This window comes from Rhipicephalus microplus, chromosome 1, assembly GCF_043290135.1.
Source record: "Rhipicephalus microplus isolate Deutch F79 chromosome 1, USDA_Rmic, whole genome shotgun sequence".
NCBI lineage: Eukaryota > Metazoa > Arthropoda > Arachnida > Ixodida > Ixodidae > Rhipicephalus > Rhipicephalus microplus.
In genome coordinates, this window is record NC_134700.1 from 210,507,249 (window position 1) to 210,563,178 (window position 55,930).

Consider the following 55,930-nt stretch of genomic DNA (forward strand, 5'->3'; position numbering starts at 1 on the left):
CCAACTTCGTTGCTGCCGCGTCCCTCTCGCCTTGGGAGATGTTTGCGAGAGTGAGAGAGAACTCAAAAAAGAAAGAAAGAAAGAAAAAGAAAGAGAAGAGAAAAGACGAAAAGAATAAAAGAAAAAAAAGAAGAAAAAAAAGTAAAAAAGAGGAAAAATCCCTGTCAACACTGAGAACAAAACCAAGTGTCCGTGTACGTCCACATCTGGTTTTTATCCCGTGCTTGTCAGTTCTCGGCGTTTGTCGGGCCACCCAAGATTGTCGCCGCGGTGGCGGGAGGGGTCCGTGACGGTGTGCGTAAGGAAAGCGTTTACCCTTAATGGGTCGGTCGGCTCTCTTTCATCTTCGTCCGTATCCCTTCAATAGTCATCAAGTGGTAGGCGAACAGAACCACTTTGTATGTGCATGTGAAAAAAAGGAAAAAAAATAGAAGATGAAAAAAGCAAGAAAGGACAGTGTACACGTACGAGTCAGTCAGAAAAAATAAGCATGGTCTCCAGCTATCAATCTTTGTCAACAATTTCTTCCTGGCTCACTTCTCGGAGGCGGGAGAGTTTCTGCATGTGGGCACCACGGACATCCTGAAGACTAGCTCTTCAATATCACTGGATTCGTTGAGGAAGGCATTAAAACGAATGAGGCAGATGCGCACGAACATCAAGACTCTGCATCTTAGTCTGCCACAACCTCGCGCATCCAATCGCCGATGGCGGGACTCGAACTGGCGATCAATGAATCGGTTTAATATGGAGGTACAACGATTCAGCATAGAGGCCCGCCGTCTCTGCCAATACGGGTTGTTGGGAGCAGGCGTCTATTACGTCGAACATGGTTTCTCAACACTCCCGCTGCGCCGCTTCCTGGCTGCTGACGACTTACATGCAAGCTTCGAGGGAGTCGGGCTGCTGGCACAGCACACGAGGGTGCAGCTGCGATGGACGTCGGCGGCATGGAGATCGGCGGCAATCGCTTGCACGGACAGCTCTAGTGCCAAGCCCCCTCAACAACAAGGAGCCGAGCGATACACAGAGCCATCCAGGGCTCCAGCAGTGGCGATGTCGCCACTACCACCAGCGAGGCTAGCGAGCCAGCGAGTCCCACCAGTGAGTCAGAGATCGGCGGCAACTGCTTGCATGGCAAACTCCAGTGCCAAACCCACTCAACAACAGGGAGCCGAGGGACACAAAGAGCCATCCAGGGTCCCAGCAGTGACGACTTCGCCACTCCCACCAGCGAGGCCTTACAACACCAGGCGGACGAATGCGGCGAAGACCAAGGCGGCGGCTTCCAAATGACACGGGGAAACAAAAGGTACGGGCAGTCTTAAACACGCATGGTCCCAATCATTTCTAGCGATTAGGAAAATCATTGAAAAACGGGTGCAATACGAAAAACACGCGGAACAACTAACCAAATATCTATCTCGCGAAATTGCACCTAAGAGCCTCCGCCTAGTCTGCAACCCCTCAATGTAGGGGGAAGTGGGAAAAAATATTACTAGAAGCGTCCTTGCAACTGACTCGGGTCATTGCGGACCATAGTGAGCGTAAGGCCACCGAATACAGTGTCACGGAGGCCACGCAAAAATTGGTATCTAATCTCGGAGAGCACGAGGCAAGAGAACTGGAAAGATATGAACTAAAAAAGAGAGGCGAAATTTTTGTAGTAAAAGATAGAAAATTCAATCGGGACTGCAGAAACTCCACTGCTCTGCAACAGAAAAATAGGAATGAGGCCGTACAAGAACGCCAGGGACCACCCGAACCACAACCTAACTTTGAGGAGAAAAATGGGAACTCGAAACTACAGTGCAATCCTAATCAAAACACCCTTACTCTCGAATATGACGCTGACACTCCCGTGCCACGTAATAGCCAAGAGCAGCCGAAAACTTATGAAAAAAATGTCCTCAATCTGTCCAACACAACGCTCACACCCGCTCAGCTTCAACTTTTGTCGAGAGGCCTTTTGTCCATCATCCGGTAGATTCAATGAATTTTAACTGTAACAAGACCTCGATAACTTTGCGCGTAATCTCCGCCTCCGTGAATACTTTCATGATCGGAAGGACTGTACGGACGAGAATAGATTGATTGGTGGTGACAAATCATGGTGTCCAGGGGAGCAGAGGGACAAACACCTCGATATGTATATATCAGCAGTTCAAAAAGATATCATCAGAGCGTATGCTTTTAAATCGGCCATCTTGAAACAACATATAAAAGTCAGAACGAAGGGCACTCGATGAACTACGAAAAAACACTGAAATTACCATCAAACCGGCTGATAAAGGGGGCTGCATAGTAATTCTAAACACGTCGGACTACTTAAAGGAAGGGGAACGACAACTATCAGACACAAAATTCTACAAAGAACTTCCAACGAACCCGACTCCAAAATTTGAAAGGGAGATAAAAGTAACCCTAAATAATCTCCGCCGGGACGAGAAAATTACCGGGAAAATGTTAAAAGCAACGTTACCGGCCCATTCTGTTCCCGGTCGATTGTATTTGCTCCCCAAAATACACAAGGAAGGCAATCCGGGACGTCCGATAGTATCCACTAACAGCACATCAATAGAAAATATATCAGAATTCATCAATTCCTTAATAAAAAACATCCCCCCAAATTTTCCCTATTACCTAAAGGACACAAATCACTTCATCTGCGAAACTTCAAGTCTCGACATCCCAGGCGGTAGTTTTCTGGCGACCATGGACGTCTGCTCACTGTACACCAACATACCCCACCATGACGGAATAGCGGCTATGGTTTCTGAATATGTAAAATCAGACTCATCAACGAGTGTAAGTGGCGAGGTACTGTTTACACTTCCTGAACTTGCACTAAATTATAACCATTTTGAGTTCAATGGCAAGCATTTCCTTCAGGTCAGTGGCACTGGAAAGGGCACGAAAATGGCCCCACACTTCGCGAGCACTTTTATGGCTTCACTTGAAATCCCATTCATTGAGCGACGCACCTTGAAACCTTTCTACTACAGAAGATGCTTAGACGATATTTTTATGATATGGAACCACGATGAGGGAAGTCTTTTCCGCTTCATAGAGGATTTTAACAAGTTCCACCCGTCAATTATATTCACGCACAAAATTTCCAAAACTAGCATTAACTTCTTGGACGTCACTGTCATGGTAAAAAATGTCCGCTTGTCAACAAACCTTTACAAAAAGCCTACAGACCGTCAAATGTACCTACATTTCAACAGCAGCCACCCAAAGCATTGCAAAACGGGTATTCCATATTCTCAGGCCTACCGGTACCGAAGAATATGCACCGATATGCGGGAATTTGACAGACATGCGGAACACCTAAAGCATTTCTTATTGAAACAAAATTATCCGGAAGACATTATTGACGATGCCATACTACGTGCTCGCAACGTGAACAGGAATGATATAATTAAGGAACCAAACAGAGTATCTAAAACGACTTCCCAAACGAACCTTGCACTAACTTACTCCTCATCAGCGCCACAAATCAACAACATACTTTCCCGCCATTTCAACATAATCAGGCAAAGCAAACGACTAACTTCTATTTTCGCGAAGCCACCTCACGTGGTGTACCGCAGGGTTAAAAATCTGAAGGACATTCTTGTCAGAGCAAAAACAAACACCCCCAAAATTCAATCAGGGTGCCATCCCTGCGGAAAAGCTCGATGCAAGGTATGCCCACAGATGGTCACAACACGTGAATCCAAAGCGAACTTCTCGGATTTCAAATTCTGCATAACTGAAACCCTTAATTGTGACTCCAGTAACGTAATATACATGCTACATTTCAACATCTGCGGACAAGAATATATCGGCCAAACAGACACGCCATTTCGGCTGCGGTTCAATATTCACCGGTACCACGCCACTTCACTGCCGAAGCTACCTTCATCTAGACATCTGCGCCTGCCAAACCACAGTTTTGAAAATATTAGCGTAACTCCTTTGCAGTCCGGTTTCTCAAACAGACGCGAGCGCGAACAGCGTGAGGCATATTTTATTTTCAAATTTCAAACATTAGTAGCCGGCATCAACGAGGACCCCGGAAAACTCAACTGCCTCCGAGAAGTAATCCAGGAGGTTAATTGGTGACAAAGATTGATAGCTGGAGACCATCCTTTTTTCTGACTGACTCGTACGTGTACACTGTCCTTTCTTGTTTTTTTTCCTCTTCTGTTTTTTTTGCTTTTTTTAACATGCACATACAAAATGGTACTGTTCGCCTACCACTTGATGACCATTGAAGGGATACGGACGAAGATGAAAGAGAGCCGACCGACCCATTGAGGGGAAACCCTTTCCTTACGCACACCGTCACGGACCCCTCCCGCCACCGCGGCGACAATCTTGGGTGGCCCGACACACGCCGAGAACTGACCAGCACGGAATAAAAACGAGATGTGGACGTACACGGACATTAGGTTTTGTTCTCAGTGTTGACAGTGATTCTTCCTCTTCTTTACTTTCTTTTTTTTCTTCTTTTTTTCCTGTTATTCTTTTCGTCTTTTTTCTTCTCTTTTTTTCTTTTTTTTTCTTTCTTTCTTTCTTTTTTGAGTTCTCTCTCACTCTCGCAAACATCTTCGAAGGCGAGAGGGACGCGGCAGCAACAAAGTTTGGAAGTTCATGTTACTATAACTCATCCCCTGATGAAGGGAGGACCCCCCTCGAAACTGTTGGGAAATAAAGATATTTATCCTTGTTGACAACGCTCCCGTTGTGCCATATCCCATATATATATATATATATATATATATATATATATATATATATATATATATATATATATATATATATATATATATATTCACGAAAGAAACATTCCGAAGCTCTGGGGGCACACATAGTCGATGAAATGAAGGAGCACACTTTACAAATACCGCACGTTTCTACTGGTTAACGTTGCGGCCGTGGCATGGCCTTCGTCAGAATCAAGAGGCCATACTTAGCGCGTCCTTCTGATGATTGTCGTGTCGCGGCCTTGTGACGATCTTAATCTTGCTGCGACCACGTTATCAACGCGAAGTTCTCATTTGCGCAGCTAACTTTATGCTTTCTCCTCCCGCGTTTACATTCCCCTGGAATTCGTTCTATTTTTTTTATCTTAGAGACAAGTAGTTTACGCATTTCTCTTTCTCGATTTCTACAAAAGATGTCCTTTGTACACGTTTGTTCCCCGAGCCATTCTGCTCTGCCCTATCCCCGCAAGGCTGCACTTACCACTTTTATATTCATGGCTCGCCGAGTCGTTCTCATGCACTGATGCAGCGATAGCGCAGAAGTAAAGCATCAGTCCCGCATGCGAGAGCGCCGCATTCGAATAATGGTGATGTACCAGATAAAAATAAAAGTCCGCCTGTTCGTGCAACTGCACAAAGATGCCTGGGGCACGGCCTCATACAGGTGGCCACGGCCGGTGCTGCATTTCCTTATCAGACAAAGACAGAACACCTTAGTGCCGTTGTCACCATCTTCCATACCTATGCATCGGAATGGGGCAGCAAACCGGTCATGTGCCTGGTTAACTTCCCCACCTCCTCTATCGTTGATCTTCCTTCCTGACTCCCTTCCGTTCTCCGCCCTGCCTCGCTGGTCTAGTGGCTAAGGTACTCGGCTGCTGACCCGCAGGTCGTAGGATTGAATCCCGGCTGCGGCGGCTGCATTTTCAATAGAGGCGAAAATGCCGTATGCCCATGTGCTCAGATTTGGGTGCAGGTTAAAGAACCCCAGGTGGTCGGAATTTCCGGATCCCTCCACTACCCCGCCTCTCATGATCATATGGTGGTTTAGGGACGTTAAACCCCACATATAAATCAATCAATCCTTCCGTTTTTATACAAACATACCAAGTAACCATCAGTCCCCAGCAGCTGCGAAGTAACAGATCGGGCCAGTTACACCTGTGATGTGGTGGAGTGTGTTTAGAATCTCTGGTTCCGAACAGGCCACCGTCGGAATCTGAACCTTGCGATGTTTAACGCTAGAACGTTACTAAGCATTGTTTCAAGGCTTTGTAACAACCGAATTTCGCAAAATGCGCTCAGAAGTCGCCCACTTCAAACGTAGCCTTGCAGTGCGGTTTAAAGCTGGGCTAGTTGCATGGAACGGTTCTATAATATAAAGCACAAAAGCTAAGTTGACAGCATAAGACAGCGATAACCGCGTGACGAGCGCATGGCTTCCGTCTAGAAGCGTTAAATCTAGGACACGTGTAATGTGCTCCCATCTGCCATACATACAGCGTGCACAGGAAGAACTGGGGACTACAAAAACGTAAGTGTACATTACTCGAATATGCAGTGGTAGACTCATCTTTTTTTTCTCTTATGGGTGCTTGCTGCGCATGCTGCATGACGGACGGACGTCGGTACGTAGCATATGTGTGTTGGCGTTGAAAGTTTCCGTTCTTATATGTAGTCGACACTTGTCTTGTTATTTCTTTATGCGTTTAGTCTGGTCGCGCTAACCTTAACCGATAGAAGGTCCTCAGCATATACCACCCGCATGTTTGTAGCGAGCAAAGGTACGTTGTGTTATTTCTCTACTGTGTAGTTTGCCTATACGAGCACTTTTTTACCGTGATATGCGGCAAGGGCATGTATACAAGAAAATAACAGAAATGGTGGTTGCTCATTACTGGCTATATCTTTTGTATTCTCATAAAGAAATGTACAACGTGGTTGTGTACTGCCATTTTTTTTGGCCAATATGTATTTTTTGAGGACACGACGGAGTATAGAGAAATGCATGGCCCCAAGTAGTACACTGCGTTAAAATGATTAAATTAACGTTCACAAATCGGCTTACGTATTAGTCGACTTCACAGCGAAGAGAAAGGCACTACACGCGAGGTGCACTTGAGGCAAGCCATCGTATAAGAAAGCCAAAGGGGCAACCACGATATTAACACTTCGTAAGGAAGTTAAAAAAAAAAGAGAGAACACCAGCGTCTGATATCTCAAGGTCTTCCTGGTAGAACTTTGACGGATTACTCTTACTTTCTATTCGCAACGAGGGGATATTTCTGTCACCCCATTTTACTTAGAGGGGAGTGAGGAAATCACTGCTTGCGCCATTGCGTGCTTTGTTTTCTATGCCTTGCAACCATTGTCGCTGCTGTCGGGCCAGGAGCCAAGTTCTCAGCTGCGGTAGGCCGCGGCCAAAAACTGCGCGTTGCGCCTTCAGGCGGCGGCCTCCTCCATCACCCAAGAGAGTTTGTGTTCAAGCGCTTTCGTCAAGCGCTTCACTTCCAGCTCGCACTCCGACCAATCATACCTTGCTTTACGCGGAAAATTATGAAACCAATCGGTAGGTCACTGCCTGCAACCACGCACAAGCACGCATGAGATGACGCCAGAGCGCAGGCTGACCCTGCAAGGGTTCCGATGTCCCACTGATGCTAAATACGTGAGTTTCAAATTGCTGGCTGACAAACTAATTCAAGTGCTGCACGCGGGGGACGGATAGGGTGACAAATTAACGTGCTCCTCGCACTGCGATCCTGCGGCGATCGAAAGCAACTCGTCGCGAGGCTTTGAGTAGACTGCACAACGCTGCGTTGATTCATACCGCGAGTCACGTGATCCGTACGGTACGTATTGAACGAGTTTCATATTTCTCGAAGGACTCGCTCTGCGAGGGACAGCACGTCGTGTTGTATACGTCTGTAGCTCTTTTCCTGTATGGTTCTCGAAACGAATACGTGTGCAGTGATCGCGGAGACGATGAACAGCGTCTGTAACGCACGTGCCATCGTCACCGCGGATTCGAAGCAGCGAGTCATATCGGTCACCTGGCATGATTAGTCATCGAGCTGCCGACGTGTTGTTGGTGAGTCACGGCGCAGTATAGCGCCCGTCCTGCGAAAGTACTTCGAATTCAAGCACGAGATCCGCGCATGAATCACGGGCTGTTTCGTTCCCCCCTGCCTCCCCCCTCCCCGTTTACGTTGAAAGAAAAGTTTGACCTCCCATGCGAGCCGCTTATTTCTATTTACTTATTTTACAAGAAAATGTACAGCTCAAAGCAGTACTGCAGCCATCTTTATTATATTGATCTGAACTCTACAGAAAGGGCTCGAAACGAAGATAGCAGCATAAACATTCTTTAACGGCTTGTCTTGCTTATCACAAAGATGTAGATAACATGGTTTGCGGAATCTTGTGACTAATTCCACAGTCTTGTGATCAATGGATTGATTGATCTTCAATAGAGCTATAAAATTCCCATAGCCGACATTGTCCAGGTCGTGTATGATGATAGTATAGACGTTTTGAATTCCGTTAATCTGTAGCAACGATTGAGTGCAGTTGGATACACAGAGCTGAATTCAGAGACACAGAGATCGTTATTCAGAGACAGCTGTTCGAATTAAGCACTAAAGTATGCCACTTGTTCACATCACAACGATGAAAAAAAAAGGAATACAAAGTACGCTGAAGCGTTAATGAAACACTTAAGATTATATACTAACGAGAAGGCCCGAATAAAGATAGGTGCTAAGAGGTTAGCAGACATGTTTTCATTTGCCTGAGAACCTCAACATCGCGTACTGCAGTGGTACTGTTTTTGATTAACGAATGGCGGAATCATTCCATGAAGCCTTTTTCACACACAACAGCGACATGGACCACTTTGCCACTGACCCAATTTTTCCGGCAGCACCGAACCGATCAGCAAATAATGGTACCGCGAGGGCAGTCTACCGGTTTCGCATTGTTGGTGACACATGAAATGATGCATAGATTTCCCTATATATATTTACCATAGAGGCAACTCTGGCGCAAGTGTCTGTGGAAGATGCAACGCACGGTGCTTCAGCGAGCATGGAAATTATCGGTAGTACACAAACGTGTCTAATCTTCGTACTTGCGGCATTGTCCGGCTCGCATGGCTTTCAACTACTTTGTCACGAAACGACCCATCAGCAAATGCTCAGCAGTTGCACTTCATCACTTGAATGCTTTATGCTCACCGATTCAAATCAGGTTACAAACTAACAACTGTCCGTTCTTTTATTGGAAACAAAACGAAAACACAACATTAAACAAACCACAAGTACTTTCAAAGCCAGAAAGTACAAAGACTAGGCAAATGTGTGTACTACCCATCATTCCCATGGTCGCTGAACGATCGCAGCGCCAGAGTCCCCTCTAGTTAATTTTAAGAAACTCTATGCAATCATGGAACAGTCGAGTGAAAGCCATACTTTTTCTGCTCTGTTTCCAGCTAACCGAGGGTTCATATAGTTCGAGGAAAAAGGACCACTGCACTGGAAAGTATTTGCACTCTCAATCCTGAGCCATGGACTTCGAGCAAGTGTTAGTAAAGGCCGGTGGGTTCGGATTGTTTAATAAGACGGTCATGATGCTCGTCTTGGTGCTGAGCGGTTTCCACACGGCTCTGTACGCGCTCGGACATGTCCTAATTTTGGTGACACCGTTCAGCCAGTGGTGCTTCCAAAACGGCAGCATTCCTTCGGTCGATGAGATGGGTCGACTGCCCAAAGGCAAGTGCCAGGACCTCCGCGAAACTTCCAGACTAGAAGACCACAACGAAACAAGGTTTCATGGAAATCTCCAATCATGTCCCTCTGGATGGCAGTACGACCGTAGCGAGTTTTTTCAGACGATAACTATGGAGGTGAGTGACGCAAACGACAAGCGCAGTTCTCTGCACTCTCGTTGATGCGAGCTTATAGATCTGAGATAGTTGGGAGCAGAAGGTTAATTTTTTTTTACTGTGTGGTAAACTATAGCTCATAGGGCGTTCTTTTTTCGAACTTGATCTGGCAGCATATGGCCTGAGGTTTCATATGGTACCGGATTTACCACATTTTATTAGTCTTATATACATCCACTGCTTCGACGAGTGTGTTCACGGCAAACTGCGCAAGCAGCATGCTATTGGAAACGGATAGAAGAACACGAAGTGGGGGCTGTAAACTGGAATCAAAAGGAACTTCACAAACATAGGTTCTTCTACGATGTTCTCGTGTTAAACAACTATTTCTTCTTCCATTTTCTAGTTTGTGACTCTCAGCTCGCTTCATATAGATAAACAGTTCTATTTTACTACTGGGTGATGCACGTGGTTTTACAGCAGTCCCTTCGTATGACTGAGCCCAATGTTAGCACTGTTAGCGACTTGTTACAAATAAGAAAAAAAAATGAAGATATCATTTGATGCTATAATCACTTCAGATTATCTCTGGTGCATCCCCTCCTGATGTTCAGCAGAGACGGCAAAATGACTCGCTCATTAGATTGTCCGAATAACTTTCGGGTGACCAGAACTATCTGAAATGTCTGAAGTCTTCATAAAGGGAAGGAGTGATTCTGTTTAACGCCTATTCTATTTAACCCTTTCTGGTTTTTCAACCTTAACATGCTTCTTGCTTCGATTCATGACAGAACCAGTGGTTCTGTGGGGATAGTTGGAAGATGTACACGGTTCACACGACATTCTGGCTTGGCTCCATGGCCGGGTACCTGGTCTGCGGAATCTTGTCAGATAAGTATGCAATTAGTTATCAAAACATTTGTAGCATATTATGTAGTTGCGTACGTATACTTCTCGAACAAACGTGCACAGCTCGTCCTCCTGTCGATTTGCACTCTGAGGGAAAAGATTTCACGACGTACGTGACAGGCATTTCACGTTGTTTATTCCACGATCTGTTAATTGTTTTCGACATGCTCCTATGTACTCCTATGGTACTTTTATGGTGCATGACAAGTTAAGGAAGCGACCACAAGAGCAGCCAGATGTAGGCGAGTAGATAGATAGATAGATAGATAGATAGATAGATAGATAGATAGATAGATAGATAGATAGATAGATAGATAGATAGATAGATAGACAACAAAAGGCAGAAGAATGACGAATAGTGACGTAGTGGACGCCTTCCCACTATACAAAAATTATGATGATTTATGACATAATGAATACCATGCAAGTGTGATAGATAGAGCGATAGATAGATAGATATAATGTGGGAAAGAAGAGAGAAAGAAAGAAAGAAAAAAAGGAAAAGAAAGAAAGGAAGAAAGGAATGGGCATAGTGCTTTGGTTCGCTAAGAAGTGCTTGGCATTTATTACGCTGGTAGATAAGAAATGCGCACTTCCGAACGTATATCCCTTGTTTTCTCCAGTGCAGAATCGGAAGGAAAAAGACTGCAGTGATACTTACGCTTATCGGAACTGGCGCTAACGTCGCTGGTACTATTTTCACCGACCTCGTGCGGTTTGCTGTGCTTCGGTTTTTCACTGGCATGGGCTCGCTCACCGTTAACAGTGTGATATTCGTGCTAGGTAAGTCGTTAGCGTCCCTATAATCAACATCTCCTTTACTTTATCAATGCCAGCCAGATGCACTCGATCCATCCGTTCACCACCCTCTCTCTCCTCTAACCCATTTCCGCTCTTGCCTATTGCCTAGCCCTCACGTGCGCTTTGCCGTCACGGGGAAGAGAACCCCTCACGCAGTGTCTCAGGACGGAAGTCATACGAAGTAATATTTTTGTTCAGTTGTTTACAGATCCATGGAGCGGTGTCTTGAATTCCTCGCATTCACAATGCTGGTGGTCACGCTGGCTCTGTAAAAGATGCGGTGTTCTGAGATAGCGTGTTGCCGTTCATGGCGCTAGGCGGTTTCTTTTCCTGCTTGTGATGTTTCTATTCCTTCTTCGCAATCAGCAATTTAATATCAATTCTCGAGAATACCTGTCTCCGTCTTCTTCCAGGCAAACCAGACATAACAACAGTCATAAGTGACACCATACTCTGCACTTACTAAGCTTTTCAAACGCTCCTTTTTTCCTTGAACCATTAGCGAATGGAATACACTGCATTCATAGGCTTTTCCTGAACGTGGCATTCCTGACTCTGAAAAATATATCGACCTTTTCGCATAGTCAACATTGTTGATAGTCATGCTGGTCGTTGTCATTTCATGAATTCAGTTGTGTTGCTTCACTTTTATTGCGATAGCAATTATATGGACTGACTCGGCTAGTTTTTGCCGTCGCCGCCACCGTCATTGACGTATGTGTATATGTATGTATATATATACGGGGAAGGATGCGCTAGCCTCCTCTTTCTGCGGAGCGAATATCGCCTTTCCGGCCAGGCTCGCCTGCGCGTGCGCTTATATCGCCAGCGAACAAAGGGGGTGGGCGCAACTACCAACGCGCGCCTTGTGCCCCCACAGCAGGCGGGAGCTTCTACGGACTGCGTTCCCAACACGAAAAAAATGGTGCCAAAAGTCTACCTGGAGCGGCCGTGTTCTCTCACATCGGCGTTTCGTAGAGTTACGTGAAATCAGATGTAAATGAGTTGGCCGCCAGCCTCAATTCGTATATCAACGCCGTCACTACGCACGGTCCCGCCGCGGTGGTCTAGTGGCTAAGGTACTCGGCTGCTGACCCGCAGGTCGCGGGATCAAATCCCGGCTGCGGCGGCTGCGTTTCTGATGGAGGTGGAAACGTTGTAGGCCCGTGTGCTCACATTTGGGCGCACGTTAAAGAACCCCAGGTGGTCAAAATTTCCGGAGCCCTCCACTACGGCGTCTCTCATAATCATATGGTGGTTTTGGGACGTTAAACCCCACATATCATCAAATCACTACGCACGAGCCTTGTTGCGGTCATCTACTGTGGCCGCGCCGCAGGAAGCTTGGTTACTTAGTAAGCGCATGTTTACTACACTTATTATTGCTTCTAAAAATGCTAACCTTGCTTCCTAAAACATTCGAATCTCTTGTTATCGCATTCGTTGCTTCGCCCTTTTAGCGAAACTGTGATTTGTTTGTGATTGAAACTGTTTTTAGAAATATGGGCACTTTCTTTAGTGATGTACATCTAATAATCATATAGTTAGTATGCATTTGTTTTCAGTAGTAGTGTGAGTTAGAAGACCTGTTGTATAACATGTTAACTATATATATGTTTTCACTGTGTTCCCTTTTTTCGCCCCTCTTGCTTGGTGTACTTACAGTAGTATGTACTAAATTGAAAAAAAATAAACCAATGGGGAAACGTCACTGCAACGCTACTGCATACGCTGTGCTGTGATGCGTCAGTCAGATTTCATACGTCAGTCAGATTTGTCCTCTCGTGCTCCTTCTTTGTGGCTCGAAGCAATGCGGTGGCGGCATTGCTTCGAGCCACAAAGAAGGAGCACGAGAGGACAAATCTGACTGACGTATGATAATAAAATAGGGAACACGTCCATCGCATCTCCTGGGGAAGGCGCTCGGAAGCCCGTGTGACGCAAGCAGTGCTACCATACATGTGGAGTCGCATCACGGCCACTCCCTGAACTAAAGCTCCCGTTGAGAAGCGCATGTTTGAACTGGCATCGAAAAAAAATAAAGGAGGTGTTGCTCTAATTATTTGGCGCATGCTGTGGCGCAATCATATACCTACTTGTAATGCGTGACACAATGCTTGGTGGGTCTTTAGAAGGTGTTATCGCAGCACTAATTAGCTATACTCATATCCGATGACGTCAATGAATATGGCGTAAATTTGGAGCGCCATAACATACCGATAGAAGTATTGACAAGAACCGCCTAACCTTGTCAAATAAAAATTACGCAAATCCCGCTCATTCTGAGCGTTGGTGTCGCGCGAAGCAGGAGGCGATTAGTGGCCATTCATTTTCTTTTATTGTGTTAGATTAAGCGCGGTGATTTGTACCAACGTTTTCGTGCATTTTGAGATGTCGTGCTTATATTGTTGGCAGGCCCGTGGGGAAGAACTTTTAGGAGTGGTGGGGGGGGGGGGGGGCACTTGGTGAAGGCCTTGAATCTCTGAAGAAAGCACCAATTCTGAGTAAAGCCTCTTATTTGAGGATGCCACAATTTGGGGAGGAGGCTCTTAGGGCCTTTGGGTTTGAAGCCGTGAACATGGGGTCAGCATCCGAGCACCATAACAACTGCTCCACCACGGCGGACGATCGCACTATTACGTAATGACCTGTTCATCGCGCCTGTCTTACACTTATGTCCTCTCATTCAGATATTTGTCTGTGTCAAGTTAAGGATACGACTGCGAGAGCACCCAGACATAATCGGCTAGGTAGCTAGCTAGCTAGCAAGATAGATAGGTAGATAGGTGGATAGATAGATGGATAGAAAGAAAGAAAGGAAGGAAGAAAAAAAGAAAGAAAGAAAGAAGGAAGGAAAGAAAGGAAGAAAGAAAGAACGAAAGAACGAAAGAAAGAAAGAAAGAAAGAAAGAACGAAAGAACGAAAGAAAGAAAGAACGAAAGAAAGAAAGAAAGAAAGAAAGAAAGAAAGAAAGAAAGGAATGGTAAAAGTGCCTTTGGTTCGTTAGAAATGCTTCGCACTTAAAAGCGAAACCAAGAGGGCCCCTTGTGCATTCGTCTAAAACAACTCAAAAGTGAGAGCCACCTGGCTATATTAGCCATCCAGAGCGGCTATCACGTTTATATCACGTGAACGCCACTTCAAAGCTTTTTTGGTCACACGTACAGAGAAAGGGCCTTGTGAGGTTGCAGCTCATGTAACTTTATCCACGACACGTGCGGGTGGTTTTATGTGAGACAGAGAGAGAAAGAGAAGAAGTAAAGGAAAGGTGCGAAGGTCAGCTACGTCAGCTACCCTACGCATGGGGATCGGAATCAAGGGGAAAAGAGAGAAAGGTAGAGAAAGAACCAACCAGTACATACATTTCACAACACAGGTAGTCGCTCAATTACGCTGCCTTCAAGACCTGGAGGAGGGCTGCTGGGTCTTACTGAGCTTATGAGCTGTGAAAGCGGTCGTGTGACTTTTTGAACAACACGCCGGATATTCGCTCAAGATGAGGTTCGCTTAAGTCCTATAAGATTTTCGTTTTATTAACGGATCTGATAAAACACACGCTATATATATGCTCGCCAACCTTATGGTAATTCCGAAAAAAGCCGAATAAATGAAAAAAAAATTGTATGCAAAACTTACTCAGTAACCTTGCGTGTAACATATGTGTGACGAGGGAACTTGCTTGGTAACACCGACATACTTTATCAGATGCGAAAAACGACAGCTGCGTACAAAAAACATGGGCGCTCTTTGCCGACATGTAGCTAACACTTAGTAGTTGTTGTTCTAGTTCTAAACAAACAAAGGCAATGACTCCACTAATTTGGCATTCGGGTGTGATGTATTTGGTCGCCGGTACAATTCACAGCCCTCGTGGTTGAGTTGTCCTTGGAGAGCAACGCAATCACTATATTGCACAAACATCCACAGGTTGAAATAAAATTGTTACCCCTTACGTTAGAATATCTCATATGATGTTTAGTCCTTAAACAGAAGACAATGTCTACTGACAAAAGCCATACAACGGGAGTTGTTGGTGTGCGCATCTTTTGTAGAACACTAAGATCACCGTGGTACCTTAGTGGTTGATGCCGGGTTTGTATTTGTTTTCTATTATTTCTACAAGCGCTTCTGTTAAAGTCTCTGTGATTTGTCCTGTGATAGCATCGTGTGATGTTTAAAGAGCATGAGCTCGTGCATAAAACACGTGTGATGCCCTCTTTTCGTGAATGAATTGTTTCCAAGTAATCCAATATGCCTCTAAGTTGTTCTATTACCCGTTGTCCATCTCTAACTCTCAAGAAATCTCTTAGTTTTTTTTTGTACGCTCTCTGTAACAATCGAGTACATTATCCTGATACCTCTCTTGTATCGCACTGCCAAATTGAGCAATGATTTATTCGGGTTGCGCCCGACGCAGTGATCGAGTACACGGTGGCCCAGAGACGGACGCTGATCGCCTTTGTGTGGGCCACCACGTGGGGAGTGGTCGGCTGCGCAGTGCCCTGGTTCGGCTACCTGACGCAAGGCTGGCGGTCCTTGCTTTACGCTGCAGCAGTTTCTGACCTACTTCTGCTGATTTGCCTATTGTACGTTTGTTTTCCACGTATTGATTCTCAAGGTGCTAATTAAGTAGCTCTCGATAGACCAGCCTGCACAACTCCAATTCAACGCGCGTCAAGACCAACTTCCGAGTCTAATAGCCAAGCGACATCGGTGAATGGAAGAAGGAAGGGGAATTTTCCCGCGAGGCTCGTATCCTGGCTAGACAACGCAGCAGATGATTTGGCCAAGAGAAGAATAGCAGACACAACTGCCGTAGTTAGCTGTAGTCTAGTAACTATACGACGTAAATTGAAATTAATTGACGTGGACGAAAAAACACATTTCCGACGGTGAGATCCGAGCCCACAACCTTCGAATGTTGGGGGTTTAGATCCCTCAAACAGATTTTAACTTCAGATTCCTATTTGTTTGTTGGATTGATTTGGCTACAACATTAGTGAGGTACATTATGGTATATGCATAGTACCAGCTTTACTGTTGTTCTGGTTTACTAGCTATTGTGGCTCATACTGATTTCTTGAACCATGCGCGTGTGCGCCGGACCCGAAGGAAATAGATTTCTCCCTGTTCGGGCTTGGAGCTCAAGTGGCCAGCACTGCAAGCGCCATTTTACGTACATCACGTAAATAGCCTACGGACTACAGTCTATACCTACTCGTCATTCACGTAACAATATAAATGCCTTGCTCCTGAAATAACAGTTCATTTTTAGTGTTGCCCAATTAGTCTTTAGAAACGTTTTTACTATATCATGGTAGCCGATTGTCATAAACAGAATAAGGTTTTTGTTCAATGTTGTGAAAAAAAAACGACTGGTTACAGACGTAACTAGTTCCAAGGAGGGAGGCCGCTTCCAGAAAATTGTGAGCTGTGTAGTTGTTCCCTTCAGAATATTTACAGAACTGTGATCCGAATTTACAAAGTCTTTGTTTCCTACGTGTGCGTTTACACTGGTCAGCTGGCTTCGCTATGATAACGTGCATCTTACGAAACACTCCAACGTAAGGTTATAAGCGGGCCCGTATCTGGTTCTCGTAAAATACAAAATGAAGATCACCCCTGTTGCCTCTGGTTAGCTTCGACGAACATTGAAAGATATGCCGGTAGTTTGTTTATTGTGCAGCTACCGTTTTCCGGCATGAGTAATCACTAAACAAGGTATATTCCACGTATCAAGTTCGAATAACTTGAGACGTAGTTGGAGATTGGGAATTCACAAAATTTATGTCTATCTTGCAGAACGCTTACATTGAAATGTGAGAGCGTTGCCTGACGCAATGAACTGTTGTAGAAGAAATATAATATAGTGTTTACTAATTGCTTGTTTTGTATAAGAATATAAAACTTTGACGATGGTGTCACGTGATAGCGTATAATCTGAACCTGTTCGTCCCACCTACTCATTCGCTTGCCTCGCGTCAGTTCTCAGTCGGAACCTGAATCGCGTCACGAGGGAGAAAAATGCGGCTGTGTGCCTAATATTAGCCGCTTTAACCCCTCTCTTAGAATGCCTCTACTGAAACTGCAGTTGCTAAATGCACTCTCCGCCATAATTCATTGCAACTTCGAATGAGCGAACAAACCATTGCACGTCTGGAAGGCAATGCAGGCATCAAAGTAGCCACCCGCTTCGTTGATACAGTGGCTGCTGATGACAAACAGCACCTGAGTGCTTTGTAATGCGTAGGCCTTCAAACCAACCTCTGGTAGCGCAATTAATGTGCTGAGATGCCTTACGTGATTCTGTACTTCTTCCATACAATATCAGGTGCGTTAACGCAACTCGTCGGACTAGTGACGCCTGACTATGGTTTTTGCCACGCCCCACCGTGGTGGTCTAGTAGCTAAGGTACTCTGCTGCAGACCCGCAGGTCGCGAGATCAAATCCTGGCTTCAGCGGCTGCATTTCTGGTGAAGGTGGAATTGTTGTAGGCCCGTGTGCTCAGATTTGGGTGCACGTTAAAGAACTCCAGGTGGTCGAAATTTCTGGAGCCCTCCACTATGGCGTCTGTCATAATCATATGGTGGTTTTGGGACGTTAAACCCCACATATCAATCATCACTCGTTTTCTCCCACACCGGCTTCAAGCACTGGCAGGGAAGGGGAGGAAGGGCTCAGAGATCTGTGGTAGATGACGTTATTGCCACGCAGAATGCCTAGGTTAGATCTTAACACGAATCCACGGCTTTTAATATTTGCATCTATCGTGATGTTTCGCTCATTAATTTTTCGCCACGGAGACGTTATCCTCGCGGAACAATTGAAGTGTCTACCAAATAACGAAGCAGGCTATAGTGAGTGAGAAGCCAATAATAATGGGGCCCGCTACGCTATCGCATACTGCTCTTGTAGGCGAAGCTCGAGCGTCCTCGAAGTCTTTGTTACAGTGGTATAAATGACCCTAGCTTGCCTCCAGCTGTCAATAAATTCCCTGTGGGTCACATGTCGCGGAGCCCTAGAGTAGCATAAAAGTAATATAATAGAAAAAAAGCTTCCTGTTGTCGCACAAGCCAGCTTGCCATGACTCATTTTAACGAACCCTGAAAGCATACATGTACGTGCTCAAAGTTTTACAACCTTGCAATCCAATCAATGTGCTCTCACAGTTACCCGATAACTCGGTTTTAAACTACCGTCCGTGACCATGACTTGGTAAGAATTTAGGAGCATGCACCAATAACGCCCCATGGGACTTAGCACAGCACCAGCCCTTTTCACAAAAAGATAAAAAAAAAACATAAAAAAACAAAAGGTATTGCACAGAACATGGTCGCATTGTTGTCGAAAGAAATTCACAAATTACAAGTAACACTTACGAAAGAGATTCTTTTTGAGGAGGGTGCCTCATTTCTAGCTCTAGATGAAATATCATAACTAGGGTCCTTGTTATCAGATAAATACGAAAAAAAAAATTGACAAACGCTCTCCGGTAAAATTTTTGATAATTATAATTTATAAGGAATGATTTTAAAAGGACAATATTAAAGGCTTTATATTAAAACCTAACGATCATCTATCGAAATGATTGCACCTCCATCAGCGCAGCAACCTCTTAAAGTATGCTTACGCCGATTACAACAAGCTTTAGCAATATAATAATAATAATAATAATAATAATAATAATAATAATAATAATAATAATAATAATAATAATAATAATAATAATAATAATAATAATAATAATAATAATAATGATAATAATAATAATAATAATAATAATAATAATAATAATAATAATAATAATAATAATAATAACAGTAATATTAATAATAATAATTATAATAATAATAATAATAAAATAAACGAGTCTCTTACTCTTATCAAAAAGATGAGAAAGGCTGGTAGAAAAAGTTGAAAAACAGGTTGATTAGCTCCTGCTCTCCCCAAAAGTACACTTTGGTTAGTTTACGGCAGTGCATATATAAAGAGGCTTATTAGTAAGGTAAATGAAAAAGAAGTGAGAAAAAGTAAGAAGAATTAAAACAATATCATCAGAAACATTGCAATACACTTTTATTGGAAATAAAATCACTAAGAAGACAATGCAAGAACTTATAAAACAAACACTCAATTTAAGAGAGTTGGATATTCATGAGATAGAAACTCTGATATACGCCATATTTCCTACAAGAGAAAAAAATCTGAGAAAAAAACACAGTACAGTATGCACGGAGTGAACGATTATGAGTGAGGCGAAGCGTCCGTCAGCCCGTCCGTGCTTTCGTCCGTCCGTTCATTCTTGCTTCCATCCGTCCGCGCAACCATCGATGCGTCAATCCATGCGTCCCTCCGTCTGTCCATGCGTCCATTCGTGAGTCCGTCCATCCGTGAGTCCGTCCATCCGTCTGTCCGTCCGTTCGTACGTACATCCGTCCGTACATCCGCGCCTCCATCCAGCCATCCTTCCACTAGTCTGTCTGTCCATTCGGCCGCGCGTCCGTCCATGCGATCTAGTCAACACTCCAAATACCACTATCTCCCATCTCGCAACCCCTGTGGCACATACCCGCTCTAGAGCGGGTATGTGCCACTGGTGGTTACTTACATACATACATACATACATACATACATACATACATACATACATACATACATACATACATACATACATACATACATACATACATACATACATACATACATACATACATACATACATACATACATACATACATACATACATATGGAGGAGCGACGGACCCACGCCATAAGGAGCTTCGGCCCTAAAAACACCCTTAAAATTTCAAGAAGAATTGACTCCGAAAACGCGGAGCACTAGTCGTAACTTAAAACTGCTTGGCAAAAACACCAGTGCACCACCTTCAAAAACACTGGTGCCTCCATCCATCATTTATTTTACCTTTCGCCGGGAAGTGGTTGCTGTCGTCGTTAGAATGCGGCCCTCGTGACGCCATATTGGTTCAAGGGACCCTGTGACACGTAGTTCACAGGTGACACAACTTGTTTTGCTTCCTAGACCATACGCGTCCGCGTGAATTGCCGAGGACAAGACCACACCAGAGCATATGGACTCTGATAATTGGCCGGCATTACCAAAGATGCAGTCAGAACCACAACCACAGCCAGAACCACAACCACAGTCAAAGCCACAGTGCAATTCACAGCGAATCGAACGGTCGCCGCAGACTGAGCCAACATTGACCGAGTCAATGGCAGCGCTGTTTAACCACGCCATGCCTGAAAAAGACCCGGAGATCCTTGCGACGCTACGATTTCTCATGAACACCATATTTATGCTTTTGAAAAAGCTAAATACTCCGTCAGCCCAAACAGCCCTGACACTGCTGGAGGTTCTCAATTCAGTGTTTTCAGCGCTTCACTAGTCCACACGGGTCGCCCGAGACTCTCTCCAAGGCCACAAATTCCCTGTCGTATGTCTGAATGCTGAAGCCATGTTGGTCAGAAAAAGTTCTCGGCCTCAGTGACTGACTGACTGTACATCTTTGTGCGCGAAGTGCTCTCCTTCTTTCCCCTCTTTCTGTTTTTAATCCTCATCCCCCTAACCCCAGTGCAGGGTAGCAAACCGGATGCTCATCTGGTTAACCTCCCTGCCTTTCCACGTGTTGTTTATTCTTTCCTTCCCCTTGTAAGATAACAAGTGGTATGTGTATAATCGGCAATCCTTATTCTGGAACTGATTGTTTTGCTGGAACTGTACCGCAACTATATTTATCGGTTGTCACATTTTGGCCGCACGCTCGCGTTGAGGTTTCAGAGATCTATTCATATACAGCACGTTCATCAGTCAGTGGCTCGCCTGATCAATTATCTATACACTCTTGTCACTCGGATGCTGCGCAGGTATTACAACCAAATATGCGGCTATAAATTTCGCTATCTTCGATGACATCTAAGGATCACATATACCGGGTGTTACAGCTATAACTTGCGCCAAGCATACCTTTTTTTTTTTTAATTTCGAGCAATCTAAAGAAAAGGCGAAAAAAATTAAACAGTACAACTACTTTAGCGCAGATGAAATAATCTCACGTTGCTGAAGAAACTTTCGATTGAATACTTTGTGTTAGAGTTATTATTTCAAGTGTAAATTAAGAAACCTTTGTTATTGTCCCAGTTTGTTGGGTTGACAGTAATCTTAGCATTAATAAAATATTCAAACGTTTTAGATCAAGTGATGCAACTTTCGAAATAAATATTTTTCGCTGGACTTACAGATTTAAAAAGGTATTCTTGGTGGAGTTGAAAAGTATATTTCGACGTGCAGCGTATGGCTATGAACAATAGTGGACTTTTTCAACACCCGCAGCGCATACGTTCGTGTTTGTAATAGTAGAGAGAAATTCACCGAAGCACCTTCAATCTCAACAAACGGTGCGTATGGTGGCCATACAAGAAATGCCACCAAGCGTATCATTGTTAGTGCCTTTAGATCTTCAATGTCACTTTACAGAAGTATGGACATATAAATGGCCAACAAGGTGCCCGTGGTGTTGTCAGTGGTTCACGACTTAATTGCATATTCGGAATGTGTATCACACCAAAGGAACTCGTTAGCTTTCAGAGTGCCGAGCACCAGCGTTGTGATAAACTTTGCGAATTACCATTCTGGGCTACTTGCCTTTTTGGCCTGGAGCCTAAGTGTTGTATAGTTGATTTGATGCGAGTGCGGCACCACATGCAGATGGATTCCCGAATCTCCCAGTTGGCTTCTCTCGGCGGGTCGCGTTGCCGAGGCGATTCATTTGCTCCAGCAGCTCGCATCGAAGAACGGAAAGAAAATCACAAAGGAACAGATCTTGGAACTTTTGATTGTGAGTGATGAAACGATTTGGCAGATATCAAATAGCTTTTCAAGCTTTGTCTCTCAATGGACGCTACTAAATGACTGGACTGTTGAAAGAGAAATAAATTAAAGCAAAAATGTTTCTATGAAGTTTTCATGACGCAACTATGCCTTCTCTATTCTTTGAATGGTGCCAGTTACAAGTTAAACTAACTTTATGTTTTCTAATTGTGCTGTCTAAATTGTCTGCTGGATCCAGCTGGTTGCGTTTGACAAATCAACAATGCCTTTGGCATATATTCCCTCTCTAATAATAATTGGGGAGATTTAACGTCCAAAATTAACGCAATGGTTATAAGCGACGCCATTGCGAAGGCCTCCAGAAATTTCGACCACCTGGGCTTCTTTAACGTGCACATAAATCTAAGTACCCGGGCCTCAACCATTTTCGCCTCTATCGAAAATGCATCTGTGACGGCCGGGATTAGATCACAGATTTCCCTTCTTTCGTTCAGGTTACTTCATGTGATACGTGATCACGAAGCCTTGCTTCTATTCAAAAAAAAAGAAGAAAAAGCTCCGTTTTTACTAATATAAAGCTTACTTGTCGATAGTTTGATGCAATTGATCCAACTGTAGTGCGAAGATTGACAACGTTTGATTGGACTCCGTACCATAGACTGAAACAACTGCGATGTGAAATAGTCGAGCCCGTGCGAGCCCGGTTTTCCGTTTTTCCTCACCCTCTCTTTAAAACAAGTATGTTGCATTTAATTAATGAATTGCTGGGCGTTAATACACTACATATTATATCCCTCACAAATGCTCGCCACGCACTTACGCAACTTAAAGGAAAGTGCTTTTTAAGGGCCTGTTTTCTTTTTTAGACACAACATTAGTGGAAACTAGCTCACGATAATGCCAGTAGTGTATAAAAAAATTAATAGAAAAAATTGCAACGTAAATGTAAATAAAGTTAAGTGAACGAGAAGATAACTTGCCACTGGCAAGATTTGAACCTGCGACCTTCGAATAACGTGTCTGGTGCTCTACCACTGAGCTATGGTGGCGGTCATCTCTCTGTCCACTTATAGAATATATACGTGCATTTAAACGTGGGAGCTTCAGTCAGCGCCACCTGTTGCCGTCACGGCAGGTGCGGAACACTCATTTTTTTATTGTTTGGCGTCACGTACTACGTGATGTTACTACGAGATGGCAGCTGACCAAAACTCAACGTTATTTTAGGGTGGAGGCAAAGGGGCAGTAAGAGAAAGTCCGAGCCTCTACGAAAGCACTAAAGCCATGCTGAAGCTGCCTCGGCTCCGACGGATGACTTTATTAATATACGCCGCATGGTGAGTCCCCACACTTCGTCAAGTGCTATGCCCTTATACTTTCATTGCTATGCCACCACGTACGCTTGTTTGAACTAGAAGAAATATCGCGCTTTACTTTTGTATTTTCAAAACTAGCACCACGATTTATAGCCGCACGGTGTGTTTCTGCTTGTTTGCGTAAACTGTCACGTTTGTGAGCATTTGCGCAGACAAAAAAAAGCTTTAACGTTGACAATTTTTCACCGTGCTGAATTCCGAGCAATTTCAGGTGGGAAATGTGCCGCACTGCTTAACTGGCTCCCGTGAGTGATGCGAATGGGTTATAAATGTCGTTTTCAAGCGTAACCAGTCACTGGCGCCCATATTAGGTCATCAATGTGGTTCATGCCTTTAGCAAGTGACCCCAGTGGAAGGCGAGAGAATCACCAGCCTCAGATGTTTGATCTATAATTTCAATGGCGGAGTAAGCGCAAGGTTTTCTGCTTTTTTTTTTTTTTTGGAGCAGGTGTGTTCCAATGGCAGAGTGCAGGGCGGGAGCCAAGCGTTCCAATGAGTGCGTCGGAGTGGATTCGGAGTGGGAGTCACCCCGAGGAAAAGTTGCTGCGGCAAAATCGGTTGAGTGGACCGAGAATCGGTGTGACGTACGTCCTTCAACACGTCCTTCCTTGGGGGCGCTGCTGGAAGACGTGCGCGACTGGGCAAATTGGGCGGAATATAGCTTTCGCTACTCGATAGCCATAACTCTGAGATAGAAAACTGCCGTTCCTGCTTGAGTGATTCGTCGGATAGGGACAGCGACACAAACTACCGAGTATGAGTGATAATTCATCACAATTCGGCAGTGGGGGGGGGGGGGAGTGATTTTTTAAAGAGAAAAGAGAAAAGTGAGCCCCGTAATTATCTCTTAGTGGGAGGACACCTCAACAGTAGCTCACGAGGAATGGGGGTAGAGAAGGGAATAAAATGATAGAATTAAAAGGTAGAAAGATAGAGAGAGATGAAAGAGAGAGCGAGGTGGCGGGACAGGGAGCGACGGAAGTGAGGAGAAGAGATGAAAGAAGGACACGTTTGCAGAAGTCCGAGGATGGGACTCTACTGGCGAGAGCTCTTGTCGGCGACCGGAGATGGCGTAGGGCTAATCCAGTCGGCCAGAGCTACACTGTCGTCGTCGTAGGGGACCGGCGGCAAGAGGTGGCGAAGGACCAACCCAATCGGCCAGAGCTACGCTGTCGTCGGAGATCGCGAGGGCACAACCGGTCGGCACAGAATCCAGCGAGCAAGTAAAGCTCGCTGGATTCCGTGCAAGTGGAATGGAATAAATACATACTCTAGGTATTCTCGGTAACCCATACACGTCCGCTTCTTTCTTGCTCTAATGTTTGCTCCGACAGCGCTGACTGTGTTCCAATCGTGGATTTTGAGGCGCGCTGCACACCAGAGGCGCGTGCTCACTCGCTAAGTCCATCGGCTGCTCCGACTCTGCCGTTGGAATTCGACATAATGAACATTACAACGTGGAATTATACGAACCGATAATAAGCATGATGTTTTGCCTTATTCTCTGCAGGTTCTGCATCAACCTCTGCTACAGTGGCTGCATTCTGGAGCTGGGAAGGCTCGACCTCAATATCTACGCAACTTACTCGACTGCTATGGCATTCGAGCTTCCGGTGGATCTCTTTTGCATCCTCACCCTTGACGTGCTCGGACGCCGGTGGCCCAACACGGTTTTTCTAATAATAGGGGGCACTGCATGCATCACCATGGGCATTGTACGAATCGGTGGGTGTAACGAATCAGACGTTGTTGTATTCTTATAGAGTGCTGTTGCGTGGTGGTGCTTATATATAGAAGCAAGTAAGACGAATAGAGCGAAGAACAAGAACAAACACACTGAGCAAACCTTAAATTTATACTCTTCTCGGTTTATAAGAGTAATCGTTGGCGTTTTGCGGTCCGAAACCGCGATACGACTATGAGGCATGCCGTTGTGGAAGGCTCGGGAAATCTTTACCTTCTGGCGTTCGTCAACGCACGCCTGAATCTAAGTACACGAGCCTCTAATACTTAGCCTCCAGACAAAGGCAGCCGCCATGGCCTGGATTCGACCCCGGAACCTTTGGGTCAGCAGTGCAGCACCTTACCCAGTAGACCACCGCGACGAGTTACCCATACTGGTGTCTCACTACCCATCAGGCCTATGCTATAGCTAGCGAGTTTGCAAGGCAGCATCTGATGAGAGTCTGATATATTCTTGCTGAACATTCGAGACATAACTGAGAATTTTGTAGATGGAAATCCTGAACACAGATACGCTTTTCATGTTGGAAAGCGTATCTGTGTTGAGCAGAGAAGCGGAAAAGCTACCCGAGTTCCACAGCTCAATCGACCAAACCATATATTACGTTAATACGGATGCGGTCTTCGAAGAAGAAGAGTAGAAGGTAGACTTAGTAAAACACTAGCGGCCTCCCCGCTCGTGTCTACGATATTGTCTACTCCTGTACGGACTACTATCACAAGCCCTAACAATGCGCGCTTTTGCCTCGGCATCGGGTCCACTTCTTCCTCTTGGGCATCGACTGGAGCTTCGCCAACAGGTCTATTCAATCTTAACAGCTCTACTCAAGTTGTACGTGCTGGGGACAGGCGTTAGTTCTAATGCTTTCAGACCTTTTTCAATAAGGATATTACGATGATGATTTCCTAAGCTGCGTATAACTGAACATTTCAGCTGTCATTTCACCTGAAATGCTGAGAATGCAATTCAGAGCGTTTGCCTCATCCTAAACGTGATCGATAATTTAATGCTCTGCTGTTTAGTGCTGGTTGGACTGAATGTTAGCGAAGTACATCATTAGACACTTCATTCATTGACTTTCGAAGATTTTCTTATCTCTGTGTTGTGATATGTGCCTATAAGTGTGTTATTGCATATGTGTGCTCGAGGGTTCTATTCTTCATGGAATGCTTTGTATGTTTTTTTGAAGATATGTGTTCAACTTTCACTCAAGGGCTAAGGAGTAGCCGGCACCATACTTGTGCGCCGACATCTTCTTCTATATCATATAAAAAAATACAGGGACTTGGTTTTTGCAAAGTGGCAGTGCAGCTAACTGAGACCACCCATTCAGCTTTCCTCCCACTAAAACAGTGCGTCCAGCTCTGGTCATTATTGCTTATGTAGAAGTGCTTACAGATAATCAAATTTTAAATGCAAAACATTTTTTGCGTACTGCAAGCACGTTTGGCGTCTATCTATTTATCTATATATCTATCTATCTAGCTTTCTACGTCAGGATACTCTCGTGATCATCTTTTTAACTTAGGGTAAATAAAAATGTGTATGGAGGGGTAAGATGGTTTGACGAATACGACTTGCTGTTACTGACATGAATAATGGCACAATACCGTCACGTTATTCGTCAAACACTTTCCGCCAGACAGTGGCACACGCCCGCGGGCGGGTGTCGCGAATGGGGGTGGGGGCAAACCAATCTCACTCGTCAGCCGGGATATATATATATATATATATATATATATATATATATATATATATATATATATATATATATATATATATATATATATATATATATATATATTTCTGTTGTGATGGAAAACTATGTCTTACTTGTTGGTTTCACCAGCGTGCAGCCAAGAGTGACCACTGTCGAAAACTTACACATAAGTTTTCGTTTTTTTTGTGTGTGTGTGCAGGTGTTAGGTTTTGGTTTAAGTTTTGTGGGTCATTATGGACGCCAAATAAGCCGGCCCTAAGGAAATTCACCCCTAAAAGCTTTCATCGGTAGTGTTGACCCAACAAACGCATCAGCAGAAATACCAGAAGAAATCGAACCCCAGCATCCAGCATCCTGCGTGGCAGTCTAGTATTCTACCACAGAGCCGCGCCAGGTCTGGGAACTGCTTTTCAAGCAGACCATAATGTTAGTGTAGCGCCAATTGTGGTTGCAGTGCTGGCTATTCAATAGTGTTGTAAAGAAGAGCGACCACCTCGCGACGGCTTCTCACGATACCACCCATTTTACGCAGTTTCGATCCTGAAGCTCCAACTGAAATCCATACTGACGCCTGTGGTGTAGGCCTGGGTGCTGTGCTCGCACATCCTAAACCGGAGCACCAGGAATACGTCGTGGCATACACTAGTCGCACACTTACCAAGGCTGAGAGCAACTACAGCGTCACGGAAAAGGAGTGCTTGGCCATTGTGTGGGCCCTTGGAAAGTTTCGCCCATATCTATATGGTCGTTCTTTTGACGTCGTGACCGACCACCATACGCTGTGCTGGCTTTCGACGTTAAAAGACCCATCTGGCCGCCTCGCTCGCTGGGCGTTGAAAATTCAAGATTATGACATACGCGTGGTTTATCGGTCAGGACGGAAGCATGCTGACGCCGACGCCCTTTCCCGTTCCCCCCTGTCCCACAATGCCACAGCTGACTCCGCTTGCGATTCCACATTGTCATAGCTTGACTTTGACACAATTGCTATCGAACAACGCAATGACCCGTGGACTGCGTCTCTTCTCAATCATCTCTCCGACACTTTTGAACTCCCAAAGACGCGAACGCTTCGGCGCCAAGTTCCACACTTCTCGATACGTGACACGCTTCTCTATCGACGTAACTACGCACCAGAGGGACGCAAGTAGCTGCTCGTCGTTCCACGAACCCTGAGGTCGCAGATTTGTTCCTCTTCCCACGCTGACCCACAATGTGGCCTCACATGAATCTTCAAGACCTACGAAAGACTTCGACATCGCTACTACTGGTGTGGTATGTATACCTTCGCCCGCAACTTCGTCCGCAACTTCGTCCGCTTTTGTGCCGAATGTCAGCGCCGAAAATCTCCACCACACGCCTCCGCCGGTGAACTGCAGCCTTTACCATGCCCTTCCCGACCCTTCGAACGGGTTGGAATAGATATTTATGGGCCACTTCCATTGACTCCGACTGGGAACAGGTGGATAATAGTTGCTATCGACCACCTAACGCGCTATGCTGAGACCGCTGCTCTTCAAACGGCTACAGCACAAGAGGTTGCCACTTTCCTACTGCGTCATTTTGTGTTGCGTCATGGAGGCCCTCAAGAACTCCTCAGTGACCGCGGCCGTGCCTTCTTGTCCGAGGTCATTAAAAAATTGCTCGCTGAGTGTGCTATTGTACATCGCACATGTACCGCTTACCACCCTCAAACCAATGGGGCTACCGAGCGCTTTAATCGTACTCTCGGTGACATGCTATCAATGTATGTCATGCCTGACCACTCTAACTGGGACTTAGTTTTCCCATTCATTACATACGCCTATAATACGGCAACGCAAGCGACAACAGGCTTCTCCCTTTTTTACCTCCTCTACGGCCGTCACCCCTCCAACATCATTGACACCATTTTGCCCTATCGACCGGACGCGTCCGAGTGCCTACCGATCTTGGATGCCGCCAGACACGCAGAAGAATGCCGCCAGTTAGCTCATCGCTTTACCCGCGATGGCCAAAACAGGCAAAAAGCAATTCATGATGCCCAGACCTCAGCTCCCGTTTTTCTTCCGGGTGCCCTGTGTGGCTGTCAGTGCCGCATCGCACACCTGGGCTCTCTTTCAAACTCCTGCCAAAGTACGATGGGCCATACCGTATTCTCGAACAGACTTCTGCAGTATATAGGTTACCTCATTGAGCCTCTTACGCCACCGTAAGACTTGTGACGTCGCAACCGCGAGGTTGTACACGTCCAGAGGCTCAAGCAGTACCACCGTTCAACGCCGCCTGCACAGGACTAAGTCGCCAGGATGGCTCCCTTTTTTCTCCGTGGGGCCATTGTAAAAAAAAGGAAGTACTCCGGCGCAGAGGCAGCAGCATCGAGTGTGCAGCAGCGGCTCGAGCTCGGAAATTGTGGCTGGTGCATCGCCTTCCGAGCCTTCCAAGCATCAACCTTTCTGCTTAATAAATCTCCTTTATAGTATAAACAGTTTATACTACATACTTATACTCCTATCATACAACTGTCAAGTCGGGTTACGACAATTGTAGTGAAGCGCCATTCAGGGCCGCCATCCTTGCTGGCACAAGCGCTACATTAAAGCTTACCACTTCTGGTGTTTCTAATAGCCATGTTGCAGCTGGCATCGTCACGAAGCACTAAACATGCGACTGTTTAACATGTGCTTGTGCGCAAAATATTTGTACAAATTTGTACAAATAATGTGCATATTTGCACACCTATTGCCCTGACGAAAGCGCTGGAAGATAAACAAGGAGAAACGACACGGAAAAAAAAAAGACAGATCCCACGTACAGTGGGAATCGATGATATGCGAAGCACGAATGAGAAATGCTGATATGTCACCGCTTTAAAATCAGCACAACGCTCCGAGGTGGAGGTAAATGATGCCGTACACAACTTCCGTGTCATGATTATCACGTTTGGGTGTGCCGTTTACCTTCGTCATCTATTCACGTCACGTGATACCAAATTTAGTATATGTGGAGATAGCGGAACGGCCGCGAGCACGCTATGAGCATGGTATGTTGTCATGTTTTTACATGACCCCATGTCAGGATTATCATGTGTGCACCAGTCATTTTTCGTCATACATTGATGTCACTTAACACAAAATTTGGTATATGTGGAGCTATTGAAACGGCCGCGACCGCATCATGAAAGGCCCAATATACTCTAATGTAGCGTTGACGCGCGTGCACGCTGGGCACAGCGACGCTTCGTTAGCAAAACGCGAGCACTCTTTAGTCTGAGGACAGGCGCGGCCGGCGCGACCAGCGTCCGTCAACGCGGCCCGACGGCAACCGGCGCGAAATGCGACATGCTGCATTTCACGCCGATGCGTTACCCAGGCAACACTGTGTCTCCCCCTTTTCGTGACGAAGAGACTCCGGACGCGCTGAAACGCGCATGCGTCAAAGCAATGCAGCATGGCGCGCGCCTGCGGGTATATATGACAGGACCGGTGCCTGGCGAAGCAAGGCCGGCGTGACGCAACTAAATGAACGCCGGCGAGTACGCGCACCGCGTCACGTCGAAATGTATTGGAACCTTGACTGTGGCATGCAGTCATGTTCTCACATGACACGCATCTTATGATTATCATGTTTGCACCAGTCAGATACCTTCGTCATCCATTGGCGTCACGCAGTACTAAATTTGGCATATGTGAAGCTAGCGAAATGGCCGCGAGCGCATCATCAGTGTGGCATGTAGTCATGTTGTTACATGACACACATGTCGTGATTATCATGTTTCACCAGTCGGATACCTTCATCATCCATTCACATACTGTAATACCAAATTTAGTATAAGTGACGCTAGCAAAACGGCCGCGAGCGCAGCATGAGCGTGGCATGTATTCATGTTAATACATGACACGCATGTCATGATTTCTATGTTACGGTCTGTCGCTTGTGTTCGCCATGCAATCATGCCATACCATACCAGATTTTCAGCATGTCATGTGAACAATTGATAGATATGTGGGGTTTAACGTCCCAAAACCACCATATGATTATGAGAGACGCCGTAGTCGAGGGCTCCGGAAATTTCGACCACCTGGGGTTCTTTAACGTGCACCCAAATCTGAGTACACGGGCCTACAACATTTCCGCCTCCATCGGAAATGCAGCCGCCGCAGCCGGGATTTGAACCCGCGACGTGCGGATCAGCAGCCGAGTAATGTCATGTAAACAAAACCACCACAAGAGCTGCGGGACTATGAAATGTAAATCATGACATTCATGACATACATGTAATGAATTTCATGTTATGACTAGTCAGATATGTTCTTCATACAGTCATGTTATGACATCCAAAGTTTGGTATTGATACCATTATCGAAACTGCCAGGAGAGCTAAAAGGCGTAGGCAGCTAGATAGATAGATAGATAGATAGATAGATAGATAGATAGATAGATAGATAGATAGATAGATAGATAGATAGATAGATAGATAGATAGATAGATAGATAGATAGATAGATAGATAGATAGGTAGATAGATAGATAGATGCGCTCAAAGTCACAAGCTCGCTAAGAAATGCTTTGCATTTAACACGTCACGCGCACCTCGCATACGCGGCTTTTGAGCGCGATCCCGTGCGCACACGTGGACAAGTAGCGGCCTTCGAAGGCGGCCCCTGTAACGACCAAGCGCGCCATTTTCGAATGAACTAATGGCTGTGACGAGTGATTTTTGAGCTCATAGTGTCATTTGTCGTGATAAGAAAAAGGTATTTTCAGCCGACTTTGAGAATTTGTTGGGAATTCCAGGCCACGTGCTGCGATATAATATTTGGCTCGCGTGTTCTCGGGAGCTTCGAACACCAATCGGCAGCGTTTTCTGACCATGCTCAAAACGTGTTCCAGGGCCCCTTTTATATGCATAATGCAAACGCTAAAATTCATTATTCAAGTTGTCTATTTCATCCCTGCCACAGGCAGTCTAGAATTTGAAGCTGAGTGTTAAATCATCCTCTATAGAAAGAGGAGGAAATGTACTATATGTACTGCAATTCGTCTAAACGTATTCTATAGGAGTGCAAGGCGGGCTCTGTAAGTGCAGGTTTACGATCATTCGTTTCAAAGGTGACCAAAGTGCCATAAAAATGAGCATATGCTAATTTAGGTCGCTTTACTAAGACTTCGTGGTTTAAATTGTCCAAGAAACTTTCAAAAGCCCCTCGGGCAACCTAAAAACATTAGAAAATACTGATGAGCCGACAAGTGAAAGTGTGTTCGTTTAAGATGATGTTGAGACCCTGATAAATGCAGCATCAGAATTGTGTGAGATTTTTCTGACGAACAATTTTATAACGTAGGACGTTTTCGCGAACACGGCTAGACATTTTCAGAGGTCCTGGTCACGACAACATTGCAGAATTAAAGCGGTGACCTTAAAGCGCGAGGTAATTACAAGTATCGCTTGTTTCGTCATTAGACACACATAGGCAAGCAGCGTATATATGTGAATAAGCGAAAAACTATTTTCGTATTTGCTAGTTGAAATTGCAATGACATACACGTATTACGCGAGAAATACGTAGTAGAAAACACTTGCACTGTTCTTAGCATCTGACGAGCACTAAGAAAACGGCATTGGCCAAAGTTTGACATTAGAAATGCTTGTCAATTCTTGACAAGCATTTACATGTTGTGTACTTCGCGGGTGTGTGTTCAACCAGCCTGCTCCACATGCGTGAGTGGATACAATTGCGTAAATAGAAATTGAAGGTGAAATATGGAGCTCGTTCTTCACTGTATGAATGTGTATAGTAAAAAGCACCGGTTAGACAACGGGCTACATGTGAAATAATGAGCTCGCCGAATATTTCTTTCAAGATGACTTTGACACTCGTTGCGATTCGTGACGGCTTGCTAAATCGTCGTTGTAGCTGTATCATCGCGCAAGCCAAATGTAAAACCGAATTAAGCCTACAGTTATGTTCATGGGTGAATCCGCCGTACCACTTGCGATAACTGAATGAGCTGGGGAGTGTCACACCGAATCACAGCGGACACAGCATTGCTGATATCTTCGTTGGCAGTTGTAGCTGTATACCAATTGATCAAGATTACGTCCTAAATTGGACCACCATCGTCTGACTCGTGAGTTTGCCTTGGCGAGACTTGATGATCGGCCTTTCACCGAATGAAAGGTCCCGTGAGCCTGGTATTGCAGCTCATCGGCACAAAAAGCCACACAAGCCTTGTGGCACTTCTTGAAATCTAGTTAACTTTCCCTTCTTTACTGTATCTACCCCCGTATCTCTTTCTAGTTGAGCCTGCTCAAAGCTGTGCCTGTGTGTATTTTTCAGGCTCGGACGCTTGGACGATGGCCTTGGCTGGCTTGTGCCTGACTACAATAGCTGGTAGCTACACCATCACTTACCAGGTGGCGTCCGAGGTCTTCCCTACCGTTGTCCGTGGGCGAGCGGTGCAACTGCAGCGTCTTCTAGGAGACCTTGGAGGACTCGTGTGTATGCAAGTGGCAGCATTGGTGAGATTGTGATGGTGCGCTAAGCATAGGGGATGGAAAGGGCAGTGCAGGGGAAATGAATGAAGGAGCTTGAAAGTTACTAGGGCAAAGAAAGAGAATAGAGATACATGGGGAGCACACACAGCGTCACAGTCCAGCAATGTTGTTCGGTATACGGCATCACTCTCAGTCTACAGCGTTGGGGACGTTAGAATTACTCGAATGAACGTGAGGCTGTAGCAACGGGACTAAATGGGAACATCCTACTTCATTGGGCATTCTGGTCAGGATAGCCTGATAACAACCTTCAAGCTTGTCCAATATAAACCAGTTATTTTTATCTGCTATATTTATAAGGTAACTATAAGCATTACTATGACAGATAATCATAGTGCCCCTTTACTGTCGGTTCAAAGTACAAATGTATGTCTAGCCCTTTCTTGATGGATTTTATCATTACCCTATATATTGCGCACGCTATTTTTTAGAAGACCACCCCAAGTTGATCGCTTTAATTTAGTTTGGAGTGATTCATGTAACACAAAGTAATTTTCCATTGATGTACTTTCTTTCTCGCACATATATAGTTTGGAACCACACTCCCTTTGATGTTCTAACTGTTACTAACAACAACATTCCTCGTGGAACTTGAGCTAATACTGTATAATGTAGTATATTTTTAAAATTTTCTTTTTGTCTAGTGCTAAACATCTAGAAAGGAAACTTTCTGCCTTACAACTACTTATGTTCACATTAATATCTGAGTTTTCTTTACGTTCTATGTATCATATTCAGGTGACGCTTGTATTGACTTACCCACAAAGCTGGCGATGTAATGTGTTCATACTGAGTGATAATGACTCTAGCCATAAGTGCATGACAGATGGATTGAATAAGTAAACAATGTAGTTACTCGTGCATGCTCAAACAGAAAGTAAAACTGTGCCAACTATTATCCAAGAGTAATTACCGAATGAGCTGACCTTTCCATACTTTCCTCTAATAGCCAATATAGCACATTTGCTTTACCTAGTCGAGTTTCAAAACTGCGTTGTATGACAAAACGTGAGCCCATTCCACCGGGAACTCTGGAAACAGCATGCTTACAAAATGCGTCAATCAGATCTAAGGAAACCTTGGTAAAGGCATAGTAAGAGTTTTTTTTTCTTGAGAGGAGGGGGGGGGGGTGTTCCGGCAGTGATTATGCCATGAGATGAGTAAAATTAATTTCAAGTTCTCCGCAATAATTGCAGTCTTCATACATGGTCCTATGTATTTTGCCTGTATAGCATACTTTTCTGATTGCGCCAGCGTCAACCACAGATAATTCATCAGTTTCAATGTATCCCTAAGTCACGTACACACGCACAAGCAGTGAAGATGACATAGGGAGACCAGAGATTCGTCCTCATTTCAAATACAGTCGTCAAATGCTTGACAGCGCCATGCAATGTCCTGTTCATTGGCGTTTTCTTTTTCCACGCATTGCAGGCCGAATGGGATCGACACATTCCTGTGACAGTGATTGGTGCAATCTCATTGGTTGCATCTGCCCTTGTCTTCGCCCTTCCGGACACAGTGAATCTGGCATTGCCACAGACGCTAGACGACGGGGAACGTCTCGGTGATGATAGAGGCATCTTATTCTGCCCCTTATCATTGTGGATGAGTTCGAAGAGGCAGGTCAGCCGGCACAATGGAGAATGTCGTCACCATCAGGAAGACCTTGTTAATAAGAACGAACAAGAAAGCATGACATAGTTCCGAGATTAAGCACGGAGCGAACGTTCCTCCCTAGACGCTACCGTAGCTACGACCACGATCAATCAATCAATCAATCAATCAATCAATCAATCAATCAATCAATCAATCAATCAATCAATCAATCAATCAATCATCTAGTCAGGGCGGCACCCCTTAGCAGTACCGATAAGAGCGTGCCATCTGAGGTACTGCAGACGTTACTGCCACAGTAGACCGACCAACCATCAGTTTGACTATTGAACAATGAGTTAAATAAAAAAAAGTGACAGCTTTGCCGCAATGGCGAAGCAATGAACGCAATAGCTGCCAATTGAAAGGTCACGCGCAGAACGGAAAGCAGATTGAAACGTGTCCCGCGTTTCTCACGCACAAATGACGCACGAAACGTACTCACAGGTACGGATGCACGCGGATAAGCGTCTCATTTGTTCCTTCGCTGTGTCTGAAAAGTGCGCGATTTTCGCAAACGGAGACTGCAATGATGTCAGTGACCTTTGTGTGCCCAGTAACTACAGCAGAATCGTTCCAGGTAAAGCCCGAGGCCAGCCATGACGTACGATCTTCCCCTTCTCGCCACCACGAGAAAAGGGCGCGCGAGGTAAAGCTCCTGAAACATCGTAGTTCTAGGGGCTTTAGCGCCAGGGAGCGTCGCTCCCCCTCTCTAAGTCGAGCAAAGTACGCGTAGGAGACTAGAGTGGGAGCCGCCGCGAGATGTGGCTATGTGCGCTCATTGCGCCATCTTGCTGGTAATACTGAAAACAGAATTCCCCTCGAGGTGCTCGTGAGCGGTAAATGGCACATATAAATAGCTTGCCGTTAGAACGGTGAAGGATGTGCTCCGGGGTGGCGCAGGGGTAAACGCCTCGCTTTCACGACGCAGAGGTCCCACATTCGATTCCGCGCACCGAAGTGTTTGTCTGGGTTTTTTTTTCTTTCTTGCATTTTCGTATATATAGATACGTATACATATACGGTTAGTGACGGTGACGCTGACGCCGGTGGCAAAATCCATCTGAGAGTATCCATATAATTGCTATCTCCATAATTATTTCATCAATCAAGCAGTTTTTGCAAAAATGAGAACAGCGAGAAGAAAGCAGCGCTTTAGCGTCGCTTGTCCGGCTTCACAGCCACCAAGCAATCATCAGTGGAAAATATTATGCGTGAGAGATAGATGCATGACGTGCATGCAAATACATACAATAAGGCTCAATAATAATGAAAATTTCAGAATCACGTATTAAGCAATCACAGGAGTATAACCTATGTAACTCTTCATAAGTGGCTTTGAGGAAAACTATACTTTCATGGTGACTCCTACCTGAACAAAAAATTATTTAGTTCCCAGGCATCAGAAAAATTGTGACACATTGCTGCATAGGTAACCGTTAACTTTCGGCAGATTTCTAATTGTAAAAAAATATAACTGAAGCAACAATTCTATTCTTGTTTTCCATCTTGTAGTTGGTGTTCTTTTTAAATGCATTCTCTGTCTGCGTTTTCTGTTAGTGTCATGTTTCTTTGTATCTTGCGTCCTAGTAAGCGGATGTTGTACTTGAATAGTAGTACTCAAGAAAGATCTCATTTGGCAACTGCTCAAGCAAGAACTTAGGTTTTGCGTAAATGTTGATGATGTGCCAAAGATGTGTGTTGAATAAACACTTCTTTATGTTTTAGCCCGACAGCCTTTTGCACTCGAATGATCCTGAGTTTTTTTTTCACATAATTGTTTTGAACAACAACATGATGTGAAAAACTAACTTGTCATGAAAGTGCAGCAGTCGGCGCAAGATTCAAACACCAAAGTGTTCCTCAATACAGCACCAACTAAAAACGAATGAATGCTCGCTTCGTCATAGGAATTGGTATATCACAAAAGCGAAACGCGTCTTTACAGTCGTAGCTGAGCGCTTATTCTGCGTCAATATATGAGGGCTTGTACAATGTACGTTGGTGTTGTTGGTGTAACAGCACCGTTTGACGAAGATTTACGCCCTTTGACGCCTACAGGGGCAAAATCTCCATCCCGACGGTTAACACCCATGATCCCGATTTCAATGTTGTGTTACCTGTAGTTGTTAACACACACGTGGACACCAGCATATCGTGAACCCCGCGCAAAGATGGCATCGACTAACGCACAAAAATGTCACAGTTTCGCCGCAACGTCGAAACAATAAATGCGATATATAGCTACTAATTGGGATGTGGTGTGATGATCGACAAGCAGCTAAAAACTTGCAGCACGCTGTTCAAGCACAAATGACTATGCAGGTGTCATGTCAGCAAGGAATCGTGTTAGCATGGGTTAAACAGCGTAGTAGAACATCAAAAACTGGGTTCTCCGGCCATGACTAAATAAAATTTGTTTCATCATACTAGGCGTCATACTATACAAATTGCGTAACGACTGGGTCTTTTAATGCCTACAACCAATTACGAAGAGCTCAGCCATATTTCTTCATCGTCATGAGCCCCATCACCGACAAAGTGCGCATATCGACTTGAAATGTGAAGCGTGTAGTTCAGAATAGCGAACAATGGCATTGTGGCGCTTGCATAGCTTATAAAAATGGCAATATATGGCATAGTGGGTACGTTGCAAAAGTACATGTATGATCGCAAAAAGGAAGACGAAGTTCTCACTCCGCTCGGTAAAGAAGCCTTCATTTTTTATTGCATTGTCGCCGTTTCGATTTATTCAGGCAAAGCATACTAGCACCACCTCTTCAAAGACTGGGCTTGCAACTATCACAACCTGATCTTTCATTTGGAGCCTCTACACTGGGTTTCAGCCACAGGGATGTTTTATTCGCCGTTCAAGAATACATCACTGCGACTAAACGATTTTCTTGCTAAATTGCTGTCTCACTATTTTTCTTCTTTTTTTTCTGCAAACTTGATATCGGTATTTCAAATCAAAATTAAGTTACAAAAAAATTGTAGGAATGACGCAATGCTGAAAGTTTAGGGCGAATTCACCTTATAATCGGCCAATCCCCTTCTTTGGGTACGAGCCATTTGCACAGGGAAACAACAACAACAACAACAAGCCTTCGCTGGAGTAATTTATGATGTTGATGAGACCATTGTCAACACAGACTTGCCAATCCTGATCAAGCCCACTACAGAAGGCACAATCATAACAAGTGTTTTTCGTCTCGGCACGTCACGTTGCGTGAAGATCATATTCAACGGTGAAACCTTCCCTTCACACGTGAAGGTGAAACACTTTCGGCACGCTGTTCGTTCCTTCGTACCGAGGCCACTTAAGTGCAGAAAATGTACGAAGTTGGGCCACGTGAGCAGCGTGCGCAAGAGCACCACCATTTGTGCCCGATGCACTGAACCACATGCCACTAGCACATGCCAATCCAATACTCGGAAACGATCGAATTGTGACGGGCCTCACGATGCATCTTCGAAGGATTGTCCGATCATTCGAAGGGAAATGGCAGTGCTGAAGAAAACGGTTCGGGATCACTCGTCTTACCGGGAAGCAGCCGCATCTATTGGGCGACGACGATCGCGTCATCGACGGCGCTCCAAGACATCCAAGACACCGTTGTCTCGTGAACCACGCTCAAAGTCGCCTACACTTCTGTCTCCCAGAACAAGCGCAGTCGGGTCGAAGGATAAAGAAGCCGCCAACAGCGACACAGCTGACGCCTGGCCGGAACTTCCTCGACTACACTCCACTCGAGAGGGGCATCAGACTTCAGCAGTGAAGCACTCCTCGTCCGAATTCTCTAAACCAACAGAGGAGGATAAACAAATAGTCGCCATGGTCAGCTTTCTCGTGAGTACCATTTGTGTGTTCGTGGAGAGGGTGCAAACACCAATAGCACGAAGCGCATTGCAGGTGCTATCAGCCCGGTTCTAGCAAACGTTCAGAAGTCGATTGTTTAAGAAGATTAACAGCAGAACCATGGCTTATCAACCGAAACAGCCATCGTTTGCACATGATATTCGAAACGCCTTCATATTTCAATGGAATGTGAGAAGCCTGAGGTCCCGAATATCGGACTTTCGGCAGTTCGTGTTTAAAAACCGCTTCGCGATAATGGTAATCTGTTAGCCGAACTCATCAACTATAAGAATATCAGGATACGAGTCTTTCGCCTCAACCCCGAATGGAAGTAGCAGCAAAGTTATTGTTTGCATTCGCAAGGACCTTACTTATTTCGCCCATGCTATACCGCCAGATGACGACAACCAGTACGTGTGCATTACTCTGAAGAAGTGGTTGTCTTTTACACTTATTGGCGTATATATATATATATATATATATATATATATATATATATATATATATATATATATATATATATATATATATATATATATATATATATATATATATATATATATATATATATATATATATATATATATATATATATATATATATATATATATATATATATATATATATATATATATATATATATATATTGTGGTGAAGCCTTCGAACAGTGGGTCGTCCTCTCCAGCGCCTTCTAGTGGGTTGCCCTTTTTAGCAAGAAGAAGAGCAGCTCGTGCAGAGAGTCGGTACCCGCATTGACTGTCACTGTCAAGCATCGTCGACAACCGTCCGCCAATAAACGTCTCAACAATTTGGTGGAGAGTGCTGTGCCCTTCTAACACCTTCGGTTAGCATTTGATGCCCCTGGAGCTACGATCCCGCACCGTGCCTTCTACCATGCACCAAGACGCCGCACAGCAAACGCTTCCTCCTGCGCCGACGCCATGTTCCGGTGTTCCCCGCATCCGGGACCCTCCTGTCTTCACCGGCGCGGATGGCACCGACGTCGAGGACTGGCTTGCTATGTACGAACGCGTCAGCGTCCCCAATCATTGGGACGAGGCAGGTAAACTCGGCAACCTGGTTTTCTACCTCGCGGGTGTGGCCGGCATGTGGTACAACAACCACGCATCCGATTTCCCCACTTGGTCCGCTTTTAAAACCGCCGTCGTCGACGTGTTCGGCCGTCCTGCCGTTCGTAAGCTCCAAGCCGAACAGCGGTTACGTGAACGAGCACAGCAGACCGGTGAGTCCTTCACAAGCTACATAGAGGACATCCTTGACTTGTGCAAAAAAGTGGACGCCAGCATGTCAGAGGCCGACAGAATTACCCATGTTCTAAAAGGCATTGCCGACGATGCCTTCACCATGCTCCTGGCCAAGAACCCTCGCACTGTAGCAGAGATCATTACACTTTGCCAAAGTTACGAGGAGCTGCGACGGCAGCGCTCGATGACCCGTCGACCACCCTCACGTGACGCTGATCTCTCGGCCTTGTCAACACTTCCGGACCACACCGCCTTGCTTGCTGAAATCAAGACATTCGTGCGTGAAGAAGTTGCCCGCCAGGTCTCTTTACTGGCCTTTGCTTCCCCGCAACGTGCTGAACAGTCGTCAAGCACACTTCTGCCTCCCCTCCGCCGAGCCATTCAGCAGGAAATCGCGGAGGTCGTTCCAGAATATCACCAACCGCCTCCAGTATCTACACCACTCAGTTACGCCCAAGTTGTCGCTAGGCCACCCCCACCGATTCCTGTGACTGGCCCTCTTGGTTACACCGAAACCATCGCCAGACCCCAGGCCTTCGGAGAAACTGTGCCGCCTACATATACCGACGTCATCCACGTGCCCCGTGTGCCGCCCACTATGCAGTTATATCAGCAGCCGGCTCGCCCATCGCGTTCTTCGACATGGATGGGACCCACGAACCGATGGCGCACTGCGGACAATCGCCCCATCTGCTTTGCTTGTGGTTGCGTCGGGCACGTAGCACGCTACTGCAATCGTGTGCAGCGACCGCAAACCGCCTCCAATTTTCCCAGCCAATCGAGCCGCTTCTATGACCAACCGCCACCTACGTCACCGTCGTCCCGCCCCGCTCCATCTACCCGCCGCTCACATTCTCCGCGACGTCGCTCACTGTCGCCGATGCGGCCACGCCCACTAGAGGGTGACCAGGAAAACTAGTCGTCGCAGTCCACGAGGCAAGGGCTGCGACGCTGTCGAACTGTGGAAGCCCTCAGGAAAGACCTTCGAACGTGATAGACGTGCTTGTGGATGGTGTTCGTGCATCTGCCCTTGTAGATACTGGAGCCGCCGTATCCGTGATGGACGCAAAGCTTAGCCGAATACTGCGCAAAGTGACCACGCCACTTTCCGGGCTCTCCCTCTGTACAGCCAGCGCCCAAAGCATTCACCTTACAGCGATGTGTACAGCCCGCCTCATGATTCAGGACGTGATGTATGCCGTTGAATTCATCATAATTCCTTCATGCTCTCACGACGTCATCCTAGGATGGGATTTTCTCTCCCGCAACGACGCCGTCATTCATTGCGCACCAGCAGAAATAGAGCTAACACCATTCTCTTCTTTGACGCCGGCCGACAGTCCATCTACTGCAAGCAAATTACTCGTCAGGGACGACACGCAAGTGCCTGCAAACTCGTCCGCGGCGGTGTCGGTGTACTGTGCAAGTCTTTCAGACACCGCTGCACTCCTCTCACCATTTCATCGTGTTTTCACCAGAAAAGGTTTGCTGGTTCCTTTCGCGACTGTGCAAGTAACTCGCGGCAGCACCACTATTTTTGTTCTGAACTCATCCCCGTACAGTGTTACGTTGGTGCGAGGGGAATGTCTCGGCAGCGTGGAACCCATCGAAGACGCACAAGTCATGGATCAACCTGATGACACGCACTGCCGAAGTTCCAATACGCTTAGTGCTGTTTCTACATCTGTTTCATCATCCGCTGATGTATTTGGTCCTTCCATTGCCGACAACCTTACGCCGGTCCACCGCTCCCAGCTTCTGGCCCTGTTGGAAGAATTCCGCTCTTCTTTCGATGTCTCTCAACCTTCTCTCGGCCGCACATCGACTGTTACGCATCGCATTGACACAGGCGCACAACCACCACTAAGGCAACGTCCATATCGCGTATCTCCCACAGAACGCCGTGTAATCAACGAGCAAGTGGACGACATGCTACGCCGCGATGTTATTCGACCCTCTAACAGCCCCTGGGCATCTCCTGTCGTTCTCGTCGCGAAGAAGGACGGTTCTGTGCGGTTCTGTGTGGACTACCGACGTCTCAACAAGATCACTCGTAAGGACGTGTACCCACTACCGCGTGTGGATGACGCGATTGACAGCCTGCAAGGAGCCGAATTTTTTTCATCTCTAGATTTGCGCTCAGGGTACTGGCAAGTACCTATGGCTGAAGACGCTCGACCGAAGACCGCTTTCGTCACTCCCGACGGCTTGTACGAATTCAACGTCATGCCGTTTGGGCTGTGCAATGCGCCTGCCACCTTTGAGCGCATGATGGATACCGTCCTGCGTGACCTGAAATGGCACACGTGCCTGTGCTACCTCGATGACGTCGTCGTTTTCGCTCCGGACTTCTCAACGCATCTTCAACGCCTGCGGCATGTTTTAACGCGTCTGAGTGACGCCAGTCTGCAACTGAACCTGAAGAAGTGCCGATTTGCAGCTCGGCAGTTGACAATACTCGGCTACGTCGTGTCCAGGGACGGAATTCTCCCCGATCCAGCCAAGCTTCGGGCCGTGACCGAGTTCCCCAAGCCGACATCCATCAAGGAACTGCGCAGTTTCTTAGGACTGTGTTCCTACTTTCGGCGCTTCATCCGAAACTTCGCGTCTATCGCATCGCCGCTGACAAAACTCCTCGGTAGTAACGTGCCTCTCCATTCGTGGTCATCACAGTGTGACGACGCATTCACAACGCTTCGTCGTTTACTGACGTCGCCTCCCATACTCCGCCACAACGACCCTACTGCCCCTACAGAGGTACACACGGACGCCAGTGGTGTCGGTCTCGGCGCTGTCCTTGCGCAGCGCAAACCAGGGTTCCCGGAATATGTCGTGGCGTATGCAAGCCGTACGCTTACAAAAGCCGAGACTAATTACACCGTCACTGAGAAAGAATGTCTGGCAATCGTGTGGGCCCTTACCAAGTTCCGACCTTATTTATATGGTCGCCCATTTGATGTAGTCACCGACCATCACGCACTATGCTGGTTGTCCTCATTGAAAGATCCCTCAGGCCGTCTCGCCCGGTGGGCACTTCGCCTGCAAGACTACGACATCCGCGTGCTGTACCGCAACGGAAGGCAACATGCTGACGCCGACGCCCTGTCGCGCTCTCCCTTGCCTGACGACAATGCCCACGACTCAGCGTCTCACCTTGCCGTTTCTTCCATTAGCATTCATGCCGTTGCTACTGAACAGCGCAAGGATCAATGGATTGCCTCACTGATAGCCTTGCTGACTGATCCATCCACTCCATCCACTCGCGCGTTGCGTCGTCAAGCCCACCATTTCGCCGTTCGCGACGACCTTCTCCACCGACGCAATTACAGCGGTGACGGCCGCCAGTGGCTACTAGTCATACCCCGCAGTCTGCGCTCTGACATATGCGAATTCTTTCATACTGATCCGCAATGTGCGCACTCCGGCGTATCGAAGACTTACCAGCGCATTCGCCAACGGTACTTTTGGCGCGGCATGTACCGCTATGTGCAGAAATTCGTTCGTTCGTGCATAGAATGTCAGCGCCGCAAAACTTCAACGCACCTGTCGCCGGTAGGTCTGCAACCTCTACCTTGCCCTGCCAGGCTATTTGGGCGCGTTGGCATTGATTTGTATGGGCCACTTCCACTAACGTCGGCCGGTAACCGCTGGGCCATTGTTGCTGTGGACCACCTCACGCGATACGCCGAAACTGCCGCTCTCCCCGCGGCTACAGCGAGCGATGTGGCCTCCTTCCTGCTCCAACGATTCATGCTGCGACACGGTCCACCTCAGGAACTGCTCAGTGATCGAGGCCGCGTCTTCCTGTCTGAAGTCGTCGAAGCCATTCTCAAAGAGTGCAACGTTGTTCACCGCAAAACAGCTGCTTACCACCCGCAGACGAATGGCCTTACTGAACGCTTCAACCGTACGCTCGGCGACATGCTCTCCAAGTACGTCGCCGCCGATCACACAAATTGGGATTCCATTCTACCCTTCGTCACCTACGCATATAACACCGCCCCTCAGAGCACTACTGGATTTTCACCTTTCTTTTTATTATATGGAAGGCACCCGTCGCACACCATCGACACTATACTTCCGTACAAGCCAGATCCGTCAGAGTGGGCGCCTATTTCTGCTACAGCCAAGCTTGCTGAAGAGTGTCGAGAGCTCGCAAGGACCTTTACAGCGCATGATCAAGAGCGGCAAAAAGGCATTCGCGCTGACACCAGCACCACTGCGCCCATGTTCCTCCCTGGAGCGCTCGTCTGGCTCTCGATCCCTACCACTTCAACTGGCCTATCTTCAAAACTATTGCCCAAATACGAAGGCCCCTACCGTGTCGTCGAACGCACTTCCCCTGTAAATTACTTGATCGAACCCATCGAACCATCTTCGGACATGCGCCGTCGAGGGCGCGACATTGTCAACGTGGAGCGCCTCAAAGCCTACCACGACCCGCTCATAGTAACCAGCTGCTAGGTCGCCAGGCGGCTCCCTCTTCGTACCCGGGGTAGTTGTGGTGAAGCCTTCGAACAGTGGGTCGTCCTCTCCAGCGCCTTCTAGTGGGTTGCCCTTTTTAGCAAGAAGAAGAGCAGCTCGTGCAGAGAGTCGGTACCCGCATTGACTGTCACTGTCAAGCATCGTCGACAACCGTCCGCCAATAAACGTCTCAACAATATATATATATATATATATATATATATATATATATATATATATATATATATATATATATATATATATATATATATATATATGTATATATATCCCGCAAGTTCATTTGATTTTAAGAGACAAACAGACATTATGGCAGCGATTCCAGGCCCTTGCATTAAAACAGGTCATTTCAATGCACATCATCCGATATGGGGAAGCTTGAGGACAAACTCGAAGGGGCGTTCACTGATATTGTTTGTGTCCGACCACAACCTGCGCCTTCTGAGTGATGGTAGCCCGATTTACCTGCGAGGAACGACGTACAGCAGCTGCCTCGACCTGACACTGGTGTAGTGTTGCTTAAGTTCAAAAGTGCTGTGGTTTAGAGATATAGAAACCCATGGTAGCGACCATATTCCGACTCATGTCAGCATTGATGGCCAAGATACTGCGTCCTCGCCGGTCAATCAAATGAAGACCAAGTGGAGGACACGTGCAGAAATGATTCCTCGTGTGACTTAGACGAAGTAATTGCAGATGCAATGAAAAATTGTACGTGCCGCTTCACACGCTCACAGAAGCGCACGGAGCTTGACATCGAATTAGAAAGGCTTCGGGCGTTACGTAGACGTGCTGAGAAGATACAGGCGTACCAAGTCGATTCTTGATCTCAAAGTAGCAAGGCGTATGCAGAAAAAAATACAACGCCGAATAGAAAAGCTGCAGGATCAAAGATGGAAAAGTTTTTGTGGGTCATTAGACCCACACAAGCCATTGTCTCATCTATGGAAAAATCTACAGGGTCTTCACTAAGGCGTCATGCAACGTCATCCCTTCAGGGCTCTCGTACTTCGTCTCAACCGCCGCGAAATTGACGTTGCAGGGAATTTTCGCGCGAACATCACCGGCGGGACAGTCTTATTCTTCGACGTGATTTTATGCGATATCCCCGGTTCACGAGACCTAAGTATGGACGCTCCATTTTCTATGGAAGAGCTAGAAGCTGCACTGACACTGTGTAGGCTTTCTTCTTCACCAGGGCCCGATGGGATAACGTATACGGCTCTGCGTCACTTAGGCCAAGCAGCTAGACGACAACTGCTGAATTTATTTAATCGGTCATGGGAAGATGGCACCATACCTCAAGAATGGAAACGGAGCCGTCTTGTGCCACTTCTAAAAGCAGGGAAATCCATTCTGGTGCTGGCATCATACCGGCCTGTAGCTCTCGCTAGCTGCGTTGGGAAACTCATGGAGCGCATGATTCTCACGCGCCCGCAATGGTTCCTTGAACGGCATAACATTTACCCCGACTCCATGGCGGGATTTAAACGAGGCCGTTCATCGATTGACAACGTCATCGATTTGGTGTCATCAGTAGATCAGCAGAAATTTAGGAAACGACTAGCACTTGCGGTCTTACTCAATGTGAAAGGTGCCTATGACAACGTTTGCCATAAAGCTATTTTAGACGCACTGCTGTTAATTGAAATGAGAGGGCAAATGTTTCGATGGATTCAAAGCTACCTGATAGGAAGATCCTTTTTTGTATATACTGCAGATGGCCCGACATCAGACCACTACACGTGCCGTGGCGTCCCGCAAGGTGGTGTTTTAAGCCCAGTTCTTTTCAATCTTGCCTTGCTTGGCCTGGTGGAAGCTCTTCCTGAAACAGTCATTGTTTCAATATACGCTGATGACCTCTGTGTTTGGGCATCTGCATTGACACGCCTACAAGTTCGAGCAAGAGTACAGAGGGCAGCATCGCAAGCATCTGACTATCTTCGCACGCAAGGCCTAACAATCTCAACAGAAAAATGTGCACTGGTGGCCTTCACGCGGAAGGCGATGACAAGTTACCGGTAAAGCATTAATGGCCAGCCCATCTCTTACAAGCGTAACCATCATTTTCTGGGTGTCATTGTTGACCGCGACCTCTCCTGGAGCGCTCATGTGACTAGCTTGAAGGCGAAACTGGCATCTATTGCCCACATCCTGAAAGCCATCGCTAGAAAAAGATGGGGTCCGTCATTGAGTTACATGCTACAGCTTTACCAAGCACTCTTTATTGGTGTACTGCGCTACAGTTCTCTGCTTTTGAAAACTTGCAAGACAAACATTCAAGCACTTCAGAGCGTGCAAGCGCAGGCACTATGTGTTTGTCTCGACCTACCACGAACTACCTCAACCACTGGAACAGTTATATTGGCTCGGGATCATCCGTTTACGGCTTACGTCACAACTGACGTGCTGAGAGCACATATTCGGCACATTTCACGGGTGGTATCGAGCCATTTGACATTTCTGCCAGAACGACGACCGCAGGCGTCGTTTTCTAAGGTCGTCAGATCCCACCGCGCTTTGCTATCATCCGGTTTTATACCCTTGGCGCGTTCAATGTCTACCTTGTGGAGCCTACGACAACCCGACGTGCGCCTTTCCATCCCAGGAATAAGAAATAGAAACGTCCTTTCTGCATTGGCCTTGAAACAAGCGACTCTGGACTGTTTACACACTTTATATGCTGACAGAATCCACGTATGCACGGATGGACCTACCACTCAGACTAGCTCCAACGGCGCCACCGTCATCGCATCGCGACACATGAACATCACGTACAAACTTTGTCACGTGAGCACATCGACTGGTTTGGAAATTGTTGCCCTGCGAGGTGCCATCGATTTTATCAAGCAACAACCGAATAATCGATGGGCAGTATTCCGTGACTCCAAGGCGGCTCTACAATGTCTTTCGTCGGCACTTCGTCGTGGGTCGTACGAACAACTGGTATGAAAGATCAGAGAAATGCTGCACTATGCGACCAAACAAGGACACAACGTTGTCTTCCAGTGGATACCAAGTCATTGTGGTATCTCCGGCAAGGTTCTCGCCGATGAAGCAGCCAGAAATGCACACGTACAAGCAAACCCTGTGCCCGTACCTTTATCTAGGATTGACTCGGCTAGATACTTAAGTAAGCTCGCGCAGGACATGACACTCCAGAAGTGGCAGTCATGACAGTTCGCACATCATCGACTATATTCTTTCGATCCATCTCTATGACTGCGGCTACCCTCTGGTCTGTCTAGGGAGGAAGGTACAGTGTTGTGCCGTCTGCATGTGCGCGTAGCCTTCACCGATGCCTACTCATTTAAGATAGGGATGGCCGACAGCGCGGAGTGCGACGACTGTGCTGTCGATGAGACTATTGAACGTATCTTACGTTACCTCCCGGCATGCACAAACGAGAGAGAGAGAGAGAATTAACTTTAATGAAGGTCCTGAAGGGGACTGGGCACCCCTTACGGGGGCCAGCCCGGTTGCTCCGCCCATGTGGGGACTGGGAGTCGGAGCTCGCCAGCCACCTTTTGGGGCTTCTGAACGGCCTGGTGTTAAAGGGCCCTGTCGGGGCTCCTGAGGTGGTTGAACCAGTCGTCTTCGGTGGCAGGGGACCCGAAGCTAGCGTTTAGCACGGGACACTGCCACAGCATGTGATTTAAATCGCACCTTGAATTTTGGCATTTGGGGCATTCTGGCCTTATATCTGGTAGGTATTTGCTGTAGATATAGGGGCTGGGGTAACTGTGCGTTCGCAGCAGTCGAAGCGTTAATTGTTGTGCTTTATTTAGTGCTGAGTGAGGTGAGAAGAATTCCTTTCTAAATAACTTATAGTGCGAGCAAATTTCATGATATGATAGGAGTGGCTCCCGGTGCGTGTCGGTGTCCCCGGCCAGTGAGCCGGACCACGACCCCCCGCGGCACGTAAGATGAGGCTTCACCTGCGCAGTGTTTTAAATCAACTGGAAAGATGGGATTTCACTGTCGAGAAATTATTGGGGCCATGGCACTGCCCATCCAATTTCCGAAAAGCAACGAAAGCACTGTTGCATTTTCTCAAAGACACCGGCCTGTTTCATCGTTTGTGATGGTGAAACTGTTACGCGTCGGCCCAGTCAGTGACCTTTTATCTCCTCCTCTATAACTTTCCTTCCCCTCTCCCCTTCCCCAGTGCAGGGTAGCCTACCGGGGCTTAACCCTTGTTAACCTCTCTGCCTTTCTCCTTGTGTTATCTCTCTCTCTGCATGTATTGATTGCCCCAAAAGCGTTTACAACGCTCTCTTGTCCAACTTTCGTTGTGACTTTTCTGCGTCAGAGCAGCCGAGCAGGGCTGCCTCCAAGTTCTCCCGGATGGGGTGCGGTTTCGGGGTGAGGTGCGGGGTTTACTGGCACGCTAACACCACGTGGAAGATGTCCGAAGACTTCTACGCACAATGCAGGTATTTTCCTATACAGGCAGAATCAAGATATTTAAAAATTGCCGGGCACAGCAGTGTTTTGGTGCAAAGGCAGACCAACATAACGCACATAGAGAATGTGCAAAGAAAAGCCGTCAGGTTTATTTATTCAAAAATTTTTCCTGTATGCTTCACGACCACAAAACCAATGCAGGCTAAACACATTCCATGCCTTGCACTAAGACGTGAAGCTGCATGTTTAGAACTTCTTTATCTCCTTTGGAATCGGAAACTAGAAATCAGCTCGTCACCATATCTCTCATCTTTCACATCAAGACTTACTCGCCGCCATCATCCTAATTATTTGACACCTTATTATACGAAAACAGATTCAAGTTTTCTTTTTTTCCCACGCACCGTAAGATACTGGAATGATTCTTCGTAGCCTTTAGTCACATTTTGATCATTCCAAATTGTATTAAATATATTTATATATTTGTGTTTGCTTCGTTTTGTTGTTGTTGCTTTTTCTGGCCCCTAACCTCCTTGGACCTGTATAAGGTCTTTAGTATTGAATAAAGACAGAAAGAAAAAGTAAACGCTTCTCCGCGTTTGTAATGCCCTTACAGGATTTCGGATGAGTTGAGTGGCCGAGTTGGTAGAATTAAGTAATTTATCGAAACGATATGGCCGGATTAGGTTTGAGAGTCATTTCGGATGGGTCATTATTAGGAAGCGGATCCTTACCGATGAACATGGAAGGATGCATTGAGCATTGAACATGGAAGGATGCAATGAGAATTGCAGTTGGTGAGGTAATAAAAGATGCTTTTTTATTGCGTGTAAATTATTGCACTCAATTAGAACGTGGAGAACGGTTAATGGTTCTTCACATCTCTCACAGCTGGGTCGATCACCACAGGACACAAGATATGCATGTGGGCTGTAAATGTGCGGGTAATTCTTAGCCTGGTAGCTGTTATATGTGTTAGGCGGAACCTCGATACTGGTGGCCAGTTTTCAAGGTTTAGCTTGATAACATGTGACTTATTTTGATTTGTATGTTCGATGAGTGCTACCAATTAGCCCTGAGCTTTCGCCATAGGAAGGACTTAAGGTAAAGTGCCGGACAGTTATGCATATATCGACCGCGTATTTGGACGGATGCAGTGCTGGTCCGCCAACACGTTTGCTTCGCTCTCCCGATGCCCTGGCACCCAACATGTAACGACATATTTAGTTGCGTAAATTGTGCATAGCACTGAACACAGTGGTATGATTACAACATTTTAACACGAAAATGTTTTATGCCGGGATCCACTACATCTCCACTGACGTATTTCAGTAACGGATATGACATTGTAAAATATATCCTAACAAATGGCAAAGAACGAAATGAGGAGAAAAAGTTTCTTAGCGAGGCGACGAACCATCGACTTACTGCTTCTTAGCGCGCGAAGCAAGGCACTAGACCAGGAACGCGCACGTTGCATAGCTTTTTAACGGCAAGGCATTTAAATCCACCATGTACCGTTGGTGGCCTTCAGAGCTCAGCAATTTTAGCGCGTTTTCGTCATTCCTAGCGAGATGGCGCGACGGTCGTGCGTTGGGCGCGTGCGCTCGTAAGGTCGGAACCCCGCGCTACCCCACGCGATGCATGCGCGCGCCTCCACATGGCGTGGTCAGTCCGTATAGATGTTCTCAGGCGTGGTCGCTCACTCGCACGCGTGTTTATCTCGGGATTCAGCCACTTCGTACCTCTTGTGCTTACACCGCAAGTTAGCTTTGAAGTTACAGTGGCTAAAAGCACAAAGGTCACTTCGCTCACTGCCGCGGCTGTGTTTACGAAAAGAGAACATCTCACACACGAAGTGAGAATTGTGACACACGTTCGCGCTCGTTCAGGCGTATAAGTGTGCGCTCGTTTCATGCGTCTTTCTTTCTGCTTGAGCACCGTGCTGTAAGTGTCGAACTGAGACAGTTTTTGTCCTTGCACGTCCTTTGTGTGCTCAATTTCCGCGTGCTTCTTGCTTGAGGTGCGCGCTGCAAGTTTCAACCTGCCGTCACGTCACATTGCAATGTGTTGCTGTAAAATTCATCCCTTCAACCTCGTGGCGAAACAACGCACAATATACGCTAACTACCTCCGTGAAGGTGTGCTTCCTTTTCGCGCTATGCCGGTACCTAAAGAGAAGGATCGGTCACGTTTTTGTGTGTTTTAAGATTTTTTAAAGGTTTTACAACGTTCAAGGAATCCATGTAAATAGCAGTATGGTGTAAGCTTATTTATATACTGTGGTTCACCGCCAGTATGGCATAAGCCTCTACTGTAAAAATGGTTGAGTACGAGTGGAGGACACAGGCAATCGAAAAGGACGGACCAAAAGTCGCATAAGACACACCAGCATGGGCCTTCCACGCATCCGTAAAGAATTTTGTACAATTGTATTTGTGCCGAAGTTCCAGTAAATACGCACGAATATGTGCAATAGGCGCATGTTTTGTAAATTCCCCCAAGAGAGAGAGAGAGAGAGAGAGAGAGAGAAACGAGAAAAAAAGAAGGCAGGGAAGTTAACCAGATGCTAGTATCCGGTATGCTACCCTACACTGGGGTTGGGGAATAGGGGGCTGAAAGAGAAAGGGAGAGTTAAAAAATAAATAGGGGAAAAACACCGACACACATGCACACACAAAATCAGTCCACTCAGAGGCGTTCCGACAGGCCAGTAGTTCGCAAGAAGCCCACTAGAGCTTGCATGGCTTAAATTCCCCCAAAGGATTCACCAGTCTATAAGCTGGCACTGCCACAGCGGTAGCTGTACAGCGGGTGCCATTACGCAGTGTTCAACGAATGCGACTTCCAATTCTCTGGCAAGGCATAGTACACGCAGCGAATATGGCGCTCTCGATGCATACAGTTATGAAATACCTGAGAACTAGATAAATAATTTACAGCACTGAATGTCAGATCTTCACCGTTTGCGTTGATCTTTAGAGAGAAAAAGAGAGAGAATAAGGCTGAAAGAAAGGCAGAGAGGTAAACCATGGCTGAACCCGGTAGGCTACCTTGCACTTGGGAAGAAGGTAAGGGGAGTAAAAGTTAGAGAGAGACAGAAAGAGAGAAATGTCACTCATGCCATCGACAAAACGGCAGTTATGTACTTAACATCACAGACGGTGAGTCACATCCATGTCTTCATCAATTGAGCACATTCGTTGCATTAACTTGTATACGCGTTTCCATGCACCTAAAATATTGCCGATGGTGAAGCCATAAGGGTGCCGCTTGCTTTTTCAAGCAACGGACTTCTGAAGGCTTGCGGGAACTGGGGTGATGATGTCAAGCAGTGGAAACACGATTTGGGCTGTCGGTGTCTGCATCTTGCTCATCAGCACGCGCATAGCACTGACCAGGGTGCTGACCGTACCGATAACTTGTCTGTTTCCGTCCATCAGGTTATGAGGCACTGATGAAGTGTCCCTCACTGCTGAAGTCTGATGCCTCGCATCAGGCGCATCTATCTTTGGGAGTTCGGGCCAAGCGTCAATGGCATTGCTAGTAGAGGCGTTACTGTCCTCTAAGACGGCTGTGTTCTGACTGGGTAGTAATAATGACGCGGAAGCTCCACTGCTAGCTGAAGTGCTTTTTTTCTTAGCACACATAGTGCTTGAACCAAGTGGAAAAGGTGGAGATTGTTTTGGATGTGGTACGTGAGGCGACGAGGTTTCGGAGGTTCCGGTACTGCGCCGGCGTCGGGACCATCGTCGCGTAATGAATGCAGCTGATTCTCGGTGTGAGATGTCATGTTTAGCACTTTTGTTATTGTTAGCTCCTTCGAATAAAAGTACAGTCCTTCGAAGAGTTATCATGTGGAGCATTGAAATTTGAGCACTTTGGTACGGTGGCCTGGCACGTGTCTGTGTTGTGGTGCCCAGGGCATAGGGAACATACGGCAGAGTTCAGGCCCACACCACTTACGTGGCCTAAATTTATGCACTTCCAGCACTGAAGTGGTTTCGGTACAAAAGGGCCACTGCGTGTCGGAAGGGGCTCACTTTTACGTGTGATGGGAGTGATTCACCCTTAAATGTAATCCTTACGCATCATGATGTTCCGGTACGAAATATACTTGCTATATATGGTATCTTCTGAAGCCGGATTCATCAAGACTGGTAGGTACGAGTTGGTAATGGCTTCGTCAACTTATTATTCCAGTGCTCACTCCTTCGTCCAGTGAAGTAAACTGCATGCCCTTGGCAGCTCTGAGGCGCGTGAGCAAATCTTCCACATTTATAGCAACGTCTCAGGTTCGGAATGTAAAGTATTACGCGATGGTTTTTACGATGTCGGGTAATGTGTTGCAGCCTAAAGTAACCATTAAATGTTTGGTTGGTATTTGGATGTTGTCACGCCTGATCACAATTCACTGGTCATGAGTGACATTTGATTCTGAACATCCGTCTAAAAGTTGATCCTCGGTGAGGTCAATCAAGTCCACATCCGATATTACGCCTATGACAGTGTTCATGCTCGGTGGGCACTTACAGAGATGCGGGAATCGCGCAAAGCAACAATGTGGGTCAGCTTCTGTACTATTCTTTGTTTAGTACTTCCCGTGGTGATTCTTGTGACTTTGCAACCAGTTCCAATGGTTTCCCTGAGGTATTTCAGTACCAGGAATGGCAACATACCTCGTGCTTAGTTTCATGTTGACTGTGAATAACCGGGTATTTGGGAAATGACTGCTCCAGTTGCACAAACAAAGTTAGCGTTTCTTCGTTACGCCGCCGTTCCAGGGAGCGAACAGTTTTAAAAGGGAGAGTATTTGTCATATAAGAGCTGAAAAAGTCAGCGGCGACGGTGGCCACCCACCAATGAGTCCGAAAAGGGGACGTTACAAGGCTGATCACATTTGGAGACGCCAGCCATGCATACCGATATCACCCAATATAACTATTCGAGGTGAAATAACCATACTTGGTTAATCATCGCCGGCAAGAAAAATTGGATGTAAAAGGGAGAGAGATCACAGGAGAGACATAAAGTAAGAGCGAAAGACGAATAGGCCTATATATGGGAAAAACAGGAAAAGGCGACTGCCGATTTCCCCTGGGTGCGTCAGCCCAAAGATGCCGTTGATGTGAAGCCAGGGTCAAAGGGGTGTGTTGATTCAGCCGGGGGGACCATAAAGGTCCAAACACCAAGTGACAGCTTAACCTCCAGGATACCCTTTTCCCTGAGCATGGCAAAGCCACGCACGGAGAAGCATGCGAAGAGGTTGAAACCCCCGTTGGCTCGTGTCCATGGTGACGCCATTGACAAAACGCCTGCTTGTCCCGACAACCCTGCGAGTAAATAGAGGAAGAACTAAAGAGAAAATTTGTAAAACTTAGCAAAACAGCTAAAGCCAGAAGTAAATAGCTGCCCATCAGCTCTGCTCCACACTCTGCTGTGCGCTTCGGCTTTTTCAACTGGAGTAACCGCAAAGATAGGGCATATTCACCGACTATAAGTCAGCCCTGCAGCGTTGTCGTCACTTTTGCGTCGTGGCGTACAAGACCAACTAGTATTGGAAACCTATCAGCGATTGAAAGACAAAGGGCATGACATTATTTTCCAGTGGCTTCCAGGTCCTTGTGGCATCGACGGCAATGAACCTGCCGATAATTGTGCCAGGAATGCTAATGAAAGCGCCGTACAAAAATCCACTCCAATGTAAGGACCGATGCAGCATCAAAGATTCGCTCACTCGCACGTTATGTAACAGACTCAATGAGGAACACAACCGGTTTTCTGCATACCCGCCTACGCTGTTTGGATCCATCACTTCAATTTCAAGATCCATCCGGACTATTACGAACCGAAACAACCATCCTATGCCTCTTGTGGCTTGGAGTTCATTCACGAACAGTTTTGTTCGCCAAATCGGAATGCCTGACATTGCTGCCTGTGATCACAGTGGCAGTGAGGAAACCATTGCACACGCCTTTTGTGACAGTCGACAACAGCTTTCGGCAACGTTAGCACGGCTCAATGACCGGCCGCTTTCGAAGCAGCCAATTTTGGATTGCCGGAGCATTCGACCTTCCAACCAGAAAACGACAGAGGGGTTGCTCAAGTTTCTGCGGTCTACTTGACTCAAAAAACGACTGGGAGACTCCCATGCCGACTGGGAGACTCCATGTGTGCGTGTTTTCTTTTTTTAACCATTCCCTTTTCTTTTTTTCTCCTTACTTTTCTATCCCATGTCCCTTTCCGAAGTGCAGGGTAGGAAACTGTAGTTTTTTTTTTTATGGTTAAGCTCCCTGTCTTTCGCTCAACCTTCATTCCTCTCTGTTAGCGTTACGCTTCCCGTGAAAGCCACGCATTTTTTTCTCTGCTCCCGCTGAATTTCAAGCTTAAGATCACATCAAATCCTTTATATTTTAAGCATCATTCCAAATCCTGCTGCTGAATGCTTGTATAGAGATGCAGAATGTGGTGTTAATATGGCCTACGTCTGCTGCATGAGCGGGAATGTGGATATTTTGAACTTTATTTGCGTGATTGTATGATGGAAAGAAACATAGAACCTGCATCGAAAATTTCACAATTGTGTTTCCAAGGTCGCTTAAAACTTATCGGAATTTAACGGAAACTCGCCATGAATAGGCTTTTCGAAGAGCGCAAGGACAAATGAAGACAAACAAGGACACATACG

The 55,930-nt window shown here is 46.3% G+C and overlaps 1 protein-coding gene across 1 annotated transcript; it reads left to right on the top strand.

Annotated features, from left to right (window-relative positions):
* The first annotated feature begins 7,234 nt into the window (after positions 1-7,234).
* LOC142805254 (solute carrier family 22 member 7-like) lies at positions 7,235-36,964 on the top strand. Its single transcript, XM_075891169.1, has 10 exons — positions 7,235-7,422; positions 9,244-9,657; positions 10,428-10,531; positions 11,174-11,328; positions 15,764-15,932; positions 22,074-22,203; positions 23,424-23,533; positions 25,083-25,297; positions 33,356-33,537; positions 35,008-36,964. The coding sequence occupies exons 2-10, from the start codon at positions 9,319-9,321 to the stop codon at positions 35,275-35,277; spliced, it is 1,674 nt and encodes a 557-aa protein (XP_075747284.1). The 5' UTR covers positions 7,235-7,422; positions 9,244-9,318; the 3' UTR covers positions 35,278-36,964.
* Positions 36,965-55,930: the final 18,966 nt, after the last annotated feature.

What these genes read in the sequence shown, in the direction of transcription:
- LOC142805254 (XM_075891169.1), top strand. Translation starts at nt 9,319, where the DNA reads ATGGACTTCGAGCAAGTGTTAGTAAAGGCCGGTGGGTTCGGATTGTTT. An exon ending in TGCGGAATCTTGTCAGATAA is followed by an intron (nt 10,532 to 11,173) that starts GTATGCAATTAG and finishes TCTCCAGTGCAG; the next exon opens with AATCGGAAGGAAAAAGACTG. An exon ending in CAGTGTGATATTCGTGCTAG is followed by an intron (nt 11,329 to 15,763) that starts GTAAGTCGTTAG and finishes CGCCCGACGCAG; the next exon opens with TGATCGAGTACACGGTGGCC.